The following is a 60,948-nucleotide window of genomic DNA, read 5'->3' on the forward strand; positions in this document are numbered from 1 at the left end:
ATTGTAGATTCTTTCTAAGAATAGTATCTCTTATTGGAAGATGCTACACATTCTATGACTATATATGTAGACCACAAAAATTTGAAGTATTTTATATCAGCTTGGATTTTGAAATGCCACCAGATTCATTGAAATTTTTTATTATCTTTTTTTGATTTTAAAATTATATATCAATCAAAAAAGTAATAAAGATTATTAAATGCTTTATCAAGGAAATCACATCTTATTCAAAAGGTTAGAAAAACAGCATTTGATTAATAATATACTATGTTATTGAAACCAAAAAAATTTCATTTGTATGCTACTTTTATAATTACACTTATTGATTGAAAATTTTTCTAAAAAATTCATGCAACATCTACTAAGGACTCATTAATTTGTAATATCAAGTATTGCCCTAAAAACAATAAGTTTAAAATTATCGAAGAACTTTTGTATTTTAAAGATTATTTATATATTCTCTAAGAAGTGATTGTCATGGATATATATATTTATGTTAATGATTACCTATATAATTAAATAAAAATAGAAATAGATTAATTTCATAATATCTTTTAGAATAGCTTCCTATAAGCTTTATAAACATTGCTTTGATTTTATACACATTTGTAATTAATTGATAGGCTAAAAACTTAGTTAAAAAATTAACTACATGATATATGTATTAGTACATACAAAACAAGCTGTATATGTAGCATACATATGGATGATTTACCTTGTAAATTAAGTCATGTATCTAGCAAAATCAACACATGTTAGAAGCTTTATAGAATATAACTACATAGCTCCTAATTAGAGAGTATATATAGAGACAAGAGTGAAGCCTTTTTCACTCTTGTCAATGCCTTTTTAGACCTTGGTCTTATTTTAAGACTTTTTAGTCTTCTTGTCTTTAATAATAGCCATTCTAATTTAATATATTATCATCTTTGAATGATTTTTTAGTCTTTTTGAGTGACATAAGAGTAAATTGAGATTTTTTTTCTTTGAAAAGAGTAACAAAGACTAAGCTCTTATTTTTACAACAAGGATCATGGTCAACCACCATTTATGTTGCTGAATTCTAAAACCTTGTTTGTAATATCCACTAAAATGATAAAGTCCTTATCAATCAATTTTGATATAGATTGAAGGATAATATCAAAGATTTTTTTATTAGCAATGTCAAAATATATATATATATATATATATATATATATATATTTGAAACAATTTGTTGCTTAAGTTATTGTATGTAACAATCAATTATTTAAAAGTCATTAAGAACAAAGACTTGATTAGAGAGGAATAAATTAAGTAATGATGGCAGCTCTCAAATTTTTATAAACTTATTTATCAAAGCCAGAATCAATACAAATTCATATGGTACATTTTAAATCCCTCACAAACCAAGAAAAAACTTAACATTGTCAAGAGGATTTATGCTTATGTTGTAGAGAAGCTAAACACACTACTCAACAATGTTTAAAGAAGCAATTTAATTACAAAATGAGAAGCATGATTGCCAAAGAAGAGAATATGTCAAAAAAAAAATCTAGCTATAATAAATATTCTAAGACTAGAATCATGTACAACACCAAGTACAAGTTGTATTCTCTCATTAGATCTCTCACCTTGTTTTACAATAAATATATAATAGGGTATAGAAAAGATAATTATATAGATAGTTAGAACCATAGAAGTTTCTAGAATTAGGCTTAAATTAGTGGACTAAGTAGGATCTACCATGGAACATTCTAGAAGAATTTACGGCAGTTATTTAGATGGAGTCCACCACTGAATTTTCTAGAAAAGACTTAAGGCAGTTATTTAGGTCATGCCTACTATAGAACCTTCTAGAGAAGCAATTTAAGGCGGTTATCTAAATGGAGCCTATCACCTAAGAACATTCTAAAAAGTCTAGGTAATAGGACAAGGTATAAATAGGACTGACAAGGGCCTTTTGGGGCATCTAGTCAAGTATGGCTTTGGACCCTTTCTCTTAATAAAGTTTGGTTTTCTATCTTTCTATTTAGATATGTTTTGTTCTGTTTTTTTTTGCTCAGTTTTATCTTTCATTTCCTATTTTATTTAATTTTGTTCATTTATTCTAGTCTGTTTTATCCTATTTTGTGAGAAGGCCTTATGTTGTTATGGATTGGAAGGATTCTTGATTTTTGAGATAGATTAGTCATATTTCATTTGTATCACAGCAAATGTTAAACTATTTACTTTTGGTAGCATATCAATAGTCATTATTTAGTCGAAGGTCAGTTGTTGTGGTCACATTGGATATTATGTTGAGGCTATTCTTAAAAATATGTTACTTTTAAAACTATGGTGGAGCAATCTCAAATGGAGGCTCAAATACAACACCTCTTAAGCCAAATAGCTACTTTGCAAGGATAAATAGAAGTGTCAAGGACAAGAGAGTCAACATCTACTAGGTTGTAATTGAATAAGCCTAGTACATACTTTGAGACTTTAAAACAAAAAGATGTTTGTCAATGGCTCTTCAATATGCAACAATAACTCCAACTATCGAGGGTAAATATTACTAAAGAAATTATATATGCAGCCAAGTATTTGTAGAATATGATAGCCATTTGGTGGTGACATTAAGTTCAAAGCTATAGAACTCAAGGTGGATTTTGTGACTAAGAGGAGTTTGAGACTGATGTCGCGATGTAATACGACTATATAGTGAAATTATAATCAAAATTGAATTTCTAATTAATATGTGATTATCTTAGTTTAATTATAATTTGAGGTATCTAAACATGGCTTTTATAAAAGCCTCTTAGGTTATTTTTTTATCTTAATAATTAGTAGATTGACGATTAGTTAATAATTTTACCTTCTAGGTTGTAGAGACTCTTTTACTATCTTAGAAAGACCATAAATTGATGAAATTAGATTAGAAGAGATAAATAATTAGTGTATTTGGTACTAGAATAAAGTTTAGAGTAGGGTTGGACTAAAAAATCCTTAGGATAGGATAGATTGATACCCGGGGGTTGACCGTTTGTGAAACAGGGTCAAAATCAGACCTCTAGCCACTAAAACGACGGCCTAGGGCAAAATAGGATTTCATTCAAAGATCAAAATTCAGGATTTGAGAGCTAGCTTGAAGTTCTTTTTAGAGACATAAGAATTTTTTTAAGAAGGTTTTGGAGGAGTTAGCAATTATTGTTCAAAGTTAGGGTTTATATCAATGATTTGGATTTTATATAATATAATTAGAGCTAGTAATTTTGGCTAGTTTGTGCAATTGGCATAACATCTACAGTTGAAAATTTAATATTATTTGGATCATTGCGTTTGCTAAGTGTATACAAAATTTTGTGATAATGTAATGGGGTGGTTTAGAGATATCTAGCTTTAAGCACAAGAGGGTTTCAAAAGGTGGCAGTTTGAGGTTGGGTAGGATTTCTATGATATTTGAAGATCTATTGGTCGGATTAAGGTGAAAATTGGCATGGTGTTGGAAGACTTAAAGACCAAGCAACACACCAATTTTGAAACAAAGTTAACTATTGAAGAAGGAGAAATCATTGCTGGGATTTTTGCTTCACTTTTCAAGTTGGTAGCTGAGTGATATTGGTGCAATTTTAAAGGTTTTCTTACAATTTGTAATTTGGATTAGGCTAAAAATTCTTGAGCATTTAGAAGACTTGCATTGAAAACTGTATGCAAAATTCCAAATCAAGTGGACAATCGGATTGGATGTTACACCTTATTAAAGCTCACTAATAAAGATTGGGATTTACAAGAAAAATTTAAATAGCTTAAATATGAAAATAACAAGGTAATTGGGATTTATGTATAGTTAAGACTACTAAGAAGAGTGTTTTAAGCACTTTTGAATTAAAATTCAGATCATATTCTTCTCGCATGGGTAAAACCTATTAGGATTTCTTAGCTACTTGTGAAACATAATCTCACCTTCCACAACTAAGTGCTTGGTGTGTTCCTAAGCAAAACAACACTTAATATGACACTGAGTTTAAGAATCAATTTCAGCCCATCAATGCAAAAAAAGTAGCACACAATTAGTTGGCAAATCTTACACAAGCTAGGTCGGTGCAAGATTATGTCTCTCTATTTAAGTCCTTATCTCTTCAAATTGACAATATTTTGGAGGCAAAGATGATGGATCAATTCCTACAAGGTTTGAAACCTGGAGTCTAGTAAGAGGTGGAGCTAAGGAATCGACAAACATTCAAAGAGGTAATTTGGATTTCAAAGAAGATCGATGCTATAGATTTTAGAAATTATGGAACATGACTTATAGCACAAAGTCCTATACCGCTATCTGATATTATGGCACAACAACCAACTCCAATTGAGATTGATGCCTTACAAAGATCATTTATACCACTAAGACAATAAATATTAGTTCAAAAAGAATTATGTTTCAATTTTCAAGAATGAGGCCATCAGATTGAAGGTTATCCAAAATGTCAAAGTACAAGTATCAGCAAGACAAGATGGATTTGCAATCTCAAAACTCACCAAGCCAATAATGAGTCAGAACAAGAAAACAAAGCTTTTCAATAAAGGCATTGGGGACTAGTATTGGAGTAGCTACTGTTTCTTAAAGACAAATGGCATAACCTCAAATAACTATAAAAAAAATCAACTAGTACATCTAATGAGACTACCAAGAGGAAAATCATGTTGAGTACTTGTAGATTGTGGCTCTATAAAACAATTGCATCTCAATTAGAATCACCAATCGACTTAGAATTAAAACCAAGGAAATCTAGAAAAAAAGTATATACCTTGCAGATGACCGAGAGAATATATTGAATGAGATGTGTAAAGAAAAAATTTCTTGAAATTGATAGATACCTACTTCTTAAGAGAGAGATTCAAGGTAACAAATCTAAGATATGATGTTATTCTTGATATGCTATTGCTAGAGATGAAAAATAAAGAAATTTGATTAAGTAGCAAGGACAATCTCTTATAAAGATGGAAGGCGCAAGATAACTCTTTACACCTTCACATCAATTGAAGAAGAAAGACAACTATAGAATGGATAGGATATTTTTTGTTTTACAATACATAGTATGTAGGATTAAGAGAAGCTAATAAATACATAAATGGATAATTTAGAAGGCAAGATGGATGATGTAGTCAAAAAAAATAGTTATCATCGATTGTGTAGTAGTTGGTATTTTGAGAAAAAGTATAAGTAGTTTAAAGAAGAAGTAGAAAGGGCCAAACTATAATAGTTATGAGCTAGGGTAAGCTTGGTGCTACCTCTTTGTTTCTTTGTTTTTTTATAGAAGAAGAATAATGGATAGAATTTGAATAATGTGGAGTGAAATTTTGGAATAAAAGTAAGATTTGATTTAGATGATGTCAAATGAAAAAGTAAATTTATTGTATGCTGAATTATCAATGGAAGATTAAAAAGTTAAAAATTGAAGATGTTTTTGAAGTATGGATATAATTGGGAGAATTATAATACATTGAATATTGAGATTTAAGAAGAAGTCTATGGAGTCTGGAATTATATGAAGTAGATTATTGGGAATGATAATTAATTTTGGAGAATTCTAGTGATTGGATTATGAAATATTTTATGTAGTCTTTTAAGACAATGTAGTATTACCTATTATTGTAATAAGTTTGAAAAGGAGAAGAGATAGTGAATAGATAAGATAGAATTATTGATTGTAATATCTTCTTTGATAGAATGCGGAAGACATATAGCATTCTTGGATATTTTAATTGATCAGGAGATAGTTAATTGTGTGACTCCAACATAAAAATTCATACAGATAGTCTTTCTCCATGTTTGAATCCCTCTATACATGTTTATTACTATTAGATTAGTCTAAAGTAAGTAAAACAATAACCACAACAATTTACAATGAAAGACTTACTTATAGGGACAAACTTTATGAAAAAGTAATTATATCATGAGTAATCGATATATATAGTGGTTTCAAATCTTGCATCAATGGTGAGAAAGACACTTGAAGGAATAGAATGAGCAAAGCAACTTATACGAAAATATCATGAGGTCTTTCCAATTGACCTACCTAATGTAGTACCTCTTGATCGAGGTGCCTCCTTTCAAATAAAACTATTGTCTAGAGCCAAACTAGCAAGTCGATCAATTTATCGCCTAACACCAAAAGAACTTAAAGAGCTACGAAAGACATTGGACAAACTCTTGGAGAAAAGCGTCATTTCAAAAAGCACATCACCATGGAGAGCACCTATATTCTTTGCACCTAAGAAAGATGGTGGACTTCACCTTTGCATCGACTATTGAGATTTCAATAAGTAGACTATTAAAAATACATATCCACTATTACACGTGGATGAACTTTTTAACTAACTTCGAGGTACAACCATCTTTAATAAATTAGATCTTTAGAGCAGCTATTGGCAAACATCTATTTCAAGATAAGATGTAGATAAGATGGCATTTTGTATGTGCTATGGACATTTCAAATGATTGGTTTTACTCTTTGGTCTCACCAATACTCCAACCTCTTTTATAGGTCACATAAACATGTTATTTCAAGACTTTTTGGATAAGTATGTAGTCGTCTTCACTGATGATAACTTTTTATATAATAAAATCTCTAAAAAGCATGAACAACATCTATGAGAGATATTGTGTCGACTATAAGATAGTTGCTTCTATTACAAGTAATCAAAATATGAACTTTGGAAGTCGTAAGTCACCTTTTTGGAGCATGTGGTGTCTTTTGAAGGCATGCATATGGAATAAGATAAGTTGAAAGTAGTAGAGGATTGGCCAATCCTCAAGAATGCTTCTGAAGTTTGCTTGTTTTTAGGCTTGGCTCAAATACTATTGTCATTTCGTTTGGTAATTTATTCATATTACTATCTCATTAACAAATCTGTCGGAGAAGGATGTCCTATTTGAATGAAAATTAGAGCAACAAAATACCTTTGATAAGTTGAAAGAGGCACTCATTATTGCTACGATATTGCAACGATATCATTCTAATTTCTCTTGTACACTTAACATTGATGCTTTTGACTTCGCTATTTTAGTGGTCATTTAATGAGATGCCTCATAATCATACCATTGTCATGTTGTGATACAATTATATGGTGAAAATTTGACTAAAAATAATTTTTTAATTAATACTCTATTATATTAGTTCATTAAGAATTCAACATATTTTAATAAGACTTTTATGAAAGCCTCTTAGCCTATTTTCTTGTCTTAATATTAAGTAGATAAAAGTTAATCAATATTTTTATCTTTTATAAAGACTCTTTTACTGCCTTAGAAAGGCCATAAACTAATAAAATTAGATTAAAAGAGATAAATAATTAGTATAATTGATACTAGGATTAAGTTGAGGATAGGATTGGACTAAAAAATCCTTAGAATAGGTTATATTGATACCCGGAGGTCGATTGTTTGTGAGACAGGGTCAAAAATAGACCTCTAGTGACTAAAATGACTACCTAGGGCAAAATAGGATTTCATTTGAAGATTAGAGATTAAGATTTGAGAGATAGATTAGAGCTTGTTCTAAAGACATAATGTTGATTATGGTAGGATTTGGAGAGAGTTAGCAATTATTGTTGGAAGTTAAGGTTTGTATTGACAACTTGGAATTTATGCAAAGAAATTAGGACTAGCACTTTTAGCTACTTTATAAAATTGGTATCACATCTACAGTTCAAAATTTGAAAGTTATTGGATAATTAGGTGCTCTAAGTGTATGTAAAATTTTTTAGTAATCCAACAGTGCAATTGAGAGATATCTAGGTTTTGGTACAAGTACATATCAGAAATTGGCAGTTTGGAGTTGGGTAGGATTTCTATGATATCTAGAGATTTACTAATTGGATCAAGGTGAAATTTAGCATGGTATTGTAAGACTTAATGATTAAGCTGCAAATTCATTTTGAGTCAAAATTAATAGTTGAAAAAGGAGAAATCACTACTCGAATTTTTGCTTCACCTTTCAAGTTGGCAATCAAGTGATATCAGTGCAATTTTTGGAGGTTTTTTCACAATCTGTAAGTTGAATTAGGCTGAAAATTCTTGAACATATGGAAGACTTATATTGATAATAGCATGCAAAATTTCTCATTAAGTGGACGGTCAGATTAGAAGTTACAACTTGTCAAAGCTCACTAATTAGGATTAGGGCTTACAAGAAAAATCTAAATTGCTTAAATATGAAAGTAACAAGATAATTGAGGTTTATGTATGAATAAGGCTACTAAAAAGAGTATTTTTTAGCACCTTTGAATTGGTATTTGGATTATATTCTTTTCATATGGATGAAACCTATTAGGATTTCTTGGATGTTTATAAAATACAACCACACCTTTCACAACTAGATGCTCGGTGTATTTCTAAGCAAGTCAACACATAACATGACACCATAATTGCCATCTTTGTAGATCAACTTTCAAAGCAACTTGACTTGATTGTGATGCGCTATGATAGTGATGTTACAATGCTTATACGAATCATCTTTAATGCCATGTTTCATCACCATGAATTACCTCGTATCATCGTTTTAGATTGGAATCCACACTTCACAAGAAGTTTTTCGCAAATCTTATTCAAGCTATTAGATACACAACCTATCATGTCTATAGTCTTCTATTCTTAAAGAAATGGGCAAATACAGTGTGCAAATCTAACCTTAGAAGATATGCTATGAGCATTTGTGGTGGTTCATTATAATGATTGGAATGAATACTTGACGCCCTTGGAGTTTGCTTATAATGATAGTATTCAAGGAAGTATTAGTCATTCATCATTTTTAGTTAATACTAGTCAACATCTAATTATGCCAACAATTTTCCATTGTCCCATTGACACCAACAACCTGATAATAAAGGAATTTATAAAATGACTTACAACAGCTTAATAAGAAGCACGGCACCACCTCCTTACTATACAAAATTAATAGAAGCAATATGTACATAACCATCAGCAACATAAGACCTTTTGGCAGGGTGATTAGGTATTACTCTCTAATGACAATTTGCCACTTGCTACATCAATTCAAATTCATAAACTACTATCTCGATGGCTTGGACCTTTTTGTATTTTTGTAGTGATTTTTGATGTTGCATACTGCCTCAAGCTTTGCCACATATTCAGATCCATTGAATCTTCCATGTTTTACAACTGAAGGAATTTCATACTAAACTAAAGTACTTTTTGGATTGATATCAACCACCACTACCACTAATTGTAGTTGATGACCAATAAGAATATGAAGTAGATAGCATTTTGGAGCATTGCTACTTTTGTCATGCCAATGAACGTCCACAATTTGAGTACAAAGTTCTTTAGAAAAGTTATCCCATTTATGATGCAATCTATCATAGAATATTCTAAAAGAATTTAGGGCAATTATTTAGATGGAGCCCACCATAGAATTTTCTAGAAAAGAAATTTAAGGCAATTATCTAGATGGAGTCCACTACCTAAAAACATTCTAAAAAGTCTAGGGTAGTAGAAGAAGGTATAAATACGACTAGCCAAGGAATTTTGGGGCATTTGGTCAAGTATGGCTTCAGACCTTTTTTCTTAATAAAGTTTGGTTTTGCATCTTTTTATTCAATTTTATTCTAGTTTTGTTCTGATTCTGTTTGCTCAATTGTCTTTCATGTCCTATTCTATGTAGTTTCTTTCAGTTTGATTCTAGTCTATTTTATCCTATTTTGTAATAAATTTTTATATTGCTGTGGAATAAAAAGATCTTGGGTTTTTGAGATAGTTTGGTTTTATTTCAAAATATGTATTTAGGATCTAAAAATAATTCTTTTTTTTATATTATTAGATTTAAGAGCCTCAACTTCATTTATAAAAAAAGTCTTTGTCAACAAATAAGAAATATTTGTAGTCAAGAAAACTTAAATTATATATATATATATATATATATATTAGTCATAGATAATCATTTTTTGTTTTCTAGAAATATTATCTATGAGATTGTTTCTTTATATATTTTAATTAAAGATTATAATGGTATAGTAATATTTAATGTGATAAGATTTTTTTTCAATCCAATTTTTTAAGGATTTTCATGATTAAAAAAATATAATTCTTAAAAAGATTAAATTTCTTATAACTTTAATTTTTTTGATAATTTAATCTAAATTTTCATTATTCAATTAAAAATACATAAATCTAATATATCCAAATCCTTATTAATAGGTACAAGAACTTTCATGCATGCTACAAAAGAAAAGTAATTTTTTGCTATATATGCTACGCTTATTTCTAATAGTACAAAGATGTCAAGTAGTATTTCTGAATAATATCAAGATTTCTAAGATATTTTTTAAAAGAAAAATGCACATATTTTTTAAGAGCATCGACCTTATGATTGTTTAATTAATCTGTAAAAAAGAGTTCAATCACCATTTGGACTAATTTATTACTTATTAAAAAATAAGTTGGATATACTAAATAAATATATTGATGAAAATTTGGCTAAAAACTTCATATGCTATTTAAAATCTCCAATAGAAGCTCCTATCTTATTTGTGAAGAAAAAAAATGGATCTCTATGAATGTATATAGACTATCAAAGATTTAATAAAATCACCATCAAGAATAAATATCTTTTACATCTAATTTTAAGACTTTTTGATCAAGTCAATCAAGGAAAGATCTATATAAAAATAGATCTATAAGAAGTATACAATTTGGTCTCTATCAAAAAAAGAAATAAATAGAAGATTAATTTTTGAGTTAAGTATAGATATTTTAAATATAATTCTATACTTTTTAGACTCACAAATGCACTATTTACTTATCAACATCTTATGAATGATATTTTTTATAAGTTTTTTAGTTTTTTATTATGTGTCATTTAGATGATATTTTAAACTATTCTAAGAACAAAAATAAATATGAACTTCATGTTTGTTGAGTATTACAAAAATTTATAGATATACCATTATATGCCAAGATAAAAAACTATCTATTCTATACTACTCAAATTGACTTCTTAAGATATATTCTTTCCAACAAAAAGTTAATGATGGATCCGAAGAATGTTCAAACTATTATAAATTAGAAGATTCTAAGAACAATAAAAAATAAGGAATATTTTTTGAGATTTGCCAATTATTATAGGATCTTCATCAAGAACTTTTCTCAAGTTGCAACTTTTCTTATACATTTGATGTATAAAGACAAACTTAAATAGAGTAAAGAAATTGAAGCATGTTTTAAAGACTTAAAGATAACATTTATTTCTGCACCAATATTGTGTTGCATCAATTTTTTCAAGGCATTATTTATAGAAATAGATGCATTAGAATTTAATATAGGTATTATTTTATCACAAATAGGAGTAGATGATAAGCTCTATGTAGTAGCTTTTTATTCTAGAAACTTTTTAGCAATCAATATTAACTATAAGATCTATAAAAATGAACTTCTTGCAATTATAGATTTATTTTAAGAATGGCATTATCATCTAAAAAGCACTTCAAGTCTAATCATTGTGTATATAGATCACAAGAACCTTGAACACTTTATGTTAGCACATATTGTGAATCATTGTCAAGTCCATTGGAATATATTTTTATCAAAATTTAATTTCTAGATTACTAATTAGCTCAAAAAATAATCATTCCTTGAAATAGAATAAATTATTCTTAGATTTAAACTTAGAAGTATCATGAGACTTAAAAGAATTATTTTTAATATCATAAATAAGAAGATTAGTCGACATATTTGATTGAATTTACGTGACAAAGGTTGAATCAATAGTCAATGCTGATTTTATTGCTCAAAGATGAAAATATTGTGACTTCAAGAAAATTATTCTTTGTTGATCAAAAGCTGCATCTTATTTTTTTGGTACAAGATAAGAGCGTCTAGAAAAGTCTTAAAAATCGTATAATATTTTTTCAAGTTCATAAACTCCTTATCATCAATCTTATGAACTTTTTTAGATATTTCTTATTTTAGAACAACCATGGTCTTCTATTTCTATGGCTTTTATCATAGATCTTCTTCTTTGAGATTTATATAATTTTGTATTCGTGATAGTAAATTATTTTATCAAAATAGCATATTTATACTATGTATAAAATCTATTGTAGGTAAAAAAAAAAAATAGCTAAATTTTTTCTTAGCAACATCTATCACTATCATAAATTATCCAAAGATATTATATTAGATAGAAGGATTCAATTTATATCAAGTTTTTAAAAAATCTTTTTCAAGATTCTAGAGGAGGATATAAAGGTCTTTTTGGCTTTTTATCCTTAAAATGATGGACAAAAAAAACAAGTAAATCATATTTTAGAGTAGTATTTAAGGTATATCATCTATTATCATCAAAATAATTAGACAATTTTTTTTGCCATTGGCATAGTTTTTGTATAATAAATTGATACATTCATCTATTCAAAAAATATATTTTTTTTATCAATTATGGTTATCGTCCACAACTTCATATTTTTAATCTTTTTTAAATCGATAATCTTACATCAAAAGATTTAGCAAATTGTTTATCAAAGCTAGATGCAATAATAAAGACATAATTAAAGGAAACTCAAGAACAATAAAATATCAATGCTGATGCCTATTATAAAAAAAAAATATAATTTATCATAATTGATAAGGTATGATTATTTTTATAGAATAGATATTAGTTCTTTTTTGTAACATATAGGTAAAATAGATTAATAATCCATAGAATAGTTAGTTCATGAGGACAGATGGTTGATTTTGTTATTAAAAGTGGTTAATTACAAGATTACGGTTAGGATTTAGAAATCAATAGCAATTCTATAGGAGTTGTAGAAGTTTGTTGGGAAGCCAGACTGTGATAGTCATGAGCCGGGGTTAAGTTTGGTATTACTTCTTTGTTTTCTTTGTTTCCTTTGTTGTTGAAGAGTAATGGATGATTTTTGAATACTAAGAAGTGAGTCTATGGAATTAATTAGAGATTGATTTATGAGTTATTGATTATGTAATTGGAGTATTATGTGATTGAATTATATAAGAAGTTATTGGAAGATTGATTATGGATGGAAGATTATGATTGTTGTTTATTGAGAGTTGTGTATGTACTGAGAAAAGAAGTTGGTGATTACGGAAATTCTGTGAATCCATATGGGTTGGAGTGAAGTTTGTTATTTCTGGTGTTGGATGGAATTTATGAGTTTTGAGCTGTCTTTTAAGAGTGCAAGGTTGCACACTATTGTTATCAGTTGATGAAGGAGTATTGTTACTAGGAGAAAGCATCGTAGTATTTCTTAGTATTTTAGTGGTTCAAAATATAGTTAATTAAGTGACCCTAACTTGTAGGCTCATGCGCTTAGTCTTTCCATGTATTCGAATTCTCCTATACATATTTATTCTGAAAAGAATTTGTAGAATAAGTAAACGACAATTATATTTTGGCGTTACTGCCTGGGATTGACAATAGCCTTGATGGTTAGGAATTAACTGTCGAATGAGTAGATGGGAAATAGGAAGCGAATTCAGCAGTATATAATGAAAGATTATGGTTATTAAGAATGAAAACATTGTAGTAAAGAAAATATGCCAATCGAAAGAAAGACAAGAGAGAGCACAAGCAAGAGAATTGTTGCAAAATGAGCAAGAACGTAAGTTAAAAAGGAAGCGTCGATAAAGTTGGATTAAGCCATGGTTGCATGCATGTCGACATATCCGAGCATACCTAGAAGCTGACTGATCTCTAATATTTCAGACATATATACCATTAAGAAAATTGCCAAGAGCACTCGTAGGAAATTTTGTCAACAACCCAGTGTATCTCTTGAGCTCATTAACTGCAAGTGAAGGAAACACAGAAGAATTGGATACTCCGTTGGATACCTTCCTAATAGCGGAAACTGTCGATTTTATAAAAATTGGTTCCGTAGAATGGCATAAATTGCTTGCCAATAAGGGCCAATTTAGCGTATTTCAAAATCTATCATTTTTACCTCCAATTCAATCAATAAACTTATTCAAGGATAATAATAGTAAATTGAGGAGGTTAGAAAGTCTAAAAAAAATAATTAGAAAAAATAGTGGTAATTTTAATAAGAGATTAAGCGACAAATTATCCTCTTTAATGGCGACGGGTGGTCTAGCGATTCCAATAGCAGTACAAATGGGTGACATGAGCGATTGCATAATGAGCGTGGCTCCATTACCTACTTTTAGGGGGTTTTCGGATGCAGATCCCGATCAACATTTATCTCAATTTCTGACAGCATGTATAGCCAATAATGGAAGAACCAAAGATATTTGGTTACGATAGTTGCCAGCAACCTTAAAAGACATGGCATTTGAATGGTACAATTGCCAACCAATGGATCAATTTCTGAATTGGGAAGCATTGAAGAATGCATTTTTAATCCATTTTCGATCAATAGGTTTTGAAGATCATCTTTGAGAGAGGTTAATGAACAACAAAATGATCCTAAGGAAGGCGGTGGAATTGTGTTAAGGTCATGTGGCTAATATACTCAGTAAATGGCCGAATCACCAAATTTTGGAGGCATTTATCTTATCCATATTAATCAATGGTTTACAACCACCAGAATTAAAAATATTTGTGAATGAAGCTCAACCCGTTACGGTGTCTGCATCCCTTAATAGAGCCAAAGTTTGGGAGGAATGCCATTATGATTAGTTTTTAAGTGTGGAAGCTACGATGATTCCAGTTCAAGGCAATTATCAAAATTTGACTTGGAACGGTTCAATAGGTAGTTATCCACGGAGGTTAGAAACAATGGCCAATTCCAGTGCCAATATTCATGGACTAGTTAATGTCACCCTATTATAAGCTATACTACTGAATGTGACAACAACATATACTCCCTATTTTATGTATCAACAATAAGTGTTAATTGTAGCAGAGTTACTAATAATATTAGCCCTAAAAGATTCCAATGAAGCCTTATTATTGAATTTGACGAAGAAAATGGAGGAAATGGCCATCAATATGGCAAAGGATAAGAAGAAGAGGCAAAAGCCTACCAATACTAGGACCAATGTTTGATACAATAATTGTAAGGGCCACCATCATTGGGTAATAGAATGCCCTTCACCCTGACAAATGATGGGTCAATGTACATTTTGCGGAGGAAAGCACTTAACAGCTAATTGTTGGAATTTTTAAAAGCAACAATAATTCAATAAGCAAACCATGATTCCACCAACTCACTGGGATGTCAATCAAGTTCAATCGGGAAATACGTTAAGATGGAATGGAAAGCAATCTAATCGACAAAATCAAGCATTCAATAACTTTCAAAGTTCTAATTTTAATCAAGGGTTTGCATCAAACTCCCAGCACTACGAAAAAGAGCAACAGAGATATCAGTAATATGTTCCTCCAGTGTCATTGAACCAAGTTCTCTCCGTTCCAACAGGACAACCAAGATCATTTTCTAACTCTACATGGAACAAGTCTAGTATGTATATATCGATGGAGACACCCCATATGTCGGATGGGGGTACAAGAAGACCACTTTGTTGTTTCTATTGCAGACACATTGGTCATTATGCCAATGAATGTCCCAATCTCAGAGCCAGTGATGATTATGCGCTAGTTTGTGGAAATTACAAGCAGTTAGGGCATATTTATCAGCAATGTAATGCTCCGTTCACTTTCAATAATCGGGATTAGCAAATCCAAAACCAAGGAAAAATGAAGGAGATAAATCAAGGTCCTCAAGATTCTCCAATAAATCGAGTAGAATGTGTCCAAGCGGTTCTTATTAAGAGTCAGCAAAAGAAAAAAGGATCAATATAGCATTTGGGTAAGCCTAATATGAAAGGCCAATTTGACTCAATTATGGGGACATCTAGTCCAGGTCCTGTTACGGGCCTCTTATCCAATATGAGACCTGACTTGGTTGGGCAACTCAATGAAGTACCAATTACGGAGACTTCAATTCCGTTTCAAGCTGTTCTGTTCTCTATGCTGTTCTAAGAAACATCCTTTCCGTTGAAAGATCCTCTCACAAGCATGAATTCCAAGAAAGCTCCGTCTTCTGTTCCAATTTCGAGTCTAGGGCGGAAGAATATCTTATCTCATGGAGTTAAACTCAAACCAATGAAAAGAAAGAGGGCATTGGGTATTATCCTAAATATGGAATCCTATGATATTTTGAAGGATCAGGATGCTATTCGACCTTCTATTTTTATGAAGCAACTTCTAGCGGGCGTACCAAAGTGCCGTTCAACATTGAATTCATTGTTAACATAGCATCGGCAACATATTAAGGAAGTTTGTGAAGTCAGTTTGAACCTTGACTCAAGTGCACCAACCATCAATGTTTTGATTGACGATATCATGGTCTCTGGTATTCAGGTGGATGGTGGTTCCAGTGTCAATTTAATGAACGTTGATACAATGGATGTTCTAGATTTGAAACACTTAATACCCACGACATTGGTATTACGGATGGCAGATCATAGGTAGGTTTAACCAATAGATATTTTACGGAGTGTTCAAACTATAATTGCTGGTATTGCATATGCAATTGACTATATTGTCTTTCGGCTACAACGTTCGACTTTATCATATCTAATTTTATTGGAATAACCTTGGCTTTATCAATGAAAGCTAAGAACGATTGGAGTTGGGATACTTTGACAATTAGCAAGGGCGGCGACAAAATGGTATTACAAATATACCTAGTACATTATCACGGAGAGTCTCAATTGCCAACATCCGAATTGACGTCGAACGATGATCTTAGCTCCGATGATGATGCAATCACACCGATTACGAAGGCACCCCATAGAGGCAGTGCAACACCTTAGAGTGGTATATCAATGTGGAGGTCTGGGAGAGTACTTGATATACCCGACAGATTCGAAAAGCTCTGATTATGTTAGTACTGATTGGATGACTAAGTATGATGTGCACCATGTAAGTGCCTTGGACACAGGATTCAGTACTTTGCACATGTTAGACTTACCAACTGATTTTCAACTAGGGTAGGGATTGAAACAAAACATCGCCGTTGCACCTTTATGTCAAACTATTAACTTGGCAACCACAGTAGAGCCTCGGACAATTAAGGTCTACGAAGGTATTAAAGACTAGGAGTTGACCTATTGGATAGAATTTTTCTTGCATCATAAGTCTGCTTTTGCTTGGACTTATGCTGATTTAAAGGGTATTCTTCTTGACGTCTGTGAGCATTGTATCATTATAGAGGAGAATGCTAAACCGATATGACAAAGGCAACATCGTCTTAATCCTAAATATTTCCTCATGGTGAAGGAGGAATTAGACAAGCTTCATACGATTGATTTTATTTACCCAATATCGAATAGCGAGAGGGTTTCTCCAATCATCATGGTGCCAAAAAAGAATGGAAAAATCCACATTTGTCAAGATTTTTGGAAACTTAATGCGGCCACCAAGAAGGATTACTTTTCGTTGCTTTTCACAGATAGTATATTAGACGCCATAGTCGGTCACGAATGTTATTCGTTCCTTGATGGATTTTTTGGATATAATCAAGTTCAAATTGTAATGGAAGACCAGCTTAAGACGATCTTTACTATAGAGTGGGGCACATTTGCTTATCGCGTGATGCCTTTTGGATTATGCAACGTTCCAGCCACGTTTCAAAGAATGATGACTCAAGCCTTCCAAGACTATCTCCGATTATTTATGGAGATCTTTTTAGATGACTTTTGTGCATTCAGTACAAAACAAAATCATCTTAATTGTCTAGGCAAATGGTTAGCTCGTTGCGTTAAGTTTGGAATATTATTGAACTTGAAGAAGTGTCAGTTTGGTATTCTGTCCAATAAATTATTGGGACATATCGTCTCCAGTCGTGATATTGCTATGGATCCTGACAAAGTATAGCATATAATGAACTTGCCCAGACCAGAGACAGTCTTCGATATTTGTGGGTTTGTGGGTCATGTCAGTTATTATCGAAGATTCATTTGTTTATTTGCAATTATTTGTCAACCTTTAATGAACTTACTGAAGAAACCTCCGTCAGATGGGACTAGTTCTATCTGGATCATGGAGTGTATTGTGGCCTTTGAAGCGTTGAAGTCAAAATTGATCTATGTACTAATATTGGTGGCTCCTCGTTGGACGGAGTCCTTTCATGTATACGTTGATGCATCCAATGTGGATATTAGATCGATGTTAAGTCAGAAGGATGACAAGGATCTGGATCATCCTATCTATTATGCCATTTGGCAATTGGTGGCTGCCAAATATAATTATACTACTACTAAACGAGAAGCATAGGGTATGATATACTCGATTTAGAAATTTTGGCACAATTTACTTGGGTATTCATTTATTTTTTTATGTGGATCATGATGCCCTCAAATACATGATTAATAAGCCTCAATTGAGTGGGTGCATTGCCCGATAGGTCTTACTCTTATAAGAGTTCAATTTTACGATTATCGTACGACCTGGGAAGAAACATGCCAATGCTAATCATTTATCCCGGTTGTCTAATATTTTCGGCAATGAGCCTATCTCGGATGCTCTTTTTGATAGCGAATTATTTGTAGTGGATGTGATTTCCCCCGAATATAATGAAATCATTCAATTTTTGATCTTCCACACCTTTCCGCCGACTTTCACCGAGAAGCTTAAGAAGCGACTCATTCTGAATAGTGCCTCATACATGATGATTCGCGATGCTTTGTATAAACAAGGCAAAGATGGCATTTTATGATCCTGTATCTTTTCAAGTGAAGTACACTCGAATTCTAAAAGGTTGCCATTTGGATAGATGTGGTGGTCATTTTGCGGGAGATAGTACTGCTCGCAAGGCTTTAATGGCCGGATATTGGTGGCCTATAATGTTTTGTGATGTGCACCAATTTGTTTGTTGTTGTGATCCCTGTCAATAAATTGGTCGATCCACAGGTACTTTTGCCATGCCGTTAGTTTCAATATTAGCACAAGCACCATTCAAAAAATATGATATTGATTTTATCGGTCATTTGTACCAGCGTCCAAACATGGCCAGAAGTGGTATATTTTAGTCGCCATGGACTATATAACCAAATGAGCAGAGTCTATTGCTACTTGCAATGATAATGCCAGTATGGTGGCTACTTTTCTATACAAGAATATTATAACTTGATTTGGGTGTATAAAAGAATTGATTAGTGATCGTGGCACCCATTTCATAAATGCTACTATAGCTGCCTTGACGAACACATATGAGATTAAGCATCGGTAAATCACTCCATATCATCCTCACGCTAATAGGCAAACAGAAAAGACCAACAAAATTTTGTGTAAGGTCTTGACTAAGACAATTTTAGGGGCAAGTACCGATTGGGACACCAAACTCTTTTTGGCTTTGTGGGTGTATCGTACTGCATATAAAGTAACTACTAACTCTACTCCGTTTCAACTAGTTTATGATCAAGAGGCAATTTTACCTATTGAGTTGGAGGTTCAAAGTTTACGGATTGCCTTGGATGAACGACTCAGTGACATAGAGTCATTACATTTTTGGTTGGCAAAATTAGAAGAATTGGATGAAATACAGACTACAATTCTTTTCCATGTGGAAGCAACTCAAAAATGGAGGAAGAGTTACTATGATAGTAAAGTGCATCTGAAGATTTTTATGCCCAATGATTTGGTATTACTTTATTACTAGCCGGTTTAATCATTTTTTGAGAAAATTTTAAGTTCGTTGGCATAGGTCATATCGGATGATTGAAGGTTTTTCCAATGGATCTGTTCAATTGGAGGATTTCATGGGCCATCAATTCAGTATCCACATTAACAGGAACCGATTACAGTTATATAATACATAAAATCTGGGACAGATTTTCATTTTTTTTGAGAGGTGACTTCGAATGGACACAGGATAGACCTAAGTATGGTATAAGTGCGTTAGAGTGTAAAGGCGGCTCAAAAGATAATTAGTAATTATTAATGTGTCAGATGGGATGGAGGTGAGAAATAGACAGTATAGGTAACATGTTGTCATTATCACCAGGTAGTAAAAAGAATAGGAGTGGGGCACCAGTTAAAGGTTATTTCGTGTTGTCGTTTTTGGTTGTTTTTTTGAGATTGCCATTTCTTGGATTTCTTGTATATTCGAGCGTAGCAGTTCTAGTTAAGAATTTGACTGAAGAAGTGTCATGGTAATTGAAAGTATAAAGAGAACTACGGACAAAGAGGGCATTAGCAAACATGATTTAGAAGAGAATAAAAAGGTGATATCATAGCAAAACTGAAGAATTGAAGAGCAAGAATGGACGATAAAAGAAATTTGAGAATCTAAGCTGGTATTGGAGCGGAAATGGATTCACCAATATGAGTCTTGGATGAAAGAAAAAGAACACATCTTACGGATTATAGAAGGACAATGGCACAAATTAATCCAGAATCGCAAGACATGAGATTTGGAACAGAAAAAACTCAAATGCCAGTTGCAAGCGAAAGGAGACAAGGTAGAGTTATTGACGAAAGAGAAAGAGGCATTGAGTGATCAATCGTGATGCAAAACGGAAAAATTGAGGTCCAAAATTGAAGTTTTACAAGCTGAAGTGGCAAAATTGACGGAAGAGTTAATAGTGAGGAGCAGGTCACAAGCATCAATTGAAGATGTTCTTGAATGGATGAGTCAGCAGCAGCATCAATTAGAACTTCGGGATACTCAGATCTTGAAATTGGAGGCTCAAGTCAATGAATTGGGTGAGTATAATAAAGATCTATCAAACCAGTTGAAAAAAGAGTCGATGGACGAATTAGAGGAGGAAGAAAATTTGAATTTAGAACTAGAATTGATGGAACCTACATTCGATAATACAACAAATGATTAATTGGGTGGGCCAAAAGAACTAGTAACTTTGTAGGGTTTTGTTAAGTAGTTTTTAGATATGAATCAATTGTATGTTTGCGAGGATACTACACAAATAGGAGTGGGGCTATGTAGAATAGATATTAATTCATTTTTGTAATATATAGGTAAAATAGATTAATAGTCCATAAAATAGTTAGTTCAGGAGAACAGATGGTTGATTTTGTTATTAAAAGTGGTTAATTACAAGATTACGATTAGGATTTAGAAATCAATAGCAATTCTATAGGAGTTGTAGAAGTTTGTTGAGAAGCCAGACTGTGATAGTCATGAGCCGGGGTTAAGTTTGGTATTACTTCTTTGTTTTCTTTGTTTCCTTTGTTGTTGAAGAGTAATGGATGATTTTTGAATACTAATAAGTGAGTCTATGGAATTAATTAGAGATTGATTTATGAGTTATTGATTATGTAATTGGAGTATTATGTGATTGAATTATATAAGAAGTTATTGGAAGATTGATTATGGATGGAAGATTATGATTGTTGTTTATTGAGAGTTGTGTATGTACTGAGAAAAGAAGTTGGTGATTACGGAAATTCTGTGAATCCATATGGGTTGGAGTGAAGTTTGTTATTCCTAGTGTTGGATGGAATTTATGAGTTTTGAGCTGTCTTTTAAGAGTGCAAGGTTGCACACTATTGTTATCAGTTGATAAAGAAGTATTGTTACTAGGAGAAAGCATCGTAGTATTTCTTAGTGTTTTAGTGGTTCGAAATATAGTTAATTGAGTGATCCTAACTTATAAGCTCATGCGCTTAATCTTTCCCTGTGTTCAAATTCCTCTATACAAGTTTATTTTGAAAGGAATTTGTAGAATAAATAAAACGACAATTATAATTTTTTATTTGTAGATAAGTCCATATTTTTGTTTATTGATTATATCTATTGGAGTCTATGAAGATCTATCTTATATTCCATGTATTTTTTTTCTTAAGCCATATAAGACAATGAATATCTTGAGAAGAAGACAAATATCACCTCTTTCTATAGAAGTAGATAATGATCAAGAATTCTAAGTAGATGAAGTCTTAGATTTAAGGCAGTATCAAAATAGATTAAAATATCTTATTTATTAGCATAGATATGATATTAGTGAACGCATGTGGGAGCCAATAAAGAATCTTTCAAATGCAAGAAAGAAGATTGAAGCTTTTTATTGACAACATCTATAAAAATTAAGATAAAAAATAACAAATAAAAGAAACAAGCTACATAGAAGATAGAATTCTACTTTCTATCTTTGTTTGTAGCTTTTATGTATTTGTAGTGTTAAAAAGATGAAGAATCAATAACTAGAAAATTCAACTCAATAGCTATTTTTAGGTGAATTATAAGACAAGACATTACAATCGTCACAACCTTCAAGACCACATGATCAAGATGAAGATCCTCAAGAATAACATATCCTTCTTTAAAAATTGGCAAAATACAATGTGATTGATATCATGACCTTGAAAGAGATTCTTAAAGTTTGGTAATTTTATTAGAAGTAAAAACGACTCCTTATAGTATTTCAAATATTTTATTTAAAATGAGTTATAAAGGTTTTAACAACAATCAAATAACAAAGTGATCTTTCTACCTTAATATGAGACACTATCAATGGCCGAGAGTACTTATCAACTATCTTTGAAGAAAATAAATATCAAAGTATATAGCAAACATAATTTGTCGCATCTTGGATTTCTTCAATACATGATAACTGCTCCTTGTTGAATTTATCTCTAAAAAAAAGGCAATTTTATAAACATACATATTTACTTCAATAATTATTTATCAGATTAAGTAAAAATAAGAATAGATTAATTTCATAAAATCTTTTAGAATATTTTCCTACAAGCTTTATAAATATTGCTTTGACTTTACACATATTTGTAATTAATTGATAGGTTAAAAATTTAGTTAATAAATTATCTATATGATATATGTATTAGTACATATGGAACAAGCTATATATGTGGCATACATATAGATAACTTACCTTATAAATTAAGTCATGTATCTAATAAAGTCAACACATATTGGAATCCTTATAGAATATAGTCATGTAGCTCTTAGTTAGAGAGTATATATAGAAGCAAGAGTGAAGCCTTTTTCACTCTCGTCAATGTCTTTTTAGTCCTTGGTCTTATTTCAAGACTTTTTAATCTTCTTGTCATTAGCAATAGCCATTCTAATTCAATATATTACCATCTTTGAATGATTTTTTAGTCTTTTTTATTAAAAAAAGACTATATTGAAATTTTTTTTTCTTTAAAATTCATGTCCTTGGTATTCATGTGACTTTGTGTTCTTCAATTTTGTCATGAATTTTTAGATGTAAGATATTTTGGGTTTAACAAAACATTGGAGCTTATCTCTTGAGATTTTCAGTAGCTTCAAATATAGAAGACCATGAAGGACTTTTTTTTTTCATATGACATCTATTCAAGATCCAAGAACTCTTCAAATTGTCTTTATAGACTTCTATAGCTACTATCAATCTTGAAGCAACTATTGTCTTTATTATCAATAGATTTTATCACTAATCTACTGCCAATAAATATATTTAATGCTATTTATGTTTTTATGGATTAACTTTTAAAATTAGTATATTTTGTCTTATATAAAAAATAATTTTCAGAAAAGAAATAATAAGAATCTTTTTTGATGATAAATATCAATATCATGGCTTATCTAATTACATCATTTTTAATCAAAGACTTCAATTTGTATAAAAGTTTTGGAAACTCTTTTCTAAGATATTGAAGGTGGATATCAATTTTTTTTTTTTTTTGCCTTCTATCCTTAATTATATGGTCAAATAGAATGAATCAATCAAGTTTTGGACTAGTATTTGCAATTTATTATCAATTATTAGTAAGATAATTGGATCTTGTATTTATCTTTAGTAGATTTTACTTATAATAATATTCTTCATGCTTCAATTCAATAAATAATATTTTAATTTAATTATAGTTATCATCCAAAGCTTGATTTGATAGATACATCAAAGGATAAAAATCCAGCAAATGAAGATCTTGCAAGACAATTATTATAGCTCCAAAAAAATTTAAAGCTCCATTTACAAAAATCTTAAGAATCTTATAAAACATCTTTAAATGAATTTAGAAAAGAATTCTTTACTTTTTAAATTAGAGATAAAATATGGTTTCTATGATGAAATATCAAAACCAATTAACTTTGCAATAAATTGGACTACTTAAGATTAAGGCCATTTTGTATTCAAAAGCAAATCAATCTAATGGCTTATTGATTAGAACTATCTATATCTATAAATATACATTTATTCTTTCATATTTTTCTTTTATAGACTTATTTAGAATCAATTATTTAAAAAGTAGAGGCAAGTTGGAATATTTTACTCATTGGCATGCCTATAATATCAATGAGCATATGTGAGAATCAGAAAAAAATATAATTAATATATTATAAAAAAATACATGAGTTTCATCAATAATCTAAATTTAATTTAAGATAACTTTTTTATGAAGCCATTGCTAAGATGTTGTTTATAATAAAGAAAGCACATATGAAATTGATGCTCTTTGTAGATTTCAAAATTAGAAGAGAATGTGATATTACAAATATTTAATAAAAAAAATTAAAAATATTCTTAAGATATTCTATAAGATTTTATAAGATTCTAAAAATATTTTTAGAAATCTTTAGAAATCTAAAAATAATTTAGAATATTTTAGTAAATTTTAGAAATTTTTAAGAAAATTAAAGAAATTATCTAAGAAGCTTCTAAGAATCGCTTCATCTTCAAGTAATATGAGAACTTCTCAAGAAGCTTTTTGAGATTGCTTTATTTTTAAGCAATATAGAAAATTTTTAAAATTACTTTATTATTGAGAAATATAAAAAATTCTTGAGAAGCTTTTTAATATATAGTATATATTGAAGTCAAGGTTGAGGGAATCTTCAATCTCAACAACGCATCTTTTGGAGCTCTAGCTCACCTCTCTTAGTATTGATCTTGTATTGATTTGATTTAATCAAGTTTTTGTTATATTTCTTATTGAATTCTTTTATTTAACTTCTTATTTGGTCTCCTATATAATATATCCATAATATGCTAAGTGAGTCAAAGGAATCAGTGATGTCTTAATGTTAATAAATATAATTTTTTTCTTAAAACTGACTTACTCAATAATCACTTCAATTTAAGGTTCTTAATTATCTCAATTATAAGTATTTGATTGAATAATCAATTAGTGAATAATAAAGTCAAGTAATCCAATATGTCCCGATTTATTCTTCTTACTTCTTGTATAAATAGACTTAACAATTAGAAGGTGTTTTTGGATCTAGCTTCAATTGTTTTCTATTAGAACATCTAGTATAATGATGTATCATGGCATATGAATGAAAGAGAGAAGAAAATATTATATTATAGAAGATTTTATTTTAAAATATTATAAAATATTATCTTAAAAATATAAATAATAGTCAAAAAGTTAATAAAATTAATAAATGCTAATACTATCTTTTTATAAAATAAACTTCTATTTAATTTGTAGGTCCATAAATAAATAAAATTAAAATAGATTAGAAAATTAAATAATATATACATGTGTAGGAAGAAATTAAGATTAGAATTTTGTAAATTTTACTTTAAGAAGCCAAGAATTGATATCCAAAGAAGACTAGTTATCAACTTGGATTGAAATCAGATCTTAAAGCACAAAACCGTGCACCTATGGTGATTCTTGGGTTGTTTTGTAGATCAAAGAGTGGAATTTGAAAGAAAATTTAAGAAGAATTTTTTTGCATTATTTTTATGTATTTTAAATTAATATTCGGATTTTGAAGAATTTTCAAATTTAGTCATATTTTTGGTAGGATTAGGATTTGAAAAATAAAAATAAGTTTATAAATTTGAGGATTTTTTGCATTTTATGGTGTATTTATTAGTAAAATTTTGATAATGTGTTGATGTGCTAGTTGTGAATGTATATAAAAATTTTGAAAACGATTAAACAATTAGATTGAAGTATATGAAGGTTTTTGTAAGTTAAGGTCTCAAAAATTGGAATTTGAAGATCAATGAGTATTTCGAAGATCTTCAACAATTTGTCAATTGGATTGAAGTGAAATATTTTTATATGGATATTAGATTCAATTTTTAAAATTTAGATGAAATTTGAGAGCAATTCAATAATTCAAGAAGGAAATATTGGCACTAAACATTCAGCATTCAGATATGAATAGGTTGCTCCTTAATATCCAATTGAATTATCTTGCATTTATTTCAATTAATAAGTGCAATAAATTTCATCTTCTTTATGTTTGTTTCAAATTAAGATACTAAAAAATATATAAGTTTTGAATTGATATCAATAGTTTGATCATTAGTTATTGAGATTCTATTTTACTATAGGATTTATTAAGAATTTATTTAAAATCTAGATTTGATTAGAATTTGGATTATGATTTGGTCTAAGATTTGATTAGGATTTATCTAGGATTTAGGATTTCATTAGAATTTCATTAAGATTTGGTTAAGTTTCAATTAAGATTTTAATTAGGATTTAATATAGGATTTGATTTAGATTTAATTAAGATTTGATCAATATTTAATTAAGAATTTAATTAGGATTCTATTTTGGTTTTTATTTTTAATATTTTTTTAAGATTATTTTTATTTCTTTAAAGATTTATTTTCATATTTTTTTATGATTTTTTATTATATTTCTTTGAGATTAGATCATGACTTTTTTGTATTTTTTTTTGTGACTTCTTTTAAATTTATTTTGATAGATTAAAGTTTGATTAGGTTTATTAGGGATTACTTGAAGTTTATTTAAGGCTCTAGTAGACTTAGTAGAATTATTCTTGTATTTTTACTTACCTTCCACAATTAGGTGCTTGATTCATTTTCAAGCAAGAACAAAAGTAATACGACATCGGAATGTATTTGTATTATTAAGGCCCTTGCTATGGTGAATTTCCATTGAAATAGAGCATGAATTATTATCCTTATTTAAATTAATTTTTGGCCTCTTTGTCTTGAATCCAAAAGATATAGGTTTTGAATTGAATGGTCATTCTTTCAATAAGTTCTTAGTATTGTTTACTCCTTCAAATTCTTCTATTCTTGGATATTCTTCCATTCAATTGAACTTGGTTGAGATAGTTTGTAGGCCTCTAATAAGTTCTACCATCTTGAATAGCTGTGACAAATCTTTTCCAACAATATCTCCATATTGGTGACAGATTGCTTCTTCTTTTTGGTGCCATGTATTTTTGTTTATCCTTGATTTTGAACTATTCACAACGTCCTTGCTTCTTCCTTTAGTTACATCCTACATCTCATGAAGCGCTTGCTCATACTCCTCTTGTTGAATAACTTTTGTATTTTCACCCTTCTAAGTAGTCTACTCGTTATATGCTTCATTAAACTTGTTAATATCTAAAAATTTACTTATGTCTAATAAGACTCCTACCCTTGGCATTGCTCACAACTCCACCATCTTATCCACTCAAGGCTTCTTTAATTTGAATTGAAATAATTCTTTTTGTTACTTTATTTTTTAATATTATTATTATTAAATTTTTTTTCATGTTGATTCTACATGTCGCTCTTTACTGAATTGTCTTGATTGATTATAAAGCTCAACATGAATATCTTTATCAAATGTGCTATTATAATATTTACATTAAGTAATAGACAAATTACTGATATCATCAAATCATTATAATGCTCACTATTACAAGTACAATTCTTCTCATTTATATTTTGATTGATCAATGGTGACTTAATTTATACTTGTGTTCCTCCAATTGCTGATTTTTTTGGATTTTTAAGTCACATTGTGCTTGTATACCAAGTGTGTAATAGATAGACAATATATGTACTAAATTGATAAGTTGTCATAGTCCATCGCCATATAAGAAGTATTCTTTATTACTAGTTTTAATATTTTAGTGGTCAAATAATAGGAATTTTCATTTGTAAGAGCAACACAAAAAAATTAATATGTTCCAAATTAGTTGTTTCTATTGCACACCAAAATTAAACTAAGGTATTTAACAATATCCCAAATATTACTTAAAAGCTTGTCTTGGATCATCTTTAATGTTATTTATGTAAACATCCTCATGTCCGCAAGGCAGTTGGAATTAAATCCTACTATCTATGATTAAAAGATATATGTTTCTCTCTATGAAATGTGTGGGATATGTATAAGTAACTTCTATGATGTTGCTTTATTTTTATTGACCACTTAAAAAAATCCATGCTTTAACTTCCTTTCAATATTTATCTCATTCCTTATCTCAGTTTGCACTTGCCCTAATTAATCTTGTACCATCTTAGTTGGAAGACATTCCTTGACAAAATATGCAATAATAATTTTTTTTTTTAAATACTTCATTTTAACTTTTATTTTCTTTTCATCTAATCTAATCTCAATTACATTTGTATTTAACAAAAACTTGGTGCTACTTCTAGTTAAGCCATTGAGTAGTTTTTCACTTGACACAATGCATGTGGAGTTGATTGATATGTACTTATTCAAATTAGTAATAGTTACTATCAATTCTAGCTCCACCCTTATACTATAGTATCATTGTTCCATGCATCTTCCCTCCTCTATTATTGTATGTGCCATTAGACCATGGGCCAATTGCAACTAAAGAGCCTCTATGTAAGATGCCATCCTTATTCACACAATCTACATGACCAAGTTACTCCCTCCTTGAAATCAACAAAATTCACTACTTGGGGGATTTCTACTCATTGTGCGGCCAAACCTTGTGGAGTGTCATTCTTTTTCCATCTCCCTACATGGAGTTCTTCTTGCTTTTTCTTTTGGAATGACTTTCACATGAAAAGTCTTTTCATTTTTGTGAATGCCATGAACTGAACAATCAACACCATCCCTCCAAGTCCATGTGTTATGGTTAGATTTTCAACTAATCTTGATAGTAGGAATGAAAGTTGTATTTTGAGTTGAAAATTGCATACAACCAAAAGAAGAGTATATGATGAGTTACAAAACTGGTGATATTTACATATAAGCAGTAATAATTTTTCATCTTTTGCATCCATCCTTCATTCCCCATTGAATTCACCTAATAAATGGACTAGATGATAGAGAGAGAGAGAGAGAGAGAGATATGAAAGGGGGGGGGGATGGTCATTAGTATTAAGCATGTGTATGATGTGGGGTGGGAGAATGGCAATGGTGGAGGGTAGTAAGTAGTGCATGCATTTATTCTGTATTAGGTACAACAGTCCACAACCTCATTTGTTTGTATGAATGAATGTGTCTTTGAACTGGCTGGCTGAATGAATGAACTGGAGAAAAAGTTTTTAAAAATATAAAAGAACAACCTGTGTGTGGACAAAAATCGAAATGATTTTCCTCCACACAATTTCACCATTCGAAAAAAAAAAAAAAAAAAAAAAAAAACTCTTTTTTCATCATACGATGGTGTCTTGTATTACATATTAAAAACATCCCAGGATTGCGAATATTTGTTATAAATAAATAAATAAATCATAATTTTGTTTAATATTAATCAACACCATAAGATTAGAGAATGTAAAAATTGTAAAGACAAGATGGAATGGGCTTGAACATACTGAAACTTTTAAAGAGTTTCTAAGTTTCTACAATGATTCTTGATGGTTAGAAAACTCAGTAAACTTATTGAATCCTTGGCGAATTTAGACATATAATAGAATTCCATCATTATTACAATTTTAATGCTTGAAACTTTATTGAACTAAGTATCCAATATTGATAAAGTATGGCCACATGTTGTAATCATATTGTCTTACAAGCATCACAATATTAAATGTCATTGTCTAATTTTAAATGTACTACAAAACAAGCATAGGTGAAAGAACTTGATGAAGGAGAAGAATCGTGAGGTTATGATTTATCAAACTCTAGTGTTTAGTGAGCAAAAAGTAAAAGACCACAATATTAAAATTAAATTAATATAGACATAAAAATACCTCAATGGGGTACAAAATGAAGGATACAGACTAACTATTAAATCCAAAAAACTAACTATTAAATCCAAGGCTCCAATTAAAGAATAATTTTATCTTCAACTCTTTGAGTTTTAACTGGAGGCATTAAGATTTTCCAATTTTTTTTAACTGCATTTAGAGACCAATTCTTTATTTCATTTAAAGGTTGTATATATATATATATATATATATATAAAGTTTTTAGTTTTTTTAGTAAACATTGGTTGCTATTTCTTTTTATTTTTATTAAATTTATTAATCAAAAAACTAATAGCAAACATGATACACTAGACAAAATCAATTATGCTTCTACTAAATAAAGACTTTGAGCCAAACCATGCATAAATCTAAATTTTTATACAAAGATATTAATAAAATAGTTGTTTACAAATTGCTTTGTGGTAATAAGAGAAATGAAAAAATTGTAGATTTATTAGAATTACAAGTAAAAAATTAGTACCTTGATGAAATTTGATTAACATATTATGTATATATATAGAGAGAGAGACTTAAATATTTGTAGAAGTTGAGGGCTTCAAAAGAAATATGCAATCACTCAATCAATATAATTTTAGTTTTTATGCAATTGTTTTTATTTGATGAGCTCAAACATAGAATTTTTATCTAAACATCACAAGTATTACAACTTAAGCTTGTAAAATATTTCTATATATATATAGGAAGAGAGAAAAAACATCAAACTATACCAGAAGTATATAGTATTATTTTAATAGATATGTTAATAATTCGATTATTTCCTATTCATTCTAAATTACATTTGTTGAGATTTAAAAGTTATACACAAAAATAATTCATTCGTAACAGGAAATCAACAACCATTTTAAGGTTTGGAACTTTTGATCATCATTTGATGCATACTAGTACTTAGATAAAACTTGTCCATCGACATACAAAAATGATCTTATGTATATGATTTTTATTCTAATAACGAAAATTCATATATATATATATATATATATATAATCTTAAAAAATTACATAATTATAAGATTTATATGCTTAAAGTGTAGTTACTTTGTATTCTTTATTTTGTTGATGGTCTTAATCTTGTATTTATTCTATTTAGCATCTTTAATTTAATACTTCATAATCAAGAATATTAGTTCTAAGTACTTCAACACAAATTTGGGTCAAATATTGAAGGTATTCTTAAAATAGTAAATCCTTTCAAAAAAGTTTATGAAGTATTGGTTCTAGTATAAATTTAATTTATTGCACTACATCCACCAATCTTTTGTTTTTTTGTAGCCTTACTATTAAGTCTATATATATATATATATATATATATATATAAACAACTATAAAATATTGTTGAATTTTTCTTCCTAAAGTATCAAAATATACATATATTATTAGTAGAACTTTTAATAATTAAAATTTTCAATATTTTAATCTTGTGTAAATGTCAAACTTTTTTATGATGTTTGTGTTTTCATATGTCATGCTTATTGTTGGTTTGCATTATCTGAAGTTTAGGCCGTACTGCAAGCAATGATATGGTTGTTAGCACGTCCACAATTAATATTCTTGATTAAAAATTTACATTTACTTGTGGGTATTTAGTATTCAAGAAAAGTAGGATTGCTAATTTTGATGGTTTTAATACAATTGAATATGTTACTACTAAAAGGTATTACAAGATTTTTAAAGCTTTATCATTATTGTAGTTACACATGATATTTAAGTATTGATTTTCAGAATCATCTTGCTCCACCCACTTGACAATTTTTGTGTGAGTTATTGTTTTAGAATAAAATATTCATTTATTTATTAATTCATCAAATCACATTAAGTCATATACATTGAATATGATTATTGTTGATCTCACTTCGTCTTGAATTTTTTTAAATTAGGAAGCTAACCAAGTTTTTAAAAAATAAATAAAAACAAGCCCTTGGAATTCTGATATCCTTAATAAGATTTTTGTATTCTATAATCATATTTCACAACCCTAGAATATTTAACAAGAATATCAATAAATTCAGAAAATAAGTCAACATTCAGTTTAATCTTTTTAGAAAATAACTTTAACAAATCCAAAATCTTTTGCCTCTTACCTATTATATTTACATCTATTACGACATTCGTAGGTGAAATAAACAAACATAAATCATAACTTACTATATAAGTCAAATGTACACAACAGAATCTACACTTCCCATGTTTACACCATAAGATTTGACAAAACAAAAATCTTGCATACTTAAAGGAAGTTATTTATTTATTTATTTATAAACAGTAGTATACCATAAAACAAAGAAAAAGAGGTGATTAAAACCATGTAGCACAAATGTAGGACATTTGGATTGAACAAATCCATGTATTATTTTCCAGAGGAGCTTCAGGAACCAATCTTCTCTGCAACTATTTTCTTATTACTCAGGAAATATAAGATCCCGTGATTTCCTTTTATTACAGTTGTTATGTTGATTGTATTGGATTTCATTTGTTCAAGTGTAAACAGCCAGAATCGGCAGGAGTTGTTTATTGATTTCATAATCTAATTCAGGTCCCCTTCGTCGCAGCTTCCTGGGCAAATAGAGCGTTCACATGCGAAGAAGTCAACGCCGAGACACTGGCTGTTGGACTTGTAGAAGTGGGTGACGGGGGAGCAGGTGTGAAAAGGGATGTAGAAATCCGAGTTGGATGGATGTGTCGGTGAAGCCTCCAGATGGGCATTCTGGGGCGCGGTCTCCGGTGCCCGTGTGGGGACGAGGGATGGGAAAGCGATTGCCAAAGACGCGGCAAACGGGCAAGCACGGCATTGAACGGCACATTGCACGGCAATGCATCCGCCCTTCACGTGAAACTGCACGCAGTGATTAAAAGTAAACATATCAATAAGAATGTAAAAAATAAGAACAAGAATAAGATAAACAATTTTTTTATAAGTTATCTTATTTTGTAATAAGATAACTGCTTGAATGGTTTTTTTGTTGCATGCATGAAGAATGATCTTCAAAGATGTGATATTTCGTTCACAGTGATTATTTTGGATAATCATCAACTAAGAAGTAAATTAAAACCCAGTACCATTTTTATTTTATTTTTCCTCTCTCTCTCTCTCTCTCTCTCTCTCTCTCTCGAGGAAACGTACTACAAGATAAATGTACCAAGACTTTTGAAGATTCGAAAAAATAAACGAACATACGTTTATTTATTTGAGCACGTTTGTTTGTTTTGTTTTGTTTTGTTTTTTTTTCGATGTCCATAAAAATATGAACCAAAGAATTTGCATATCAAACTACATGTTACAACAAAAGTCACTATAGACATGTATCAATAACGTTGTGAAAAAACTAATCCAGTACATTTCAGATGTTTTTGAATTTGACAAAAGTTCCGAAAGAAAAAAAAAAACCTCACTAAATTAGAAAAGAAGAGTTGTAAATGATTCCAACCCTGAAGCCAAAAGGACAACTTCAAATGGATGTGATGTTCACAGACGATATATTATTGGATCCTCTCCGTGCAAAGAGTCCTCCGAACAACAGTTGAATGTCGACGTGGTCAGAGTCAAAGCCGTTACAGGTGTAGGTACAAAAGGAGACAGGGTTCCGACAGATCCACATTGTTGGGGGTCAAAGCATTTGAGTTAGTTGTCATCTAAAGTGGCGTTGACCACATTCTCGGTTTCCCCGCTTTCCTGCGAAGGGTGCTTGATTCGACCAGGTCCTGGTCGCACTGAGTTCGTGTCGGCGAGTGGGCGTTGCAATCGTAGTTCGCAGGTGCAGTTGACAGTGGACAGTGGGACCCAGGCTCAGATGCAGGCTCTGGTGCCGAAACGCATCTCTGCCACAACCTTTCGCCAACGTGTGCAACAGCCGATTTGTGCACGATCGAGTGCGCAGATTTGGGTCCTTCGCATAAGCTTACAGTCTAGTCGACTCTTGCGGAATGTGTTGCCGGGTTGAATGCGACTGGCATATGTGCACGGTGCCGCTGATTCATAGCTTGGTGATCGGAGCACTCTTTATACCACGCGAGCAAGCATTTACAGACTCGTTTGTGAACTTGAGCAGACTCTTGGAGCATTTGTTAGGAGTGATTGGGTGAAGGATGTGCAGGTTTTGGTTGGAGTTTGAGCTTGTGCGTGGGTGATATAGCTGAATGGTGCGGGGAGTTTCGCCCTGGCGCTCCGAGATGCAAGCCAAGCTGAAGTCCGCGTGGTCGAGGTGGCTGGAATAATCGGTAGCTGCAGCAAGGATGGTAATGCTTGCAATGCTGCTGCAGGTCGTCGAGGCCTCCTGTAGAAGGCGCACATTACCGACTCCGCATGGAAAATACTCGGGGATTAATGAAAGATGCAAGAGTGACGGACACACACATCTTCACTAGTGTTGATCACATGGCATTCGATGATCCACACCAACTCTTTGAAAACGAAACCTGCATATAATCTCACGATGATCAAAAAGTGGTGAAAACTTTACAATAAAACTGAAATGTTTTGTGTATGTTGCAAACAAAACTCTTTTTCTTCACATGCTTGTTGCATGCCATTTGTTAGTTTTTTGAGAACCAATTACTGTGTATTGAAGTGTAGTTCTGAGAGGTGCCTGTACATGTTTGCTAATGCACGAAGTGGATTCATATGAGATATTGTGTTGCTTTCCTTCTCAATCAATTACCTCAACAGCCGCAATATGCTTTGGAATCCAAATCATGGCACAAATTTAAAACAAATTTGTAGAAGGAGACAACTTAATGGAGTTAGAAAATAATGATTATTCTAAAATGCTTACATCGTTGCAATGATCATGTTTCATCATATTCAATGTTTTACACAATAGATGAATATTGGTTCCAAAGGCGAATGTTAGAGACAACCAATCTTTCTACCCACGTCTTGCACCAAAATATTACGAGTAATATGTCAGTGAAAAGTCGTTATGCCTCATGAAAAATAGGGGGTCGTAAATACAGAAATCATGCTGTTTGGTCCTTGTCAAGCACAAAAATGTTTTTATTCAGAAAGATTCTATTATGTGATGTGATATGTTGGGTGTCATTTCAGAATAGAGAGTTATTTTTTAAAGGACAATTTTAGAAAGGAAGGCATTAAAATTGGGCCCATTGCACACTCATGAGGATTAAAAGAGGTGCCTTCTGGATGGTTCAGTTTGTTGGCACATTGCTTTGAAATTTAATAATAATAATAATCATCATGAAAACATGTAATCCAATCCCTCCAGACATGTCAAGTTTTGATCGTGATAGTATTGTGGTCCAAACCATGCTTGAGCCATGATCCTTATGTGGACCCCAATTGTATTGTTTTTTCATGGTTGTGGTGGGGTTGAATCCATTTACTTCACATCTTAATAATGGTCCAAATGGAGACTAGAGTGAGAATGATGCTTTGGAATTGTTAGATAAAGATAAGAAAAGATAAGAAAATAGATGATAACTTCAATTCTAAGAATAGGAAAAATAGAAGATAAATACAAAAGGTCAAGAAAATAGGCCATTCTGATTAATAATTATTTTTTAGGTTAATTATGAGCTTTGTGGTTGTAGAACAATAAGATAACTTCAATTGAAATGTTCCCAAGATGGACAATGGGGCATCAATGCTTCTAATTACAAAAGAAAAGAAAAAAAAAAGAAAAAATTGTGATTTGATTGTTACATTACTCCTTTCTAAATAACATTAGTGAGTTATCTATAATTATCTTTAGTTAGTCGGAGGATATTTTAAATTGCCTTAAGATTTTGAGCCTCTCATTTTTTATTCTTGTTTTCAATGAAAATATTTTTGATTTCTTATTATTCATTCAACAAATTTTAGTTTAAGACAAGTCTAAGATATACAATTTGAAACATAAAATTCATGTAACATGAATTGATATTAATATTAATCAATGTTCAATTATATGTAAAGAGTGAAACATGTAAATATTACATATAATCAAATTAAATTATGAAACTTATTTTTTTGTGTATTTTTATTTATTTTATTTAAAATTTAAAATAATTAATGTAAATAAATTGTAAGAATAATATATATATATATATATATATATATAAAATTTAAAGTACAATAATTCTAATGTAATTTCAAAATACAACATTATAAATATTGAAGTAAAAGTGAAAGTAGAATAAGTTATCTTGTAGAAAATATTACCTTAAGTAAGTTACTAATGGTTAAAGGCTCAATTCTTGGTGTATAGAAAAGGAATCCTATGAATATAGGTTGAAGTCAAGGACCAAGAGTCAAAGTCAAGAAGATAAAGTATGAACTAGGAAATATCTAAAGACTAGATAAGAGTAATTAGTGCAAGGCATAAGATACCCTCGAGGTTAGTGAGATGCCAAAAGGATCCTAAGACCATGTCTATAAAAGCCAAAGAATGGAAGTTGTATTTTTGGGCTGCAACCACTACCTATAAGTATTGGATGTTGGAAGTGAGACATATCTTATTCCATACTCTCTTTGTGTGCAACCTTGCTGATGCTAAGTGTTGTGACTTCAAAGTGCTTGTTCTTCAATAGGTTATGGGCCCACTCAAATTTAGTTGTGAATTTTGAAGTTCTTTGAAGTCTTTATTGGTGTTAAGAATAGATCTTATGGTTGTTGTTGATGTTAGGATTTGATATCTTCTAAAATCTACTTTTGTATCTATTTATTGATGTTCTTATTGCTCTTATTTGTTGTTAAGTGCATTTATAATTTTGGAGGTAGTTAGATACCTTAGATTGATGTTTTAGGATACTTGTGTTGGATTTTTTTGTTGAACTTCATCATTGGTACTCTAACTTTGTGCTTTTATATACTAATTTCCTTAAGAGATCCATTCATTCTGATAAGAGGTGATTTGTGAGGTTAAAAATGTATTGTGAAAGAAGAGATGTGATTAAAGAGAGGCAAAGCTTGATCAAGAGGTTATCAAACTTTTGAGAAGTCTTATAAGTAAAGTTGAGAGTGATTAAAGAGTATAAACAATAATTTACTCACTAAGAAGGCATTCTGAGTTTTTAAGGCAACAACATCTTTTTGTTGATTTTGAGAGTTCATTCTTCCTTTTTCTTGATTTTCTTTGATACACCCCTTCGTTACACATGGCTTCAAGTGAGGGTGAGGGTTTGAGAGTAATTGAGAAGTTTAAGGATGACAACTTCTACCATTGGAAGAAGAAAATAGAACTTTTGTTGGCTTCATTGATTCTTTGGAATATTGTTGATGAAAGTGAAGACCTTCTAAGTGACGATGCTAATGTGAAGGTGAAGGAGTGCAAACGACGTAAAAGAAAGGCTTTTGGCATGATTGCAACAAATCTTAATGATGCCAATTTTTCACATGTAATTGCTTGCACCGGAAAAGTGGAAGCATGGAAGACTCTTTGCAATATCTATGAGAGTGGAAACCTTGCCAACATTCTATGGACAAGAAAGAAGTTCTTAACAATAAAGATGGAAGAAGGAGATGATTTCATGCCTCATGTTAACAAGGTAAAAGCACTTTGCATATCAACTAGCAGTTGTTGATATACTAATTGATGATAGAGAAATTGTATTGACATTGCTTATGAGTCTTTCCAAGTCCTATAACTACCTCATTGTCGCATTGGAATCCATCAACATGAAGGAACTTACTATGAACTATGTCACGTTTAGACTTGCCCATGAAATAACCAAGAAGAAAGAAAAAGAATATCAAAGTGAGGATTCGGCTCTCTTCTTAAGACAAAGCAAAGACAGCTATTCTCACCAATGTGATAGTTCAAAGAGTAACATGAAAATAGCTATATTTATAGAAAACTAGGTCACTTTACTAGGAATTGCTACAAAGCTAAGAAAGGAGATAGAAAGAATGCAAACAATGCTTGTGATAACTTTGGTGAAGATGATTATGCTTTCATCACAAGTGAAGGAGCCTCTATGGCTGCCATATCGAAATGGATTATAGATTTGAGTGCTACTAAGGACATGATACCATACAAGTGTTCATTTGACACTTGTGAAGAAATTCCAGCAACCAAATTTTGGTTGGAAGAAAATGGCATGGTATAAGCCATTATAATTGGCTCAATTGTTGTAGAGATTGTTCTAAAGGACCAAATTAAGAGAATCAGATTGAAGGAAGTCTTACATGTACCAAAGATGAAAAAGAACCTCCTTTCGGTGAGCAAACTTATATCACATGGTTGTAAGGTTCAATTTGACATGAATGGATGCTTTGTGAAGACAATGGATAGACAATATGTTGACAAAGGCCTTAGAGATGGAAATCTCTACTTCATCAATTGTAAGAAGATGAATGGAGTTGAAGTGGCTGCATTTGCTAATTTTCCATAAGATCAAGACAAGTTTGGAATCTGACATCAACGAATTGGTTATTTTAATGTCAAATGCATGAAGGAGCTTCAATCCATGGTAAGTGGCTTGGAACTTGGTCATTTCAGCCACAATGCCATGACACTTGCTTGTGAAGGTTGTATTCAAAGTAAACAACAAAGGGCTTCATTTCCAAATGGAGTTGCAACATGTGCAACCAAATTATTGGAGATTGTGCATTCTGATGTTTGTAGACCAATGAAGACACCATGAATTGGAGGAGCAAGGTACTTTGTCACATTCATTGATGATTTTTCAAAAAAAGTGTGGATTTGCATCATTAAAATTAAGAGTGAGTGCTTTTCAAGGTTTAAGGAGTTTAAAGCTCTAGTAGAGAAACAATATGAGTACAAGATCAAAGTATTGTGCATGGAAATTGGAAGTGAATACATGTCAAAGTATTTTGATGAATTCTTGAAGATTCAAGGTGTTAAAAGACAAACCTCTACTCTTCACACTCCACAACAAAATGGAGTTGATGAAAGAGAAAATCGTACCATTGTGGAGATGACAAAGAATATGCTTCATGCACAACATCTTGGGCATGAGTATTAGGCTGAAGCCGTGGTTACTTCAGTGTACAAAAGGAATAGGCGCCCTACAAGTGCACTCACATCAATGACTCCACAAGAAGCTTGGAGTGGCAAAAAACCTTGTGTTTCACACATGAGGATCTTTGGATGCATTGCTTATACAAAGATACTAGATTTCATGAGATCCAAACCTGATACAAAGAGTACAAAATATATATTTATTGGATATTGTGAAAGTAAAAAGGCATACAAGTTAATGTGTTTAGAAACTAAGAAAATCATCAAAAGTTATGATGTTGAGTTTTTGGAGCATAAAAGTGCTTTTGAACACATGGAGATGTGTCTAAATGAGAGTAATGGTAAGTTTGTGGAGAAATCATTAATTTCAGCAAAGAAAGAAAAAGAAGATGATAGTGACAATGAAGATGGAAGAAATGCAAATTAAGGTCAAGTGCCAAAGAAGGTAGACCATAGTATGCCTTTAATTGTTAGAACTAGTAATAAATACAATGAAGATATTGATGATAATGATGATAATGATGATAATGAGGAGTATCAACTTTTAGGTGAGAAAAGATAAGCTTTAAGGAAGAAGAAGCTTGGAAGAGAGCATAAAGTGCAAGAAGATGAAGTCTCTCCAAATGAAAGAAGGTATCCTTTGAGAGAAAGAAAATCATGTGATGAATGGTGGAAGGACCACATTTTTCCTCAAGTAAGTGAAGAACATGCCAATATTGCTCTTCGTGTTGATCTATTGAGTTTGTGTGATGCAATGAAGTCTATGGATGCTATAAAGTGGGAGAATGCTATGGAAGAAGAATTCAAATCACTCATGGACAATAGAACATGGGAATTGACTCAACTTCCACCAAATCGATCTTCAATTAGTTGTAAGTGGGTGTTTAGAACAAAAAGAGATGCAATGGATAATATTATGAGATAGAAGTCTAGATTGGTTGCCAAAGGCTACTCATAAGTTGCTGGTATTGATTTTAATGAGACATTTGCTCTTGTGGCCAAATTCAACACCATTAGAACCATTGTAGCAATTGGGGCAGTAATGGACTTGGAAATGCATCAAATAAATGTCAAGATGGCATTCTTGAATGGAAGCTTGAAAGAAGACATCTACATGGATCAACCTCAAGGATTTGTACAAGAAGGTAATCAACATCTTATTTCTAAGTTGAAGAAATCTTTGTATGGACTAAAGCAATATCCAAGGGCATGATACCAATGCATTGATATATTCTTTGTAAATGAAGGATTTGTAAAGAGTGAGGCTGATCATTCCTTGTATGTAATGCAATCAAATAAGTTCATATTGATTGTCATCTTATATGTTGATGATTTTATCATCTTAACCAATACTATAAAGATGATGGATTGATTGAAGGCAAAGTTAGAAAAGGAATATGAGATGAGTGATTTGGGAGAGCTTTGCTATTATTTAAGGAGTGGAGTTTGTAAGAAATCATGCTAAGAAGACCATTACAATGAGCCAAAGCAAGTATATTGAAGACGTGTTGAAATGATTCAACGTAGAGGAATATAAGCATATTGGAACACCTTTGGGAGCCAATTTGAAGTTGATGAAGCTTACGGAAGAAGAATTTGTTGAAGTTGAAGGTCAAATGCAAGGTGTTCCATACAAGGCAGTAGTAGGCTCACTAATGTATGTAATGGTTGGCACAAGGGTGGATCTTGCATATGCAGTGAGTGTTGTAAGCCAATACTTATCAAAGGTTGGACCAATCTATCGGGCAACTATCAAAAGGATCATGAGGTACTTAAAAGGCACTTTGAACTTCAAATTGTGTCTTGGAGGTGATAACATTACTTTGTACGGTTATTGTGATGCAAATTGAATTAGAGATGTAAGTGAGAGAAGATCTACAATAGGATATGTGTTCTTTGTTGGAGTGGGAGCTATATCATGGAATTGCAAGTGATAACCAACAATTGCAAGGTCAATATGATGGAGGCAGAGTACATGATAGCAAACCATGGTGCAATGGAGGCAATATGACTAAGTCAACTTTTGGTGGACATTGGAGATGTGCAAATGGAAGCAATTTTAATAGAGTGTGACAATCAAGGATGTCTTGCATTTGCAAAGAATCCCAAGCATCATTCAAAGATCAAGCACATTGACATTCAACATTACTTCATAAGAGAGAAGATTGAAATAAGGGTGATTGATATTAAGTATTGTACAACAAAAGACATACTTGCTGATTTGTTGACAAAGGCATTAGTAAAGGATAGACATCACATGTTAACAAAGGCATTAGGATTGAAAGTCTTTTGAACAATAGCAAAGTAGGAGTATTAAAATAAAAGTGAAAGTAGAATAAGTTATCTTGTAGAAGATATTACCTTAGGTAAGTTGCTAATAATTTTTTTTTTCTTTCATAATTTCAATAATTTTTATTTATTTATATTAGCATCTTCTTGAATAATAATATTTTCAGTATTTTTACACATAATATTTCAATAGCTTTGTAGTTATATTTTTCATAAAAATCATAAAATATAAAGTTATGAGTTTTTTTTTTTTTTTTTTTTTTTTTTTTTAAGTGTTTTTTATAATCGCCATCATTATGTTTTTATTCCTTAAAACTGATTGAATTACATCTTTCTTGGGTGATCTTCTTGTGGTGATTCAATGCTACAAAAATTCAATGAATTCAATACTTGTATTTTGATAAATCCAAATAAATAACATCATCTCTTTCACTACAATTATTAACCTAATTAATGCTCTTATATTATCAACACTGTTTTTACACATTTTATCTTAAATCATCCAAAAAAATGTTCTTCAATCTCATTAGCTTACATTGTTATTCTTTAACTAGTGTTCAATTATATTTCATAATCGTAATAAATTAATTAAGGCAATGTCCAACAATTTCTTATAAGTATCATCCATGGGATTAATAACCACAGATTTTTGAATTTTCTTTCAATAATGTTTCGATTAATCATTTGCTCCATCCAATAATAATACCCACAAACAAACACACAAGTAAACAAACAGAATATAATAAAATCTATCGCTGTATCTATTGAATGCTCTTGCAATACGAATGTTTCACATTTTCAGGAAACCTTTTCTCATGATTTTGGAAAGAATGTGAAAATGGTAAGAAGTTTCATTCGGGCAGAGAGATGATGATGCAGAAACGCAGCTCCGTTGAAATCTTACTCATGCAACGTGAAAATTTCATGCTAATTCATGAAACATCACGTCGTGATGCTCAGAACCAAAGCAACCGAAGATCCGTAGACCCTACTATCCCTTGCCTTTCCTCCTCTGTGAACTGTGTGTGTGTTTGGTTTCGCTTTTATTACACAAGTGCTGGTAGTGGGGCGACGCAAAGATGGAGTAATACAGACTGCTGAGCGAGGTCTTTAAGGGAGTGAGTGGTGCCATGCTAAGAATTGGACGCGAGCATCGACATCGCGTTGACACGGCACCAACAGCAATAATAATGTGACAAGAGGCACATGAGAGATGTGGACCTCGGATCGAAGAGCTTTAATGACCTCTCTCACGGAGGATGGAAAGATCTAGTTGATGACCCTAACGAGAACTAGATCCAGCCTGGGTCTACACCGGCACTGTTCCCCCACGCGAGCAGGAATCCGACACCTGGGCAGCAGCTACATGCGCCGCAGCGCGAATGTGTCAACACAGTTGCATGCGCAACAGATTCATCAGAAAGTCGAAAAATTCGCTAAATACCATCAGCGAAACACGCTGGCAGCGACGCAAAGAATAACCTATCTAGTGCCTCGGAGTGTCCTGCAAGTTGAACAATCTACTGATGAGACTTCGGAGGACGACAACGTGATCGGTGTATTGCTCCTGGAAGCGGCAATGCCAAACTGCTGAGAAGATCTAGCAGTGGACCACCAAAATGTGACGAGACCCTTGAACCATACGTCCACAATATCAGCGAAACTGATCCGAAGCATCGTCAGCAGTAGCAGGAGCGTCAAAAGTGCAGGTTTGGTCCCACATTTGCACACTTGGAGCATTGGAATTGCGACATCTTCTTGCTTTTTCCGGGGGATGGGCCTGCCGCAATTCACATTATTCTGACGTCGGGGAGAATTCCTCTGAAAACACAGAGATGGGTAAAGGGTGATGAAATTTTCTGGTACCCCTACGAACCGTAAACTTTGCTCGTGAAAGCGAAGTTGATAGCTTTCGATTGGTATGGCGATTTACTCCTGACCCATGCTCGATCAGTGATTGGCACATGGTGTTGCGGGAATCTTGTTCGAACGAAGAGGAAGAGCAGTCAGTGTGATGGCGAGGCCAACTGTTTGAGGGCTGTCGGTGGTTGAAGGGGAGCAAGATTCGTTTTGTACCTTGCCAGTATCCGCAGACTGAATGCGTCTAGAAGGTGTTAATTGAGTCTTAAATGTGGAGATTAGAGTACAGTTATGTTCTGCGAGGAAAATCTCTATCGAAAGTTTAGGCAGTGCAGGTTGACGACGAGCCGAGCGAGGGCTTACCGAAGGAGGGCGGGGAGATTACCCAGAATGTGTTCTCGCAGACTCGTGGTTGTTTGTTTGGACCATTGGTGGGCGGACGTATGTTGTGTGAAGATTTAGGGCTGGAAGACGTTTGTGAAATCCCCGAGATTGTGAAGTTCCGTTGAGTTTCTCAATGAGAAAAAACTGAGCGGCTTGATGGATTAAGATGGTGGAGTTGCCATTCAAAGATAAAAACTAGCAAAAGGATTCCTTTGGAAACGCAATTCGATCAGTATGTTAGTGTGTCGAAGGCAGAAATAAGGTCTCACAATCGTAATGGATCCCCTAGCGTCAGAGGTCACGGCGGGAGCAGCCGGGGAAAACCCTCCCTCCGCGTCGTGGCTCGCGGCTCATTGGCGTAGATTCTTACAATCCATATGGAGTCATCTGTTGCATTGCAGCGAAGCAGTTCGTAACGAATGGAGGAATCGTCCCCGCGACGCCACCGAACTTTACATACTCGCTCGACGCAATTTGATCACCATTTCGATCGTCATGTTCAGTGGGGTCTTCACATGGGAAATATCGGTGGAAGAATTGCGGTTGCGCCAGGGCATCTCCGTTGTGTTCCCAATTTACGTTCCGCAAGCCGTCTCGCTCTCCCTGGCATCGATCTGGCGATACCACATCATACCGGGGAACGTTATAGGGCTCTATCTCGCCAGGATGTACATGACGTGGCGGGGACCCGGCTCGACAAGCGTGATCACCTCGACCATGTTCCTTGTCAGCTCCTTAGCCACTCTTCAAAGTCACTTCGCTGCATTCTACCTTCGGAAGCGTCTGTGTGAAAATCGGAACAAGAAATTTCCGACAATCGATTCAGTGTCTGACGCTGCGTGGTTTCTCGTCATCGTCACCGTGTTCTCTTTGTTCTTCTGTACCGTAATAGCCTTGTGCCTCACTGCCACGCCCGTGGTCGTCTGGTCCCAGTTTGGGGTCCTCTGGGCGACATGGTGGCTGGGAGTACTCACGGCTATGATAACGATCACACCGCCGATCATCCACCTCATGGCATGGAAGTGGCGGCCCAGCCTTTGCCGCCCCATGAAGCTGCTTGAGGTTTTATTAACTGCTGCGGCCACCATTGGAGTCTCAACCACCATCTTCTTTTTCGACTTGCAGAAGTTCCGCCCCTTGCCCTTCCTTGCCTACCCGTGTATCGCGTACACAGCTTTTCGGTTTAACCGCGTGGGATGGGCGTTCACCGTCTCCGTTATTGCATTCATCTGCTCGTCGGGGAGCATTCGCAAGCTCGGGGTGATGTATATATTGCTTGGACGACCTCCGCCTTGGTCGGCCAAGCTCATACTCCAGGTTAGGTGTTCAACTTTTTTTGTCGTTGTTAGACTCAACCAATTTTGAAGTTCGCATTTTTTTACATTTTATTTCAATCTGACGGAACTTGGGTGTGTACAGATTGAGCTCTACAGCATAGTGATGGGCGTGGTGAGCATCACAGTCGCCGCGGCAGTGAGGGAGAAGAAGAGGCTAACCCGCACGCTTAACCAAATGAACGTTGATCTCGAGTACCAAGTCGATAGGAGAACTTTGGAACTACGGAAGGCAAACGAGGAGCTTCAAATATCTCAGAAGAAGGCTGAGATGGCCAGCCATGCAAAGACCCATTTTCTGGCAAACATGAGCCACGAGATTAGGTAACTGCAATCTCCCAAACAGTCCAAATTCAGTCCAGGTTGATTCACTGGGATTTGATTCAATTTTCTCGGAATCATTTTAACGAATTGATTTGACATGTCTAGGACTCCGATTCATGGAATTCTGGGCTTGACTGCACTGCTTCTGGAGTCTGAGCTTTCAGTGGATCAGAAGGACAGCCTTTCATCAGCGAAGGAATGCGCTGATCTTCTACTTCACATCATCAATAGCGTGCTGGATCTTGCGAAAATCGAGTCTGGTCGTCTTGAGATCGAGATGGTTCCGTTCAATATCCGCAACATGGTGTCCAGTACACTTCGGATGCTGCAAGCCAGAGCACAAGAGCGTGGCTTGAAGCTATTGTGGGAGGTGGATAGGGGAGTGCCTCCTTCGCTTGTGGGCGATGCTGGAAAAATCCAACAATCCTTGTTGAACTTAGGTTCGGAATCTCTCTCATTCTCTCTTTGCAACCTTGTTCCTTTGTCATGCCTCACACCTTCAATTTCTGTGTGGTCATGCCAATATGCTGTTTCAGAGCATGGAAGTGTCAATGACGAAATGTTTCTCGGGATCTATATAATTATTATATTAAATATGAGTTGATTATCCATGGGAGCTGTTTCTTTGGTTTGTTAGATCAAATGTCGATTGTGGGTGGTTGCTCTAACGCAGCTGGTCTGCCCCGTCACTAGCTCAGGAATGCTAGAAACTAACTTGATGGGGTTGTTGATATTTTTTGGATTGCAGTGGGCAATTCGCTGAAGTTCACGCATGATGGGTTTATATCTGTGAGCATCGGAGTGGCCTCTGACTCTGTGAGAGCTTCTGTGATCGGATTACCTGTTGGTAGGAATTCTGTGCTCAAACTGAATGTAAACGTCTAGGAATTTAATTTCTTCAAAAGGCTATCAATTCTGAGACCAAAAGACCCAACAAATATTTCTCACTGTTCTCCATGAAATTTATTCAGGGGCCAGCAGTGGAGCGGCTCGGGGGTTGGGTGGAAAACTGTCCTGTAATGAACACCACATAGCGCAAGCTCATGAGAGCATGCTTATTCACTTCGAGGTTCGCGACACTGGAATAGGTATCAACAAAGAGAAGCTGAAGGACATGTTCAAGCCCTTCACTCAAGCTGATGCCTCTACTTCTCGTCTTTATGGTGGTACTGGCCTCGGTCTATGTATTGTTCATAGGTACCCTCATCCCCACATGCTTCCTGCCTTCAGTAATTCCACTGTACTGGTCTTCAAGCATGCCATGCTCTTGTATTGGAACTGACAATTGTTTTTGTAATGTCGACAAGATTTGTGGAGCTTTTAGGTGGCTCAATCTGGGTGGAGAGTGAATTTGGAAAGGGTAGTGCGTTCCACTTTTGCTTGCCACTTTTCCTGAACACTTCCCTCGATGAGATATCACTGGAAGCGTCGCCAGAAGTGAGATCTCCAGGTTCGTGATCAAAGTCAACTCTTTTTTCTTTTGCTGCAGCATATCGTTGGTCGCATGGGATTTCACGGCATGTAATCGATTAATGAGCAGAAACGACTGTTTGTGCAGGGAAGAGTAGTGATAAACCATGGAGCCTTCTGCGCAGTTTGGTTTTTAGTCCACCTAGTCCAAAGTGCTCGAGCTCTGGAGGTGGGCAGCCGGATGCTGGACCACAAAGTCGACCTTCAGAGAATCCGTTGAGGTTGCCAAAACATGAACCTAAGGATGATCCTGTGGGGAGGGGGAAGAGAGCAGGCCGTACCATGCTTTCGCTCGGTGATTATCCCACCTTCGGAAACCAGGTTTCGGAAAATAGAGATGACTGGTTAGCTGGGAGCAGTGACTGGAGAAGTGGAGTTTATGGTTCGATGCTCACACCCTACCAATCATTTCTAGCTAATTTAGAAGTAAGCGACCCACCCAGCCGGCCACGGCGATCTTCTTGGTCGTATTATGACACAAGGGCAGAGTCGCAGGGAAGGAGTGTTGCTTTTGCCAATTATGAAGCATCGAGCGAGCGGCTGAGCCAGGTGCTACATCCCCGGCGCAGTTGGGATGGTGGCAGAGGCACATCTAGTGAGCTGAAGACAGACTCTCTGGAGCTGGTTCCCTGGCACGGCAATTCACTCGGAACTTCAACGAGACAAGCAGACAGTTTTCAAGTGGTTGGTACACATAGAGATACTTCCAACATCGGTTCGCCTCCGAGAAGAGGACCTTTACCAGACGTAGCATTCGATTCTACCCAGACAGAACCTGCTCCAAATGGGCTAAAGCAGAGTTCTCTATCAGAGCTTAGCAGAGAATCTTTAACAGAATTGGAGTTGTTAAAAGGGAAACTCAAGCTGAGGATAATCCTTGCGGAGGACAATAAAATAAACCAAAAAGTTGCAAGCCGGCAGCTGGAGAAGCATGGTCACGTCGTCAACATCGTGGACAATGGGCAGCGTGCTCTAGAAACCATCTGCGCGCAGCATGACGACTTCGACCTCATACTCATGGATGTGCAAGTATGTCCCTAGTTCAGAGTTTTGTTAATTTTGCTTTCTTCTGCCTCGAAAATGAGCCTGCCCGGGATTTGATTTCAGAATTGGGAGTAAACCAAGCGTTGCCATGTGCAGATGCCGATCATGGACGGATTATCAGCCACGAAGCAAATACGGAAGGCAGAAGCAGAGAAGGGATGGTCTAGGGTTCCGATTATAGGACTCACTGCGCATGCGACCAAAGGCTATCAAGACACTTGCCTGACATATGGAATGGATGGCTACCTTGGGAAGCCTTTTGATATCCAGCAGCTGCTCAAAACCATTGGTCACATTCTACCCAGAAGCTAACACAAATACCAGATTTCACCCATTTGTACCATACACGAGCATCTAATTTTTCTTCATACGAAGAACTAGGATGGTTACTATAGATACTCGCTCAGTTCTCAAACGATTTCGACAGTGTGCCTTGTCGACTTGACTGCACATCTGAAGATATTTGAGCTCCGAATTCTGACAATTGAACGATCTTGCGTTTCAGTAAAAGATGTGATGTGATGAGGATTCTAGGAACTAGTCTCAATGCTAGGATCTTCGGTCACCACGATGGGTGCATTTATTGCTATTCATACAAAGCTCGGTGTTGTTTTTTCTGCAATTCTGCACAATTCAATGCTCCTCTTTGATATGTACATGGGTTTTTCATCTCCTTATTTCCAATGTGCTATCGCTGTACATTTCTCTCTGCTTTGTTGTTGATTTGTTACTCGATATCATAAACTTTCATCAGCATTACCAAACTGCTATTTTTAGAACTACAAATTTATATTCTTATATTATCACGAAATGAAAATTCGGCAACAAATTTTAGATTTAGAATTCGTATCTTGTAACAGCAAACTTTGGATTGATTTATTTCGAATAACTAACTTCAAAGAATTCACAGTAGATAAATAACTTAATTTCATTTAGATTTATGAATCAGTACTTGTGCAATAAGATATACATGTTTGTTATGTAAATAAAATAAATAAATAGGATAGTGTTGTATAAATAAATAAATTTTGGCAAGAATAATTCCAATAATTATATTTATTCACATGATAAGTTTTGTTGCAATTTTATGCATATATTGTAACATACATCTTTTGTATGCAAACTAGACTCCATTTAAATGTATGTAGTACTCCAAATCATCTTATTAGTTTTTTCAAATCTTGTAACATTTAGCAAAGAGAGATTAAAAAATTAAAAGAAAAAGAAAAAGAAAATTGACAGTAGCACCACCACAATTATTATTATTATTATTATTATTAGCTTCATCCATAAAATCTACTATTATTAAACAAAATAATTTCTAAATAATAAATTTAAAATATTTATAAAAAATAAACTAATAATTGCAAAAATATTATGAAAATATTATTCTCAAAATATTTTTAAAATATCCAATCTTGATAAAAAATTAGAGATAGTTTTAAATGTCTATCACATTAATGTAGATAACAAATACACATCACTTTACATTCAAATTTGGATATAGAAACTTAATCAACACCTAAACAAATTTCACAAAAAAGATGGTAAGATTTGAATAAGTACTAAATTTCAAGAAAATCACAGAAATCATTAAACGAAAATTACATAAAATTGTTGGGCAGTTGTAGGCGGACATCACCGAATAAAATTTTAAGATCTTTGCCCACAAGCATCGGATGCATGAGAAAAATGGGAACCACTACATTCACACATGTTGGAAGGAATCTGTTCCATTGGTGTCCTATCGATGCATCCACAATCGTGTCATGCCAACGCTAGACTTGTTTGTTGTGTTGTATACAGAACAAGGGTGTATTGCGGGCATTTTCAGCTTCATTGTTCTCACCCTCCCCGTCTAATACATGACCCACATTGGCATTTGCTTTCTTGAAGCTGCTAAAGAAAGCAAATGCACATGATTTGCCTTTTTTGAATTTTTAAAGCGTTTTGCAGAGGAAAACTAGATTATTTCCGGTTCAGTGCAGACCATATGAAATGAGGACGATCGATTGAATGTGGGCAAGTTGCTGTCGAATAGAATGCTCTTATTGATTGATGGCCCATGCGTCCTTTGAGTCTCCAGTTGATACGCTAACACATCCATTTATTGTTAAAGAAGGTCCTTCGGTTCAAGATCTCACCCAGTGCTTACAGCACGTCATGTTTACGAGGCTTACAGCACTGCATGTGTGGTGGTGGTGTGCAATCTCGCTGCACAAAACTTTGTGTGATGTCTTCATATTTTCAAGAAAGTTAATTGTTTGTTGTACAAAGGTTGTTTTTGGTATTTACAAATGAAAATCAAGGGATTATTTTTAAAAACACTGCAAAATTAAGAAGGTAGATAGAAAATAGTAATGAACACGATGATATTTAAAATTTTAACTCTTAGTATAAAATTTAGTAATTTACTTTTAATTTTTTTAATTTTAAATTATTTAAGTCCTTAAAAAAATTATACGTGTTTTGAGATATAATACTACAAATCTAAATACTACATTCTATTCAAATGAGTTTTTTGTATCACAGTGGTATTCAATTAAGAAAATATAATAAAACAAAAAATATATAAAAAAATAAGTATTATATATATATATATATATATATATATATATATATTGACTCACAAATGTGAATACAAAACCTTGATGATCAAATTTTAGGCAAAATGCTTAAAAATTATGAGGTTACAACCAAAAATGAAAATTTAGAAATAACATTACACAAAATCTTACGCATCTTTGTGAAATATTGAAGAAGAAGCACTAATACAAGAAAATATGAAGCCACTTCAACAAAGCTAATCAAAAAACTTAGTTTTGTATATAGCAAAAAATTGGACTTTAAAATTTGCTCTAATATACTTTAGCTTTTAAAACTCCTATAATACACTTAAGCATAGTTTTATGAAAGTTCTTGCACTTCTTAATAGTGGTTACATATAATTCTTCAACTATTTGTTTTCCTAATTGTAGCATTTATGTGGAGATTTGTCAAATTAATTTAAGTGACATTTTAGAAGCATCTATAAGTTATCAATTAGATTAAGATATGGTAATTGCATTAGCTACTTAAGAACTTAAAAGGATCATAGCTTGTAATATTATTACATAAAATTTGTGAAATAACTTTTACTATTGTTCTAATAGAAAATGAATTTGCAATGTTCTAATTTGGATTCTTGTGAAATAGAATTCAAAAAATCTTCCAAAATTCACTTGTAGTAATTTTGGTTCATGTTTACTTCTACTTTATGAATGAAGTTAGATTAAAATATTTTTTTTATTTCTAAACTATAATTAAACAAATACTTTATTGCATTATGTAACAAACTTTTTTGTGATAAAATACCATCTTATTCATCAATAACATAACACCAAGACCTTCTATTAGAGCAAAGTACATTAATCTTTATATGGTCATTAAAAATTATGTATTTTTAAACATTACAAGTTAATTGTTAACTTTTTTAGCAAATCTAATTTGTGCTAGGACATTCTATTGCAAAAGTAGTGGCTTCTTTTTTTGTACATGTATCTACAAATTAATCTCTTTAAATGCAAATTTCTAGGTTTTCTTACAAATGTTCTTATTAGTATCTTCTAAAGTCTCTTTATTGTCTCTATCATTGTATGGTATCTATTAACAAAAAAAAAGTTACAATGTATTGTTATTCCTCTATTATGAAATTATAAGAATGTTCTCTTTGTAATCTCACAATCTCTTCTTTTGCTTAATATATTAGTTCTAAAATAGGTAATTGAGAAATTTTGAGCAATCTCACAACCATATATGTAGTAGTATTTTTTTTTCAACTTTGTAAGAATAAAGTTATTTTTTTATTGTTTTGGTAACTACAACATACTAATACTATTTTTACAACAATCTAGAGTATCCATTATAAAGACTAAAAGCAACAATATGCTCTTTATTTTTATTTTAATCTGAGGCTTTACAAGTCTTTACAAAATTTTAAATTTACTAAGTAATGAAGCAAAAAAACTAAATAAATTAGAAAGACAACAAGGGCACCATTTCTCTCCCTCTTTGTCTTTTTATTTTTATCCTTGAGAAAGACTTCATATGTCATAATTTTTATGCTTGGGTTGGAACTTTTTTCCTTTGTATTTGCTAACATTATCTATTGAAGTTCACAAACCACCACTTATACTAAGTTTTATAGGTCATGATAGATTAGATACAAATAAAAACAAAATCCTAAAAAAAAATAATATAATTGATTTAAAAATTAATTCATTTTAAAATTATATTGAATATAATTTACTTCTTTTAATATTATATATTTATTTAATTTAGTAATCTATAAATTAAAAAAACTTAAGATGGCCAATTTTTTAAATTATATTCTGTATTTTTAGATATATTGATATTAATTATAAAACAATTTTTTTTTTCAAAAAAACCAAAAAATATAACTTCTAATTAATTTACTAATAATAAAATTTTAAAATATATATAAATTTATAAGAATAATAAATCTTCTTATAAATTTAATTATATTATTAAAAAAAACCTAAAAAATAGTTATCATGATTTATAATTATTAATAAGATAAATCATAAATATATCCAAGTAAAAAAAATATAAATATATCCAAGTATAAAATTATAAATTTAGTGATGAAAAAAATAAATTTTATAATGTACATGGTATTAAAAGATTAAAAATAATAATAATAATAATTACAACTTCTTTCTTATAAATCATAAAATAGATCTATTAATATACTTTTTTATACATTTTTATATTCTATGCATCTATACCAAATATAGATACTCAAAGAATTTAAGAACCACTTCATAATCAATTTGGTATATCTATGTACAACCATAATAATAATAAATTATTATTTCTTTTAATAAATCATATCTTATTATCATTATAAAAAAATTAAAAAAAACTTAAATATAATTCATTATAGTAAAATTAAAAAAGAATATAAAAAAATCAAGAAAAGATCATGTTTTATTTGATAATTTTAAAGATATTGACATTTCTTATACATACAAAGTTTTAAAAGCAACATTCTTGTTTTTATTTCCAAAGTTTGATATTTTAAAAAGTGTTAAAAATCTTTAGAAAAGCCTTAAGTAAAAAAATATGTTTTACTTATCAAGGACATGAACCTTAATAAAAAAAAATTAAAAAGACAATTTATTATTTTATTATTAAAAAAAAATTTAAACATGATTTTAAGAAGAAAAAAAAATTAAAATGACTATTATCAAATACAAAAAATTAGAGTCTTAAATTAAGACTAGATTATAAAAAAAGGTATTGATAAGACTAATGATAGCCTTAATCTTACTTTTATATATTACCTATCAAGAAGATCTTATAAAAACTTTTAAAAACCTCAATACTTATGGCCTAAGCATTGTCGTGATGTAAGACAACTAAAAGGTGAAAAGGATGAAGAAATTATTATAATATAAAAGATCTTAATTTCAATATTATAGCAAATTATCTTAAAAAATAGACAATAGTCCAAAAGAAAGTAAAATTAAAGATATAAATGCAACCTTTTGCAAAGTAGGCTTCTACTTATTTTGTAAGGCCTTAAATACGGCAAAACAAGATAAATTAGAAAAATAAAGAATATGATCATTTGTAAAAAGAAGTTAGGAGTTGATTTTAGTAAAAATTAACTCAAAAGAAAAAAATTTGATACCCAAAGAGGACCAACTATTAACTTGGATTAAAATCAAATCCTAAGGCACAAAATCAGGCATCAATGGCAACTCAGAGGATTTTTTGTAAATTAGAGAGTAGGATTAGAGAGAAAAAATAAGAGTGTTTTTTTAAGAATTAATTTTGAGTGATTTAATTATATTATGACTTTACAAGAGCTTTACAAAGTCATAATTGTTTTGGGTGATTTTGGAATTTGTGAAATAAAAAGAGTATTATGTTTTGAAAAATTTCGTAAGTTTACTAGTAGATCTATGGTTCAAATTTTGAGGAATTATGTGAATAATTGTTTGAAGTATGTGATATAAGTTTGAGCTTGATCGAATGGTTGATTTGAAGGTTATTGAACTTTAAGTAGGTTGAAATCTTAGAAATTAAACTTTGAGAGGTAATTAGGGTTTCTAAGATTTTCAGGTAATCTACTACTTGGATTGGAATAAAATTTGTATCTAAGAGTAATTGACTTGATTTTCTATATATATGTAAAATCTGAAAATAATTGAAAACTTTGAAAAGGAGATATTAGCATTGAAAGTTAAACATTTAGATTGAAATAGAAGGCCAACCAATACTCAAGTAAATTTTATGTTTTTCTTCCATTTAATTAGTACAATTATCTTCAAATTTTATGTGCTTATTGCTAATTTAGTTATTAAAAATTATGTAAATTTTTAAATAAGATTAGTATTTTGATTGATAGATATTGAGGTTCTAAAAAATATTAGGATTGAATTGAGTTGATTAAGGTTTGGTTTAGGGTCTAGGATTTATTTTAGGATTTAAGACTTATTTAGGGTTTGATTTAGAATTCAAGATTTGTCTAGGATTTGTTTTAGGATTTAAGAGTTGTTTAAGATTTGATTTAGAATTTAAAGTTTGTTTAGGATTTGATTTAAAATTTAAGATTTGTTTAGGATTTAGGATTGTGTAGGGTTTGGTTTATGATTTAGGATTTGTCTAGGATTTGATTTAGAGTTTAAGATTTTTTTAGAGTTTGATTTAGGATTTAGGATTTATTTAAGATTTGATTTAAGATTTAAAATTTGTCTAGGATTTAGAATTTATCTAAGGCTTGGTTTAGGATTTAGGATTTGTATAAGATTTGGTTTAGGATTTAAGATTTGTGTAAGGTTTGATTGAAGTCTATTAGGATTTTAATGAGGATTAAATTAGAACTTGGTTGAAATTTATTTGAGATATATTTGTGATTATTCTTATATTTTTTAGGATTTTTTAAGGATTCTTTTAAGATTTATTGTGGATTTTCTTTCAACTCCTTTAAGATTTCTTATTATTTCTCTTGTAATTTTTTTAAGGTTTCTTTTTAATTTGATTAAAGCTTGTTTAGTATTTTTAAGGTTTAATTAGAGTTTATTTAGTATTCTATTAGAGATATGATTTTGTTATAGAAATTTCTATTCTAACTTCTACAACCAAGTGCTTGATGCATTCTCGAGCAAGACTTTATGTAATACAATAGCATCAAATTGTATGTTGATTCTAATACAACAATTTAAAAATAAAAAACTTAAAGAATAGATTTGAATAGCTACATAGCATATCTATAAGAGTCTAAATATTTAATTCACATCTAAAAAACTTCTTTGAAGTTTTTTAAAAAAATATTATTTATCTAATATTTTTATTTTATTTTTTTACTTAAATTTATTTGAGTAATATAAGAATTTTTTATAATATTATTTTATGACATGTAAAATTTTAATTATTACAATTTTATAACTAATTTTTATGAAAATCAATAGAATATTGTATATATTATATAAAAAATTACAACAACAATAATCCTTTGTATGTTATAAAATTAATTTTTTAATAGATGAGACAAAAATTTAAATATAATAATTAGTTGCAATATATGTTCTATTATTAAAGCATGTGTAATATGTATTACTATATATACATTGATTTATATGTATTTTGTAGTAAAAAGATACAATATACACTAATCTACAACTTTTAAAATCATATGGACATTTATGCAAGATATAAGTGCTACCATTAGTTTTTAAAGAAAATGCACAAAATTTTATACAATTATATAAACCATTGAAATGCAACTTGTAAAGGTTAGTATTATCTAAGTAATTAAAAAAGTTTATAAATCAACTTATTATATTTTTGTTATGAAATCGGTCTAAGTATATTGTATTATACTTGAAGCATTTTTTTTTATCTTAATACAACAATTTGTATTCTTTTGGTACTAAATACAATGTCATAATATAATCTCTATGTTATTACAATGTAACCAATACTTATATACTAAAATTTTAATTTATTATCAAATCAATTATAAAAGTTTATCAGTTAGCATAATATGCTTATATATTTTTATATTACAACTATTACTTATATGCTCAAATTTTTAATTATTTCTCTACATATTTGAAAAATTTGATAATCATCACAATATGATTTTATTATATAATTTGTTATTGAAGATATATTTTGTTAAATTATTCTCAATTATAATACAATATTTTGTATCTTTGTATTATTAATTATAATGTGGTAATTCAATCTCTTTAAAGATAAATTATAACTAATACTTCTTTACTCAAAATAAGAAGTTGTTATTTAAGCAATCAAAAGTCTTGTGAATCAATAAGTTATTTTTTTGGTCTATATCTTAATTTAAAAGGTTGTGCTTTATTCAAAGAATTTTTAATAATAAAAAAATAATTTATAAATTTAGAATATTAGATGCATAGTAGCAAATTAAATGTAAAGAATATTATACTACAATTAGCACCTATGAGTTCAAAATTTCAACTTATCTTTTATTCATTCTATATGTATTGATGTTACGAATATATATATATATATATATATATATATATATATATATTTTAATTATTACCTATGTAATATGAATAAGTAGAAGTAGATAAAAATAGATTAATTTCATAATATCTTCTAGAATAACTTTTTAGAAACTTCTTAGACAGTGTTTCGACTTTATATGTATTTGTAGTTGATTGATAGATTAGAAACTTTTTCAACAAGCTAACTACATGCCACATATGTTGATAGCTTGCAAAACAAGCTAACTATATCGTGTCCACATAGAAAACTTACCTTGCAAGTTAAAATATATGTCTTACAAAGTCAACACGTTTTTGGAAGTCCTATAGAACATTGTCACATAGATCCTACGTAGATAGTATATATAGAGGCAAGAGTGAAGTCTTCTTCACTCTTATCAATTTCTTTCTTACTTCTAGTCTAGATTCAAGAGCTTCTAATTTCTTTGTCTATTGACAATAGCCATTCTAGTTTTTTTTAAATTTATATACTTCTTAATTTTTATTTTGTCATTTTTCTTTTGATATAGATTTCTTAAGTTTGTGCATCTTTTTTTAGTTCATGTCCTTGACAGATTGACAAGAGTGCACTTATAATATTAGATCTTTGTCTTTTCTTGATTAAGAGTAGATTACTCCTTTCTCATGATAAGACATAAGTGTATTAGAAGTTACAGATTACCCTCTTCTAAATTAATATTTTTCTTGATATTTTCTTTATTCTCAAGTCTTCTCTACTACTTATCTTGAGCAATATTAGACATTTTTTTTTTTAAATATTACTATGGCATAGCTTCTTAAAATAAAAAATTCAATTCCACAAATAAAAGAATAATTGAGGGAGTTGATGTTTGAGTTGCATTAATTCAATTTATTGCCATCTGGGGTTATAAAAATGGCAAGAAGTAAAGATACATACATGATTGGAGCCGTTTCAACATCTATATCAAACTACATCTCTTTTCTTATAATAGAATATTATTCCAATATTAGAAAATCCAAAATTATCTTATCCAAGAAATTTAATGGCACAAAATCTAAATTTTGAAGATTTATCAATGAAGTACAACTTGTGATTGAACTTGAATCCTAAAGCTATCAAACGTCAAGATCACAAGTTAGATTTATTGGTACAATTTTTTCAAGTTCAACATTATTATTGTTTTTATCTTTTCATAAACAATGAGATCTAATATTGGATAATATAGAGATATTTTTGGAAGAGTTTTGATCTATGTATAGAGAACATAATATAATTTGTATTGCAACCAATATGATTTGTATCTTGCAAGAAGGTAATTGATCAGTGACATCATATACTTAACAATTTTGACAACTAGCAAATGATGTCAAATGGAATGATATTTCTTTTATTAGCTAATTTCTCTATGGATTAAAATTTGAGATAAAGAAATTGATGCTCAACTTACATGATCCTCAAACATTGAGTCAAGCAATTGAATTTGTTGTGAAGTGTGACAATTAATTTTTAGAGTTTCAATGTAAGAATTGTGCAAAAGAACCTCCACATTATTACAATTCAATGACAACATCGACGACCTTTCAATCTAAACATTTAAAAATAAAAGACATGCAAATTGTTGTAATATGTTTTAAAATTTTTATTGAACAAGAAAAGACTTATTATTGTTAAGAAAGACTATGTTTATATTATATAAAAGCTAAGGACATTGCTAAACATTATCCAAAGAAACAATGCAACTACAAAATAAAGAATACGACTATTAAAGATGAAAAAATATTCGAATACAAATTTGTCTAGCCGCAATGGAGATTGTGTAGCTGGAATCTTGTACAAATGAAGATCCTATTCTCTCTTGAGAATCCTCTCCTTGTTTTATAATAGATGTGCATTTAAGATCTAATAATCACAAAACCTCTGCCTTGATAGATTCAAAAACCTCAATTTTTTTTTTGAATGAAGAGTTTGTTAAAAGCCAAAGAATATTGTTAATATAAAAAACTAAACATGCATATGTAGAAGTTATAGATGGCCGTCCATTATCTTTTGGAGATATTACTCATGAAACACTTCCTATAGATGTAGCAATAAATGTTTATAGTAGTTGTGTAATTTTTAATATAATTAGGTCTTCCTCTAATCGAATTATTTTAAGTTTATCATAGCTAGAAAAGTATAATCCTCTGATAGGTTGGTTATTTTATTAACTTAATTTTCTTCAAAGTATTATTAAGAGTTTTATAGAAAGCTATAAGTCTAGCGTAGCCAAACTCATGCTCGTAGGTACAAAAGCTTTCTTGCATGTTGCAAAAGAAGGGTCACCTTTTGTTATGCATGCCACACCTAATTTTAATTATAGAAAGACTTCAAGTGGCATTCCAAGTCAATATCAAGATTTTCAAGATGTTTTTGAAAAAAAAATATAAATATCGTCTTAAAGCATTGTCCATATGATTGCTCAATTAACTTTAAAGAGGGAAGTCAACCACCATTTGATCACATCTAGAGTTTATCACAAAATGAGTTGGTTGAACTCAAGAAGTACATTGATGAGAACTTAGCCAAGAATTTCATATGCCATTTGAAATCTCTAATAGGAGCTCTTATCTTATTTGTGAAGAAAAAAAATAGATCACTTCAAATGTATATAGATTATTGAGGACTCAACAAGATTATCATCAAGAATAGGTATCTTTTACACTTAATATTTGGACTTCTTCATTGACTAAATTAAACTAAGATCTATACAAAAATAGATCTACAAAGATATATGTTATATTATGGTTCAATTGCTATATGAAAATAATATAATTATATACTTAATATATAATTTATTAAGTAACATAGTGAGGGCCATGTTAATAGATTTTAGTTGGTTGTAGAATATAATTTGATTATTATATTAAAAAGAGGTTGTTTAAAAAAATTATTCTAGAATTTATATAACTTTAATTTTTTTTGATAGTGGATTTCAAGATTGATTTTGATTGATAGTAACTTCTAAATATTTAGAGTCATCTTTGTTAAACATTGGTGACCTTTGAAAATTTATTTTTGGTTCTTTTATTTGGTGTTTAGAGCATAAATTATGTAAATCTTATAAGAAAAAGGGTTGAAGAAGGATTTTGGTAGCAAAATGAGTAATTAGGGCACCAATATGGATGAATAGAGATGGATGATATAAATCTCCATTCCTATTGATCAAAAATCATGACTAATGGATTTCAAGGAGGCTGCCCAAGGCCATATTAGAGATTAGGGTTAGTTTTTTGAGGCCATTGGAACTTTGAAGACTAAAGGTTAGAGAACTCAAGTTTTTGACTATGGTTTTGGTACAAATCTTGTATGATTTGGAATTTATATGAAGGAGATATAGGTGCTCAAAGTTAAGGTATTGATTTGAGAGCTTCTATAACTCTTTTTGACATAACACACATGTACATAGAACAATTGAGGATTGGCAACTGCAACTGGAGAGAACACTTTTGCAGCTACACTTTTTGCATATTACTTGCTAGATTCTAAGTTGGAATAAAGGAGTTATTGGATTTTGAAGTGAGCACATGCAATCAAAGGATAGTAAGTGTCCCGATTTCCTAGTGGTTGTGTCTTGAGCTATATCTTAAATAATTTGATAAATTTTTAACTCAAAATTTTAAGAATTGTGTATATTCATGTGAGTAAACTTTGTACATAAGTTTGATGGCATTTGAGTATTGGATTCTTGAGATATTAAGAAAATAGTGTTCAGGTGCTTGTAAATTAAGGTTTAGAGCATCTACTAGAGTTTCTTAGATGCCAGAAGATCGGAAGTAAATTTGCAATTGGTTTTTTTTTTTAGTAAAATTTAAAAATAAGTTCTACCTACTTTATAAATTTGAGACAAACTAAACAATTAGATCAAGAGTTATGAATTTCTAAAGTTCAAAAGAGAAAACCCTTTGTGGAAAAATTATGTTTTGAAGAAATTTTGCTATATTTTGAATTTAATGTAAAATAAAGAAATTTTGGAAGCTAAGATAAGATACAAATAAAAGTTTAAGCTAAATTCTCTATAGCTAGATACCCAATATATTTCCAAATAGAAAATCATGCAATATGATAGCGTACAACTTGATCTACATTAAAAAAAGAGATGATTAAAAGATTGCATTTTGAACAAGATATAGGCACTTTGAATATAATATCATGCCTTTTAGACTAAATAATGCACCATCTATTTTTTAACATCTTATAAATCATGATTTTTTTGAGTTTTTAGATGATTTTATAGTCTATTATTTAAACAATATTTTAATCTATTCTAAAAATATATAAGAGTATGAAGTTTATATTTGTCATATATTAAAAAAACTTAAAGATGCAAGATTGTATGTTAAGTTGAAAAAGTGTGTATTCTACACTACTCAAGTTGACTTCTTAGGATATATCATTTCCAATAAAGGATTTATGATAGATCCGAAGAAGCTTCAAATTATTATACATTGGAAGAGTCGAAGAACAGTAAGAGCTGTGCAATGCTTTTTGAGCTTTGTCAATTACTATTGGATCTTCATCAAGAATTTTTCTCAACTTGTAATTCCTCTTACATGCAAAGATAAACTTAATTGAAGCAAAGAAATTGAAGCATCTTTTGAAATCTTGAAGTTAGCATTTATTTTTGTACCAATCTTCTATTGCATCGATTTTTTCAAGATATTTTTTATAGAAATAAATACATCAAATTTTGATATAGGTATTATTTTGTCACAAATAAAAAAAGATAACAAGCTCTACCTAGTAGCTTTTTATTTTAAGAAATTTTTAATAATCAAAATTAATAATAAGATCCATGACAATGAATTTCTTACAAACAAAGATTCTTTTCAAGAATAGCATCATTATCTAGAAGATGCTTCCAATCTAATCACCATTTACATAAATTATAAGAATCTCGAATATTTCATATTATTACATGTTTTGAATTATTGTCAGACTTGTTGGACCAT

General features: G+C 31.2%; 1 protein-coding gene across 1 annotated transcript; it reads left to right on the forward strand.

Moving 5' to 3' along the window:
- Positions 1 to 43,412: 43,412 nt before the first annotated feature.
- On the forward strand, positions 43,413 to 48,093 carry LOC112294252 (uncharacterized). The gene is made up of 8 exons (XM_024544534.3): positions 43,413 to 44,582; positions 44,685 to 44,923; positions 45,029 to 45,363; positions 45,672 to 45,770; positions 45,895 to 46,120; positions 46,231 to 46,373; positions 46,482 to 47,422; positions 47,534 to 48,093. The coding sequence occupies exons 1-8, from the start codon at positions 43,542 to 43,544 to the stop codon at positions 47,747 to 47,749; spliced, it is 3,240 nt and encodes a 1,079-aa protein (XP_024400302.1). The 5' UTR covers positions 43,413 to 43,541; the 3' UTR covers positions 47,750 to 48,093.
- Positions 48,094 to 60,948: the final 12,855 nt, after the last annotated feature.

The sequence above is a fragment of the Physcomitrium patens genome, chromosome 17, assembly GCF_059467195.1.
Source record: "Physcomitrium patens ecotype Gransden chromosome 17, ASM5946719v1, whole genome shotgun sequence".
In the NCBI taxonomy this organism is placed as follows: Eukaryota; Viridiplantae; Streptophyta; class Bryopsida; order Funariales; family Funariaceae; genus Physcomitrium; species Physcomitrium patens.

Bases quoted from the DNA above. Each gene is read 5' to 3' on its own strand.
- LOC112294252 (XM_024544534.3), top strand. From the start codon at position 43,542: ATGGATCCCCTAGCGTCAGAGGTCACGGCGGGAGCAGCCGGGGAAAAC. The intron at 46,121-46,230 runs GTACCCTCATCC...AATGTCGACAAG, and splicing joins GGTCTATGTATTGTTCATAG to ATTTGTGGAGCTTTTAGGTG. The intron at 46,374-46,481 runs GTTCGTGATCAA...CTGTTTGTGCAG, and splicing joins GCCAGAAGTGAGATCTCCAG to GGAAGAGTAGTGATAAACCA.